The 67010-nt window shown below is 48.0% G+C and overlaps 2 protein-coding genes, 1 long non-coding RNA gene and 1 pseudogene across 5 annotated transcripts; 2 read left to right on the top strand and 2 right to left on the bottom strand.

Annotated features, from left to right (window-relative positions):
• The first annotated feature begins 36393 nt into the window (after nucleotides 1–36393).
• LOC109740895 (lysine-specific demethylase JMJ31) lies at nucleotides 36394–41466 on the top strand. Of its 3 annotated transcripts, none has more exons than XM_020299951.4 (15): nucleotides 36394–36593; nucleotides 36693–36770; nucleotides 36893–36979; nucleotides 37092–37259; nucleotides 37351–37419; nucleotides 37529–37655; nucleotides 37940–38012; nucleotides 38122–38238; nucleotides 38669–38788; nucleotides 39280–39298; nucleotides 39823–39909; nucleotides 40029–40166; nucleotides 40453–40568; nucleotides 40644–40737; nucleotides 41079–41466. In XM_020299951.4, the coding sequence occupies exons 1-15, from the start codon at nucleotides 36465–36467 to the stop codon at nucleotides 41133–41135; spliced, it is 1479 nt and encodes a 492-aa protein (XP_020155540.1). In that variant the 5' UTR covers nucleotides 36394–36464; the 3' UTR covers nucleotides 41136–41466. The 3 variants fall into 3 exon arrangements, with proteins under 3 accessions (XP_020155540.1, XP_020155539.1, XP_020155538.1); XM_020299950.4 differs by adding an exon at nucleotides 39543–39621 and having other exon boundaries at nucleotides 39823–40166; XM_020299949.4 differs by adding an exon at nucleotides 39543–39621 and having other exon boundaries at nucleotides 39820–40166.
• A 1065-nt stretch (nucleotides 41467–42531) lies between these two features.
• On the bottom strand, nucleotides 42532–43209 carry LOC141042446 (uncharacterized). Its single transcript, XR_012205238.1, has 2 exons — nucleotides 42946–43209; nucleotides 42532–42862 (listed from the first exon to the last, which is right to left on the bottom strand). It is a non-coding gene; the product is annotated as an uncharacterized lncRNA (long non-coding RNA).
• A 503-nt stretch (nucleotides 43210–43712) lies between these two features.
• On the bottom strand, nucleotides 43713–51864 carry LOC109740889 (uncharacterized). Its single transcript, XM_020299943.3, has 18 exons — nucleotides 51523–51864; nucleotides 49523–49762; nucleotides 49362–49425; nucleotides 49137–49266; nucleotides 48904–49045; nucleotides 47837–48094; nucleotides 47665–47749; nucleotides 47079–47181; nucleotides 46145–46270; nucleotides 45966–46079; nucleotides 45676–45794; nucleotides 45493–45580; nucleotides 45314–45406; nucleotides 45155–45244; nucleotides 44925–45044; nucleotides 44667–44758; nucleotides 44307–44361; nucleotides 43713–44047 (listed from the first exon to the last, which is right to left on the bottom strand). The coding sequence occupies exons 1-18, from the start codon at nucleotides 51716–51718 to the stop codon at nucleotides 44018–44020; spliced, it is 2145 nt and encodes a 714-aa protein (XP_020155532.1). The 5' UTR covers nucleotides 51719–51864; the 3' UTR covers nucleotides 43713–44017.
• A 1442-nt stretch (nucleotides 51865–53306) lies between these two features.
• On the top strand, nucleotides 53307–54804 carry LOC109740901 (uncharacterized; annotated as a pseudogene).
• Nucleotides 54805–67010: the final 12206 nt, after the last annotated feature.

Below are 67010 nucleotides of genomic sequence, written 5' to 3'. Positions count from 1 at the left end.
ATGGGCTTCCTCAAATGCCCTAGGTCTTCGTGAGCAAGAAAGTTGGATGCACACCCACTTAGTTTCTTTTGTTGAGCTTTCATACATTTATTGCTCTGGTGCATCCGTTGCATGGCAATCCCTACTCCTTGCATTGACATCAATCGATGGGCATCTCCTAGCTCGTTGATTAGCCGTCTCAATGTGAGACTTTCTCCTTTTTTGTCTTCTTATCGATGTACAAAAGTAGGGGCACTCCTTTGTACCCCTTTACTTATGCACGGGCAGTCGGGGCCACGCACCACGGCCACACTTAGCAGGGCAGGGAAGGGAAGCCAGAGAGAAGCCGAAGCACAAGACAACTGAGACAACGCCAGGGTCAGGGACACAGGAAGCAAAGGGGCGAGGTGGACTCCCCCGGCAAGATCTTTGCCGGGGCAGCCCCCCCGCGGCCCCGGCAAGAGCCTTGCTGGGGCAACCTGCCCAACACCTGCAGAGTGAGCCACCCTTGAGCCCAAAGGTTTCGAACACCATCAACAACTATGTTGGGACCAAGGGCTCGGGAGGCACCTCCGCGGTGGCATGCAGATCTTTGTCAAGACCATAGATATATGAGATCGGATGAGGACCAGAAGACGGCGACCCTCGGCGGGATCCTTGCCGAGGAGATCCACAAGACCCCCGGCAAGCGCCTTGCCGGGGACGACTGCAACGCCACGGCAAGACCCTTGCCGGGCCCCCAGCAAGGCCCTTGCCGAGGGCGTTAGTGGGGCCACAGCCAGGCCCACGTTGACCAAGACCCCACCGCCGTTCGCATGCAGCTGCCAGCCCAACCAGCTAGGCAGGCACCTACGTGGCGACGGGCGGCTTCCAAGCCAACTTAGCAAGCACCTGCGTGGTGGCATGCAGATCTTCGTGAAGACCCTACCACCGCGCCACCTCAGCTGCCTGCCTGCCTACATGGCGCCGCATGCACCACTGGACGGGGCGCGTGTCGAAGCTAGGCGAGGCGGCGACGGACGGGACGGGCCCTGTTCCCGTCCCCAATAAAGCTAAGGGACACCTAAGCTACGCATTAAATGCATCTTGTCCTGTAACACGGGCGATAAGCTCGCAGCGCTGTAGACCTTTCCACCTCCTGTGTGCTACTGTGGCAGCCCCTTTCGACTATAAAAGGAGGCCCATGGCATACTGGAGAGGGATTCGGCTTTTTGGAACTACGCAGCCACCGTAGCTAGTTCAGAAGCTCAAGAACACTCAATACATCCACCAAAGCAGGACTAGGGTTTTACGCATCCTCGCGGCCCGAACCTGGGTAAACGATCCTTGTGCTGGCTCCTGGACCTGCTCTCCTCACAACCCCGCGCCCGCCGACCGTAGTAGGGATTCTTGTGATCCCATAGGTGTCGTTCTCACCGACATCTTTGGCGCGCCAGGTAGGGAGCGCAATTGTGAGAATCTGGTCTAGTAGTTAGCCTAGCAGTTCTTCATCGCCATGGCTCCCAAGAAGAAGACGATCACGGCAATCGGCTCGTCGGGAGCTGAACGGCCCGTGCCAGTGCAGGCGAGCAGCAGGCTGGTCGCGGACAGGACCCGGGCCACAGTCCGCGAGCACCAGCATCGCTCTGGCAGTCAGAGCCTGGCGAGTGGCATCGTTCGTGCGCCAGGCGACGGGCCGCACACCGCCAAATCCAAAGACGGAGCTGGGCCCCCCACAGGCAGCGCGGGGCCCTCCAGGAGTGTCGTTGTGCCACCCACGGGCGGCGCAGCCACCTCCAAGACGCCCATGCCGGCGCCCACCACGCGCTCTTCCCAAGGTGCGTGCGACGAGCAGCGCCACCACGCTGGAGATCCCGGACGTCGTCGTGGGAAGAGTCCTGTGCATCATCTGCGGGACGAAGGAGTCCATCATGCCCGCCGAAGTGCTGGCGAAAATGGCACGTAGCCGCTGGGCCGTGATAGAGCTCCTTCTAACATGGTTAGGAGTTGAAGCGCACCACAGTCCACGCAACTGTCGCCACCACCCACGCCAGCAGAAGCTTTGGCGCGCGCGCAGCTGCTCCTCGACTTCCCTCCTGCTACGGTGGAGAGCCACCATCCGGAGCCTCGTCGCCGTCGCCAATAAAGATGATCCGCGACCGGCGGGGCCCTCGGGCCGGCGCTCCGTCGAACCACCGCATGCTAGCGGTGGAAGGGTCGGGGGTGCTGCGGCCATAGTGCACTCTCCTCCTCCACGCCAGCCACCGCGGGTGTCGGTTTGTCGCGATGACGCTTGTTATAATATTTCCATAGCGTCGTCCGACCCACAGACCCACCGCGACCAACGCCAAGTTCTTCGAGAATGAGCCCATGAAGATGCTCGAACCACTATCAAGCGCCGGCGCGATACACGCCACCAGTCGGACAAACGGGCGGGGCCCACTATGGACCACCCAACGCCGGGGGGCTCCGGCGGCCTACCTTACAAGGTGGGCTGCCCGGCCTTTACCCGTGAGCTGCGGCAGTTCCAGTGGCCGTCCCACCGCACGTTCAAGCCCGACGTCGGCGATAAGTACAACGGCAAGACCCAGCCGTCGGAGTTTCTCAGCATCTACACCATCGCGATGCAAGCTGCCGGAGCTTGCAATGACAAGGTGCTTGCCAATTACTTCATGTTGGCACTGAAGCCCAACGTCATGTCTTGGTTGATGCACTTGCCGGCGGATTCCATTTCTTCCTGGTCGGATCTGTGCCATGAGTTCGTTGGTGCCTTCACCGGGGGCCACCAAGCTCATGGCCAGGCCAGTGATTTGCATATCATTCCCCAGAAGAAAGGGGAAACCCTGCGCAAGTACATCCAGAGATTCAGCCGGGTGCAGTACAACATCCCCGATGTTCATCCCGCCGCCGTGATCAGCGCGTTCCATCAGAATGTGCAACCGCAAGATGCGCGAAGAGCTGGCGATGAACAAGGTTAAGGATGTGGCCGAACTTTATGTTCTGGCCGATAGGTGTGCCCGGGCTGAAGAGGGAAGGAAGTACCCCGACGAGGACGCCGGCGCGGAAACCGACTCTACTGATGAAGACACCGCCGCCCCGACGAAGAAGGACCGGCGTCGCAACAGGAAACGCAAGGGCAAGACCGTGCTTGCCGTCGAGGGATCTGACAGCACCGGCACCGCCAAGAAGGCCAAGGCAGACGACCCCGACAAGGAGATTGTCGGGTGCGCCGCCTGCCGGGCCTTGGCGGCTGCCGACAAGCCAGGAGGCTCCGACAAGCAGTACTGCAAGATCCACCGCACCAAGGGCCACGATCTCCAGAACTGCCGGCAAGTCGAGCTGCTTGCTGAGAAGCAAAAAGCTGAGTACGAGAGGTGGGACAAGGAGAAGGGCCAGGATGGTGCCGAGGGATCCGGCAAGAAGCGTGGCGGCCAAGGAGGTCGCTACGGCAAGGATAACCAACAAGAGAGGCCCGCCCGGGGCCGTGACAAGAAGCAAGAAGATGATGATCATGACGAGGACGACGAGTCCGGCGAGCAAGAGTTCCAGAAGGCTACGGAGGCCATGTGCGTCGACGGTGGCGCCTCGCTGCATACTTCTCACCGCCAGCTCAAACAGTGGGCGCGTGAGATTACAGCAGCGGAGCCCTCGTTCGACGCTCAGAAGCCGCTGAAGTGGTCCAGCATGCCCCTCATCTTTGACGCCGAGGACCACCCTGACCGCACAACTGCGGTCGGGTGTTTGCCATTGTTGGTCTCACCAACGATACGCAACCTCAAGGTGAACAAGATGCTGGTTGACGGCGGGGCCGGTCTGAACTTGATCTCGCCCATTGTGATCAAAAGGCTGCAAATTCCTGATGGAGACCTCGAGGAAACGGGCACGTTTCAAGGGGTCAACCCAGGAAGGAGCCAGCCGAAGGGGAAGGTCATGTTGCCTATGACGTTTGGAGGCGAGCTGAACTACAGGACGGAGAGGATTGTCTTCAACGTAGCCAAGATCCCCTTGCCCTACAACAGGATCCTCGGCCGCCCGGCACTAGCCAAGTTCATGGCGGCGGCGCACTACGCCTACAACACGCTGAAGATGCCTGGGCCGATGAACATCATCACCGTCCCCTCCGACAAGAAGGACGCACTGATCTGCGCCGACCTACTCTACCGGGAAGCAGTTGCAGCAGCTGCCGCCAAGGCACTTGCTCCTGCCGCTGAAGCCCCGGGAGGGAAGAAGAAGACCGGCAAGACCTCTCACACCCACTCCGGCAAGCGCACCTCTTCGGAGTGTTGTGCTACCGTCGAGGACGTGCCAGAGAGCTCCACCGGCAAGAGCAAGAAATCTAGAGCTGCGCCACCAGAGACCAACAAGGTGTCCGTCAGGGAGGATGGCACGAGAGGGGCTTTTACCATAAGCTCCACCCTCGACAGCAAATAGGAAAGCGCGCTCGTCACTTTCCTGCGGGCGAATGTCGATGTGTTTGCGTGGCAAGCATCTGACATCCCCGGTGTTCCCAGGGAAGTGATTGAGCACCATCTTGCTGTTTGTCCCCATGCGCAACCTGTCAAGCAGAAGGTCAGGAAGCAAGCTTTGGAACAGCAGGAGTTTATCACAGAGAAGATCAGGAAGTTGGAAGCATCAGGCTTGGTGAGGGGAGTGCTCCATCCGACGTGGTTGGCCAATCCGGTGGTGGTGCACAAGGCAAACGGGAAGTGGAGGCTGTGTATTGATTACACAGATATCAATAAGGCTTGTCCTAAAGATCCCTTCCCGTTACCGCGCATTGACCAGATTGTTGACTCCACGGCCGGGTGTGATCTATTATCATTCCTCGACGCCTACTCGGGCTACCACCAGATCTTCATGACAAGAGAAGACGAAGAGAAGACAGCATTCATCACCCCATGTGGTACGTACTGCTTTTTATGGATGCCTTTCGGGTTGAAGAATGCTGGCTCAACATTTGCTAGGGCAGTCCAAATTGGTTTTGAACCCTAGCTACATAGAAATATGGAAGCCTATATGGATGACATAGTGGTCAAAACCAAGGACAGGGCAACTCTTGTACAAGACCTAGAAGAGACGTTTGCCAACCTGCGCAAGATCAACCTCAAGCTGAACCCTGAGAAGTGTGTCTTTGGCGTTCCGTCTGGCAAACTTCTCGGGTTCTTTGTGTCGCAGAGTGGGATCGAGGCAAACCCATACAAGATCAAAGCTATCGAGCAGATTGAGGTGCCCAAGCGGATCAAGGATGTGCGTCGGCTCACTGGCTGTGTTGTCGCCATGAGCCGATTCATCTCCAAGTCTGCCGAGCGCGCCCTTCCCTTTTTCAAGATCCTGAAGAAGGCGGGCCCAATGGAGTGGACCCCAGAGTCCGAAGCGGCGTTGCAAGACCTGAAGAGATACCTTTCCTCTACGCCGATACTGGTTGCGCCTAAACCACAAGAGCCATTGCTGCTGTACTTGGCGGCGACGAATCAAGTGGTCAGTGCCGCGCTAGTGGCGCAGAGGGGGTTGACGAAGAGGCAGTGGCGATGGCAGGACCGGCAGACGGCAAGTCAGAGACTCCCCGGGCAGGGCCTGGTGCCGGCAAGGCAAGGTTCCCGGCAGAGCCTGACGCCATCAGGGCGGAGCCTGCGCAGTCAAATGAGGTGGTGCAGAAGAAGAAGATGACGCAGCACCCGGTTTACTTTGTCAGCTCCCTCTTGCAGGGGGCTAGGTCAAGGTACTCCGGTGTGCAGAAATTGCTCTTCGGCCTCCTTATGGCCTCGAGGAAGCTGCGTCATTACTTCCAAGCCCACGAGATCATTGTCGTCACCCGCCTCCCATTGCAACGGATAACTGCACAACCCAGACGCAACCGGAAGGATTGTGGAGTGGGCCTTGGAATTGTCAAGCTTTGGGTTGAAGTTTGAAAATACTTCAACAATCCAGAGCAGAGCCCTGGCAGAGTTCATTGCAGAATGGACCTCAACGCCTGATGAAGAGATCCAGGAGACCACTCTCCCCGGCAAGGAAATAGCTCGCGACTGGATTATGTACTTTGGCGGAGCTTTCTCGCTCCAAGGCGCCGGTGCTGGTGTGCTGCTCGTCGCACCCACCGGAGAGCACCTCAAGTATGTAATCCAGATGCACTTTCCCAGGGAGATGTCCACCAACAACACTGCCGAATACGAGGAGTTGCTTGCCGATCTCAGGATTGCGGCTGACCTCGGAGTTAAAAAGCTCATCATCTGGGGTGATTCACAGCTTGTCGTCGGACAAGTCAACAAGGATTATCAGAGCCCGTTGATGGAGGCCTACGTAGATGAGGTGAGGAAGCTGGAGGAGCGCTTTGACGGTATACAACTGGAGCACGTTCCCCGAGCGGAGAACGACATCGCTGACTACCTGTCAAAGCGCGCTGCATCAAGCTACCTGTGGCACCAGGTACCTTTTTGCTTCAGTTGACTCAACCATCCATCAAACCATCAACGGAGCAGAACAAGCGGAGGAAATCAGGCCCTGGCAAGTACTTGCCCGCCGAGCCCCCAGGGGCCGCCGGCAAAGGTGTTGCCGTGGACCCTGAGCCTGCCGAGGAGCGACCGACTCCGGCGGGCCATCAAGCCCTGGCCGTAGAGACGGTCGCTCCCATGGTAGAAGAGATGCCTTTGGTCCTTTCCGTTGAGCCCCAGTTTCCGGCATGGGCACAGCATACCGTCTGATTCCTCCAAACAGGGGAGCTTCCTGAGGAGTAGGAAGAAGCGGAGAAAGTAGCCCGTCGGTCTGCTATGTATCAGTTCGTCGATGACGTCCTGTACAGGAAGAGATGGAACGGTGTGAAATTGAAGTGCATTCCCCGGGAGGAAGGACTGGAGCTATTGGCGGAGATACACGGAGGCATATGTGGCTCCCACATAGGGTCGAGGGCCCTTGCCAACAAGGCGTTCCGGCAGGGTTTCTTCTGGCCCACTGCCCTCGAGGATGCAACGGCACTAGTAACCAAGTGTGAAGCATGTCAGTTCCATTCAAAGAAGCTTCATCAACCAGCTCAAGCCCTTCAAACAATCCCTCTCTCCTGGCCATTTTCGGTCTGGGGGCTCGACATACTGGACCCCTTCCCCCGTGCTGTCGGGGGCTTTGAGTACTTGTACGTAGCAATCGACAAGTTCACAAAGTGGCCAGAGGTTGAAGCAGTGAGGGAGGTGACCGCACAGTCAGTTGTCAAGTTCTTCAGGGGACTAGTCTGCCATTTTGGTGTGCCAAACAAAGTCATCACCGACAACGGCACGCAGTTCACAAGCCACGCCTTCATGCAATACATCCAAGACCTCGGCAGCAAGGTCTATTTTGCCTCCATGGCACACCCACGGAGCAACGGCCAAGCGGAGAGGGCAAATGCTGAAGTGTTGCGAGGCCTGAGGACAAAGACTTTTGACAAGCTGCACAAGAGCGGAAGGCGCTGGATTGATGAGTTGCCGGCGGTTCTTTGGTCGATCAGGACGACGCCAAATCGAGCCACCGGCCAGACACCCTTTGCCCTGGTATACGGGGCAGAAGCAGTTCTCCCCACGGAACTCACATACGGGTCACCTCGAGTGCTCGCTTACGACGAGCTTGAGCAAGAGCAATTGCGGCAAGATGACGCAACGCACCTTGAGGAAGATCGTCTTCGGGCGGCTGTGAGAGCAGCATGCTACCAGCAAGCCTTGCGCCGCTACCATAGCCGCAAGGTTCATGCCCGAAGCCTTGAGGAAGGCGGCCTTGTTCTTCGGCGTGTTCAGTCGGCCAAGATTCCAACAAGTTGACGCCAAAGTGGGAAGGCCCTTATCGGGTAATACGAGTCACCAGGCCTGGCGCGGTCCGCCTGGAGACCGAAGATGCTATTCCAGTGAGTAACTCCTGGAACATCGAACATCTTCACAAGTTTTACCCATGAGGCGCAGCTTGCCGGGCCCCCCGGCAAGCCACCTTTTGTACAAGCTTTGCCGGCAAGTCATGTAACCCTCTGTACAAAGCCAGGCGCAGACCCTGAGCATAAATAAATGAAGCGCTGGCGCCCTAAGTTATAGCATGCATGCTAGGTTGAGTCTCTCCCTCGGTTAGGGTTGATAGTGCTTAGCGGCGAGTAACCCCTAGCCTAGAGGTCGATTGTGCGTCTTTATGTCCTCTTTGGTTCGCAGGGCACGTGGACACTTCTCCTGAGCCGCTTGGGAGAAAGAGGACGGACCGGCGTTCCGGCCCCGGCAAGCCAGGATTGCCGGGGGCTGAAGGCACAAGGATCCAACCACGGCAGGCCAAGGTTGCCGGGGGCTGCGGATTCAGATAAGTCTTTCATCCCCCTGTTATGCATTTTCGTATGGAACTGGGACATCTGAAACCTCGTTATATTCTTAAAACCACCGTGCTCCCCTTTTCCCGTACCCAGAAGCTATCCCATGGGTCGGAACTTGGTCGTAGTCATGGTGACAATAGAAATGAACGAGGGGCCTAACTCTACATCGCCCCTGCCTCCGCCGAGAGCGTGAGAATGGTTGGCTGAAGTGGGGGAACGGCAAGGCCTGTTGCCGGGTGACAATGTTTATCTTAGAAATAACAAGGATTCGTCCTTGGTATGGGCCTCGCTCACGCACAAAGAACCCGACAAACACCCTTTTTCATTAAAAACGTCCCATACAGGTACAGAGCAAGGGGATTACAAGCTTTAAATCTAACAAGTGCCCGCAGGCTTACAAACTAAAAAAAGATAAGGTGCCCGTAATGCCTTTCTTGTCCCTCTCCACAGAAGGTGAAACAAGACAGCAGGAGGGCGAAAGGAGCGCTTAGGCGAGGTGCGAGAAGCAGAAGGCACCAAGAGAGCATCCCGGTGCCGGCGAAGGAGCTGGAAGATGAGGCAATGGCCCGACAATACGCGACGAAGGCGTCGGTGCCCGCGTACTCCAAGTTGACGGCCGCCACAGGCCTTCTTCGCCTTCTCCGGCCCTCCTACGCCAGCCGCCCAGGGAGACGACGGGGAGCGCCCCGATGGAGAGCTTGGCGACGAAGGCCCCCGGCAGGGCGCGTGGTTGAGGAAGGGGCGGCGAGGTCAGTCGGAGTCGGCATCCTGCCGCTTGACTCCCTCGTCGTCGTTGTCGCTGTCCTCCTCGTCACTCCCGCTTGAGGAGGAATCTTCATCGTCGGAGGAGCTCTCCACGCAGCACTTCAGGTGAGTTCCAAGGTCTCCGAAGACCTTGACGGAGAGCAGGCCGCCCTCCATTAACTTGAAGTAGAGGACGAGCCCCACCGTCAGGCTATGGATGCGAGCAAACGTCTTCCATCCACGACGGAGATACATAACATGAGGAGCGGGGAAGTCAACGTCGACCCGCGTGCCGCCGGTCCCGCAGCCCCTCATGTGCAATCTGAGGGTCTGGGGCGGATCGAGCTCCATCTCCTGAGTGAAGGGGGTGGGGAGACGGAGACGACGACGCGGTGGCCGGCGCAACCTGATGAAGAACTCGCGGGGCCGGTCCCCGACGTGACCCTCCATCGCGGGAGGCACCGCTGGCGGAGGCACGGCCGCCGCGCCGCCTCGTCCCCCTCTCCCCCGACCATCGCGGCGACCTCGGCCACGCCCCCTCCCCCTTCCTCTCGTGGCTGGCTCCGCCGCCGCGGGCTCGTGGGAAGGAGGGACGCGCTGACGAGCAGCGACCCTCGCCACCACCATCGAAGGCCCAGCACCTCCTCTCGCCATGGCAGATGAAGAAAGAAGCAAAGGTGAAGGAGGATGGATGTTGAAGGAATGTGGGATGACTCCCTCCCTCCCCCTCCTTATAAAGGGGCGGGGTCGAGGCTCGGCCGCCCGACTCAGCCAATCCAGCCGTCGGAGGCGCAGGGAATCAAGACCGACCCGCTGCCCCAATCAGCGACGGCCCGGTTTCCCGCCTCCACCGCCTGCCACTTGCATGAAGGATGCGTGGCGAGCGAGCAGGGTCGAAAGGATGGGTGAGGTGACCGTTTCCCGCCCCGTCATCAGGGGGCGTGGGCGCCTTGAAGACTGCAACCCAAGTCCATCCAGTAAATGAGCCGCGCCTCCACGCCTCCCTCTTTTTATGGGGAAGGCGTGAGCCGCCTCTTTACCACGATGTGACGCATGCATGCGGGAACCGCATCGCGCATGACCCCCACGTCACGCACGCCCCTCCACGTCACGCGTTCAACGCGGGTCGTGGGGAAGCGCAGCGGACGGAATAGTTACTGCGGTAAAATCCGCCCCACCTGCTCGCGCACCGTTCTGGGCCTGGCCCAACAACATGTCGCGCTTATGTGTGGCCCAGGCCCGGGGGCTCCTGTCGGTGTACAAAAGTAGGGGCACTCCTTTGTACCCCTTTACTTGTGCACGGGCAGTCGGGACCATGTGCCACAGCCACACTTAGCAGGGCAGGGGAGGGAAGCCGGAGAGAAGCCGAAGCACAAGACAACTAAGACAACGCCAGGGTCAGGGACACAGGGAGCAAAGGGGCGAGGTGGACTCCCCCGGCATGATCTTTGCCCCCCCCCCCCGCGGCCCCGGCAAGAGCCCTGCCGGGGCAACCTGCCCAACACCCGCAGAGTGAGCCACCCTTGAGCCCAAAGGTTCCGAACGCCGTCAACAACTATGTTGGGACCAGGGGCTCAGGAGGCACCTCCGCGCTGGCATGCAAATCTTTGTCAAGACCATAGATATATGAGATCAGATGAGGACCAGAAGACGGCGACCCTCGGCGGGATCCTTGTCGAGGAGATCCACAAGACCCCCGGCAAGCGCCTTGCCGGGGACGACTGCAACGCCACGGCAAGACCCTTGTCGGGCCCCCGGCAAGGCCCTTGCCGACCACAACCAGGCCCACGTCGACCAAGACTCCACTGCCGTTCGCATGCAGCTGCCAGCCCAACCAGCTGGGCAGGCACCTACGTGACGACGGGCGGCTTCCAAGCCAACTCAGCAAGCACCTGCGTGGTGGCATGCAGATCTTCGTGAAGACCCTACCACCGCGCCACCTCAGCTGCCTGCCTGCCTACATGGCGCCGCATGCATCGCTGGCCAGGGCGCGTGTCGAAGCTAGGCGAGGCGGCGACGGACGGGACAGGCCCCGTTCCCGTCCCCGATAAAGCTAAGGGACACCTAAGCTACGCATTAAATGCGTCTTGTCCTGTAACACGGGCGATAAGCTCGCAGCGCTGTAGACCTTTCCACCTCCTGTGTGCCACTGTGGCATCCCCTTTCGACTATAAAAGGAGGCCCATGGCATACTGGAGAGGGATTCGGCTTTTTGGAACTACGCAGCCACCATAGCTAGTTCAGAAGCTCAAGAACACTCAATACATCCACCAAAGCAGGACTAGGGTTTTACGCATCCTCGCGGCCCGAACCTGGGTAAACGATCCTTGTGCTGGCTCCTGGACCTGCTCTCCTCACAACCCCGCGCCCGCCGACCGTAGTAGGGATTCTTGTGATCCCATAGGTGTCGTTCTCACCGACACTTCTCCACATAACCCCCATCATCATATTCTATTCCACCCATAGTGCTATATCCATGGCTCACGCTCATATATTGCGTGAAAGTTGAAAAAAGTTTGAGATTACTAAAGTATGAAACAATTGCTTGGCTTGTCATCGGGGTTGTGCATGATGAGAGCATTCTTGTGTGACGAAAATGGAGTATGACCAAACTATATGATTTCGTAGGGATGAACTTTCTTTGGCCATTTATTTTGAGAAGACATAATTGCTTAGTTAGTATGCTTGAAGTATTATTACTTTTATGTCAATATTAAACTTTTATCTTGAATCTTTCGGATCTGAATATTCATACCACAAATAAGAGAATTACATTGAAAATTATGCTAAGTAGCATTCCACATCAAAAATTCCGTTTTTATCATTTACCTACTCGAGGACGAGCAGGAATTAAGCTTGGGGATGCTTGATACGTCTCCAACGTATCTATAATTTTTTATTGTTCCATGCTATATTATATTCTGTTTTGGATGTTTAGTGGGCTTTATTATACACTTTTATATTATTTTTGGGACTAACCAATTAACCGGAGGCCCATCCCAAATTGCTGTTTTTTTGCCTATTTCAGTGTTTCGAAGGACAGGAATATCAAACGGAGTCCAAACGGAATGAAACCTTCGGGAACATGATTTTCGGAACAAACGTGATCCAGAGGACTTGGAGTGGACGTCAAGCAACCGACGAGGAAGCCACGAGGCAGGGGGCGCGCCTACCCCCTGGGCATGCCCTCCACCCTCGTAGCTCCACCGACCTACTTCTTCCTCCTATATATACCTACGTACCCCCAAACCATCAGACACGGAGCCAAAACCCTATTTCCACCGCCGCAACCTTCTGTACCCGTGAGATCCCATCTTGGGGCCTTTTCCGGCGCTCCGCCGGAGGGGGCATCGATCACGGAGGGCTTCTACATCAACACCATAGCCTCTCCGATGATGTGTGAGTAGTTTACCTCAGACCTTCGGGTCCATAGTTATTAGCTAGATGGCTTATTCTCTCTCTTTGGATCTCAATACAAAGTTCTCCTCGATTCTCTTGGAGATCTATTTGATGTAACTCTTCTTTTGTGGTGTGTTTGTCGAGATCCGATGAATTGTGGGTTTATGATCAAGATTATCTATGAAAAATATTTGAATCTCCTCTGAATTCTTTTATGTATGATTGGTTATCTTTGCAAGTCTCTTCGAATTATCAGTTTGGTTTGGCCTACTAGATTGATCTTTCTTGCAATGGGAGAAGTGCTTAGCTTTGGGTTCGATCTTGCGGTGCTCGATCCCAGTGACAGTAGGGGAAACGACACGTATTGTATTGTTGCCATCGAGGATAAAAAGATGGGGTTTATATCATATTGCATGAGTTTATCCCTCTACATCATGTCATCTTGCTTAAAGCGTTACTCCGTTCTTATGAACTTAATACTCTAGATGCATGCTGGATAGCGGTCGATGTGTGGAGTAATAGTAGTAGATGCAGGCAGGAGTTGGTCTACTTGTCACGGACGTGATGCCTATATACATGATCATACCTAGATATTCTCATAACTATGCTTAGTTCTATCAATTGCTCGACAGTAATTCGTTTACCCACCGTAATACTTATGCTATCTTGAGAGAAGCCACTAGTGAAACCTATGGCCCCCGGGTCTATCTTCCATCATATTAATCTCCCAACAACAAGCTAATTCTGGCGCCGTTTATTTTGCTTTCTTTACTTTTAGTCTTTATCATAAAAATACCAAAAATATTATCTTATCATCTCTATCAGATCTCACTCTCGTAAGTGACCATGAAGGGATTGACAACCCCTTTATCGCGTTGGTTGCGAGGTTCTTATTTGTTTGTGTAGGTGCGTGGGACTTGAGCGTGGCCTCCTACTGGATTGATACCTTGGTTCTCAAAAACTGAGGGAAATACTTACGCTACTTTACTGCATCACCCTTTCCTCTTCAAGGGAAAACCAATGCAGTGCTCAAGAGGTAGCACTGGTGCTTTAACCATATGAATAAAGTGGTCAATCTTATCCTCAGGCACTTTCTCCCTTGGCGGCGGTGGCGGTTTCGGTCCAAAATGGGCGTCCACTTGGGCCTTCACTATGGTTGCGTTTTGCTCCTCGGTCATGTCGTAAGGCCTCAGTGGAAGAGGTGCGAGGCTTGGACCATATTGAAATCGCTTGCCTCCGCCTATACCTCCTATACTACCTCGAGTTGTAGCGCTACGCACCATAGCTGCGGCGGCTCTCTTCCGACGTTGCTGAGTTGGCGGTGGAGACTGCTGATGTGGCTGACTTGGAGGAGAAGTGGGTGATGCGGTGCCGGACTTGGAGTAGGAGGAGTCGGCTGACGTGGTGCCGGACTCGGAGCAGGAGTGGCCTGACGTGGTGCCGGACTTGGAGGAGGAGGAGTGGCCTGGCGCGTTGGCGGACTTGAAGGAGCAGGACTGTGCTGAGGCGGCGGCTGATGATCACTTGGAGGAGCGGGAGATTGCTGACGCAGTGGCGGACTTCGAGGAGGAGTCGGCTGACGCGGTGTCGGTGGCCTTGGAAAGATGATGCAATCCTTTCTCCATAGGATGATACGATGTTTCGTCTCTCCCAGTGTGTGCTCCTCGTCACCTCCAGGAATGTCTAGCTCTAGCCCTGAATATTGGTCCACCACTTCATCAACCTGGACACGAGCATAGCCAGCTGGAATCGGGTTGCAATGGAAGGTTGCTTCGGGGGGATTTGTATAAGCAAATGCGTCCGCCACCTTCATGGATATGTTCTTCATTTTGAAGTGTAGCTCACAATTAGTGCTCTCCATGATGTCATCCACAGGCTATCTACCCAGCAACTGTGCCTCGCCCGGGGCGTAACCCATGCTACTTCTCGGCATTGATGGGACGGTGCTATCCAATGCTGGATTATCCGCTAGCTGCTGCCACTGCTGAGACCCCCTTTCTTGGCTAAGTGAGTCGAATTGCTGCTGCTGCCGCTGGAATTGGAGTGCCAACTCCACGTGCTTTGATTCTAGGCCTTTAAGGCGTCCTGCTTCCTGCTTCCTCTGCTCCTGCTCCAGCTTCCTCTTGTTCTCCTCCTCCATCTTCCTTCTCGCACGGCTTCTGTAGTTGGCGTTCCAGTCCGCAAACCCCTCATACCACGGAACAAGCCTTTGCCTCGTGTTCTTCCCGGGTGTTTAGGATTTCCCAGGGCGTGCGTAAGCTCGTCGGTCTCTCTGTTGGGCGTGAACACCCCCGTTCGAGCCTCTTCTATTGCAACAAGTATCTTATCTTCGACTCCTTTAAGACTTGCCCTCTTTAAAACCTTGCCTGTCTTCGGGTCCAACGCCCCCCATGCGCATAGAACCAAGTCCTGGCCCTGGGGGGCAGCTCTTAGTAACTAGAGTGACCTCTGCATCCAGCATCTCTAGCTTAGACCTATCCCACTTAGGCATTGCCACCGCGTAGCCACCTGGCCCCAGCTTATGGAACTGCTCCTTTTTTGCGGCATTGGCCTTGTTTACTCTCGACCGTTCCTTAGATAATTCCGATTCCTTGAATTTCACGAAATCGGGCCAGTGCTCTCTTTGCTTCTCCAGTGTTCCCGTGAATTCTGTGTTGGAAATAGCCCTAGAGGCAATAATAAATGGTTATTATTATATTTCTTTGTTCATGGTAATTGTCTATTGTTCATGCTATAATTGTGTTCTCCGGAAATCGTAATGCATGTGTGAATACATAGACCACAACGTGTCCCTAGTAAGCCTCTAGTTGACTAGCTCGTTGATCAACAGATAGTCATGGTTTCCTGACTATGGACATTGGATGTCATTGATAACGGGATCACATCATTAGGAGAATGATGTGATGGACAAGACCCAATCCTAAGCATAGCTCAAAGATCGTGTAGTTCGTTTGCTAGAGCTTTTCCAATGTCAAGTATCTTCTCCTTAGACCATGAGATCGTGCAACTCCCGGATACCGTAGGAGTACTTTGGGTGTGCCAAACATCACAACGTAACTGGGTGACTATAAAGGTATACTACGGGTATCTCCGAAAGTGTCTGTTGGGTTGGCACGGATCGAGACTGGGATTTGTCACTCCGTATGACGGAGAGGTATCTCTGGGCCCACTCGGTAATGCATCATCATAATGAGCTCAATGTGACTAAGGAGTTAGTCACGGGATCATGCATTACGGTACGAGTAAAGAGACTTGCCGGTAACGAGGTTGAACAAGGTATTGGGATACCGACGATCGAATCTCGGGCAAGTAACATACCGATTGACAAAGGGAATTGTATACGGGATTGATTGAATCCTCGACATCGTGGTTCATCCGATGAGATCATCGTGGAACATGTGGGAGCCAACATGGGTATCTAGATCCCGCTGTTGGTTATTGACCGGAGAGGCGTCTCGGTCATGTCTGCATGTCTCCCGAACCCGTAGGGTCTACACACTTAAGGTTCGGTGACGCTAGGGTTGTAGAGATATAAGTATGCGGAAACCCGAAAGTTGTTCGGAGTCCCGGATGAGATCCAGGACGTCACGAGGAGTTCCGGAATGGTCCGGAGGTGAAGAATTATATATAGGAAGTCAAGTTTCGGCCACCGGGAAAGTTTCGGGGGTCACCGGTATTGTACCGGGACCACCGGAAGGGTCCCGGGGGTCCACCGGGTGGGGCCACCTATCCCGGAGGGCCCCATGGGCTGAAGTGGGAAGGGAACCAGCCCTTAGTGGGCTGGGGCGCCCCCCATGGGCCTCCCCCCTGCGCCTAGGGTTGGAAACCTAGGGTGGGGGGGCGCCCCACTTGCCTTGGGGGCAAGTCACCCCCCTGGCCGCCGCCCCCCCATGTAGATGGGTCTTGGCCGCCGCCCCCCCCCCCCCTCCCAGGGGGCCTATATAAAGGGGGGAGGGAGGGCAGCAGTACAACGGCCTTGGGCGCCTCCCTCCTCCCCTGCAACACCTCTCCCTCTCGCAGAAGCTCGACGAAGCCCTGCCGAGATCCCGCTACATCCACCACCATGTCGTCATGCTGCTGGATCTCCATCAACCTCTCCTTCCCCCTTGCTAGATCAAGAAGGAGGAGACGTCGCTGCTCCGTACGTGTGTTGAACGCGGAGGTGCCGTCCGTTCGGCACTCGATCATCGGTGATTTGGATCACGGCGAGTACGACTCCATCAACCTCGTTCATTGGAACGCTTCCGCTCGCGATCTACAAGGGTATGTAGATGCACTCCTTTCCCCTCGTTGCTAGTATACTCCATAGATGGATCTTGGTGAGCGTAGGAAAATTTTAAAATTCTGCTACGATCCCCAACAGTGGCATCATGAGCCAGGCCTATGCGTAGTTACTATGCACGAGTAGAACACAAAGCAGTTGTGGGCGTTGATGTTGCCAATTCTTCTTGCCGCTACTATTCTTATCTTGTTTCGGCGGTATTGTGGGATGAAGCGGCCCGGACCGACCTTACACGTATGCTTACGTGAGACAGGTTCCACCGACTGACATGCACTAGTTGCATAAGGTGGCTAGCGGGTGTCTGTCTCTCCCACTTTAGTCGGAATGGATTCGATGAAAAGGGTCCTTATGAAGGGTAAACAGAAATTGGCACATCACGTTGTGGTTTTACGTAGGTAAGAAACGTTCTTGCTAGAAACCTATTCAAGCCACGTAAAAACTTGCAACAACAATTAGAGGACGTCTAACTAGTTTTTGCAGCATGTGCTATGTGATGTGATATGGCCAGAAGATGTGATGAATGATATATGTGATGTATGAGATTGATCATATTCTTGTAATAGGATTCACGACTTGCATGTCGATGAGTATGACAACCGGCAGGAGCCATAGGAGTTGTCTTTATTATTTTGTATGACCTGCGTGTCATTGAATAACGCCATGTAAATTACTTTACTTTATTGCTAAACGTGTTAGCCGTAGAAGTAGAAGTAATCGTTGGCGTGACAACTTCATGAAGACACAATGATGGAGATCATGATGATGGAGATCATGGTGTCATGCCGGTGACGAAGATGATCATGGTGCCCCGAAGATGGAGATCAAAGGAGCAAAATGATATTGGCCATATCATGTCACTATTTGATTGCATGTGATGTTTATCATGTTTTGCATCTTATTTTCTTAGAACGACGGTAGTAAGTAAGATGATCCCTTATAATAATTTCAAGAAAGTGTTCACCCTAACTGTGCACCGTTGCGAAGGTTCGTTGTTTCGAAGCACCACGTGATGATCGGGTGTGATAGATTCTAACGTTCGCATACAACGGGTGTTGACGAGCCTAGCATGTATAGACATGGCCTCGGAACACACGCAATACACTTAGGTTGACTTGACGAGCCTAGCATGTACAGACATGGCCTCGGAACACGGAGGACCGAAAGGTCGAGCATGAGTCGTATAGAAGATACGATCAACATGGAGATGTTCACCGATCTTGACTAGTCCGTCTCACGTGATGATCGGACACGGCCTAGTTAACTCGGATCATGTTTCACTTAGATGACTAGAGGGATGTCTATCTGAGTGGGAGTTCATTGAATAATTTGATTATATGAACTTAATTATCATGAACTTAGTCTAAAATCTTTACAATATGTCTTGTAGATCAAATGGCCCACGTTGTCCTCAACTTCAACGCGTTCCTAGAGAAAACCAAGCTGAAAGATGATGGCAGCAACTATACAGACTGGGTCCGGAACCTGAGGATCATCCTCATAGTAGCCAAGAAAGATTATGTCCTAGAAGCACCGCTAGGTGAAGCACCAATCCCAGAGAACCAAGACGTTATGAACTCTTGGCAATCACGTGCTGATGATTACTCCCTCGTTCAGTGCGGCATGCTTTACAGCTTAGAACCGGGGCTCCAAAAGCGTTTTGAGAAGCATGGAGCATATGAGATGTTCGAAGAGCTGAAAATGGTTTTCCAAGCTCATGCCCGGGTCGAGAGATATGAAGTCTCCGACAAGTTCTTCAGCTGTAAAATGGAGGAGAATAGTTCTGTTAGTGAGCACATACTCAGAATGTCTGGGTTGCACAACCGCTTGTCTCAGCTGGGAGTTAATCTCCCGGATGACGCGGTCATTGATAGAATCCTTCAGTCGCTTCCACCAAGCTACAAGAGCTTTGTGATGAACTTCAATATGCAGGTGATGGAAAAGACCATTCCCGAGGTATATTCAATGCTGAAATCAGCGGAGGTGGAGATCAGAAAAGAACATCAAGTGTTGATGGTGAATAAAACCACTAAGTTCAAGAAGGGCAAGGGTAAGAAGAACTTCAAGAAGGACGGCAAGGGAGTTGCCGCGCTCGGTAAGCCAGTTGCCGGGAAGAAGTCAAAGAATGGACCCAAGCCTGAGACTGAGTGCTTTTATTGCAAGGGAAGTGGTCACTGGAAGCGAAACTGCCCCAAATACTTAGCGGACAAGAAGGCCGGCAACACAAAAGGTATATGTGATATACATGTAATTGATGTGTACCTTACCAGTACTCGTAGTAGCTCCTGGGTATTTGATGTCGGTGCGGTTGCTCATATTTGTAACTCAAAATAGGAACTGCGGAATAAGCGGAGACTGGCAAAGGACGAGGTGACGATGCGCGTCGGGAATGGTTCCAAGGTCGATGTGATCGCCGTCGGCACGCTACCTCTGCATTTACCTACGGGGTTAGTTTTAAACCTCAATAATTGTTATTTAGTGCCAGCTTTGAGCATGAACATTGTATCTGGATCTCGTTTAATTCGAGATGGCTACTCATTTAAATCTGAGAATAATGGTTGTTCTATTTATATGAGAGATATGTTTTATGGTCATGCCCCGCTGGTCAATGGTTTATTCTTGATGAATCTCGAACGTGATGTTACACATATTCATGGTGTGAATACCAAAAGATGTAAAGTTGATAACGATAGTCCCACATACTTGTGGCACTGCCGCCCTGGTCACATTGGTGTCAAGCGCATGAAGAAACTCCATGCAGATGGACTTTTGGAGTCTCTTGATTACGAATCATTTGACACGTGCGAACCATGCCTCATGGGTAAGATGACCAAGACTCCGTTCTCCGGAGTAATGGAGCGAGCAACCAACTTATTGGAAATCATACATACCGATGTGTGCGGTCCAATGAGTGTTGAGGCTCGCGGATGATATCGTTATGTTCTCACTCTCACTGATGACTTGAGTAGATATGGGTATGTCTACCTAATGAAACACAAGTCTGAAACCTTTGAAAAGTTCAAGGAATTTCAGAGTGAGGTTGAGAATCAACGTGACAGAAAAATAAAATTCTTACGATCAGATCATGGTGGAGAATATTTAAGTCACGAGTTTGGTGCACACTTGAGGAAATGTGGAATCGTTTCACAACTCACGCCGCCTGGAACACCTCAGCGAAACGGTGTGTCCGAACGTCGTAATCGCACTCTATTGGATATGGTGCGATCTATGATGTCTCTTACCGATTTACCGCTCTCATTTTGGGGCTATGCTTTAGAGACTGCCGCATTCACTTTAAATAGGGCTCCGTCGAAATCCGTTGAGACGACACCGTATGAATTATGGTTTGGGAAGAAACCTAAGCTGTCGTTTCTAAAAGTTTGGGGATGCGATGCTTATGTCAAGAAACTTCAACCTGAAAAGCTCGAACCCAAGTCGGAGAAATGCGTCTTCATAGGATACCCTAAGGAAACTATTGGGTATACCTTCTACCTAAGATCCGAAGGCAAGATCTTCGTTGCCAAGAACGGGTCCTTTCTGGAGAAAGAGTTTCTCTTGAAAGAATTAAGTGGGAGGAAAGTGGAACTTGATGAGGTGATAGTCACCCCTTCCGTACCGGAAAGTAGCGCAGCGCGGGAAGATGTTCCTGTGGTGCCTACACCGACTGGGGAGGAAGTTAATGATGATGATCATGAAGCTTCGGATCAAGTTACTACTGAACTTCGTAGGTCCACAAGGACACGTTCCGCACCAGAGTGGTACGGCAACCCTGTCCGTGAAATCATGTTGTTAGACAACGATGAACCTTCGAACCATGAAGAAGCGATGGCGGGCCCGGATTCCAACAAATGGCTAGAAGCCATGAAATCCGAGATAGGATCCATGTATGAAAACGAAGTATGGACTTTGACTGACTTGCCCGATGATCGGCGAGCCATAGAAAACAAATGGATCTTTAAGAAGAAGACAGACGCGGATGGTAATGTGACCATCTATAAGGCTCGACTTGTCGCTAAGGGTTATCGACAAGTTCAAGGGGTTGACTACGATGAGACTTTCTCACCCGTAGTGAAGCTGAAGTCCGTCCGAATCATGTTAGCAATTGCCGCATACTATGATTATGAGATATGGCAGATGGACGTCAAAACGGCATTCCTTAATGGCTTCCTTAAGGAAGAATTGTATATGATGTAGCCGGAAGGTTTTGTCGATCCTAAGAATGCTAACAAAGTATGCAAGCTCCAGCGCTCAATCTATGGGCTGGTGCAAGCATCTCGGAGTTGGAACATTCGCTTTGATGAGATGATCAAAGCGTTTGGGTTTACACAGACTTATGGAGAAGCCTGTGTTTACAAGAAAGTGAGTGGGAGCTCTGTAGCATTTCTCTTATTATATGTGGATGACATATTATTGATGGGAAATGATATAGAATTCTTGGAAAGTATAAAGGCCTATTTGAATAAGTGTTTTTCAATGAAGGACCTTGGAGAAGCTGCTTATATATTAGGCATCAAGATCTATAGAGATAGATCAAGACGCCTCATTGGTCTTTCACAGAGTACTTACCTTGACAAGATATTGAAGAAGTTCAATATGGATCAGTCCAAGAAGGGGTTCTTGCCTGTATTGCAAGGTGTGCAATTGAGCACGGTTCAATGCCCGACCACGGCAGAAGATAGAGAAAAGATGAGTGTCATCCCCTATGCCTCGGCCATAGGGTTTATTATGTATGCCATGCTGTGTACCAGACCTGATGTAAACCTTGCCGTAAGTTTGGTAGGAAGGTACCAAAGTAACCCCGGCATGGAACACTGGACAGCGGTTAAGAATATCCTGAAGTACCTGAAGAGGACTAAGGATATGTTTCTCGTTTATGGAGGTGACGAAGAGCTCGTCGTAAAGGGTTACGTCGATGCTAGCTTCGACACAGATCTGGATGACTCAAAGTCACAAACCGGATACGTGTATATTTTGAATGGAGGAGCAGTAAGCTGGTGCAGTTGCAAGCAAAGCGTCGTGGCGGGATCTACATGTGAAGCGGAGTACATGGCAGCCTCGGAGGCAGCACAGGAAGCAGTCTGGATGAAGGAGTTCATTACCGACCTAGGGGTGATTCCCAATGCGTCGGGCCCGATGACTCTCTTCTGTGACAACACTGGAGCTATTGCCCTTGCCAAGGAGCCTAGGTTTCATAGGAAGACCAGGCATATCAAGCGTCGCTTCAACTCCATTCGTGAAAGTGTTCAAAATGGAGACATAGATATTTGTAAAGTACATATGGACCTGAATGTAGCAGATCTGTTGACTAAACCTCTCCCTAGAGCAAAACATGATCAACACCAGGACGCAATGGGTGTTCGATTCATCACAATGTAACTAGATTATTGACTCTAGTGCAAGTGGGAGACTGTTGGAAATATGCCCTAGAGGCAATAATAAATGGTTATTATTATATTTCTTTGTTCATGGTAATTGTCTATTGTTCATGCTATAATTGTGTTATCCAGAAATCGTAATGCATGTGTGAATACATAGACCACAACGTGTCTCTAGTAAGCCTCTAGTTGACTAGCTCGTTGATCAACAGATAGTCATGGTTTCCTGACTATGGACATTGGATGTCATTGATAACGGGATCACATCATTAGGAGAATGATGTGATGGACAAGACCCAATCCTAAGCATAGCTCAAAGATCGTGTAGTTCGTTTGCTAGAGCTTTTCCAATGTCAAGTATCTTCTCCTTAGACCATGAGATCGTGCAACTCCCGGATACCTGTGACGCCCCCGATTTGACCGTACACTAATCATGCACGCAAATGTGTACGATCAAGGTCAGGGACTCACGGGAAGATATCACAACACAACTCTACAACATAAATAAGTCATACAAGCGTCATAATACAAGCCAGGGGCCTCGAGGGCTCGAATACAAGTGCTCGATCACAGATGAGTCAGCGGAAGCAACAATATCTGAGTACAGACATAAGTTAAACAAGTTTGCCTTAAGAAGGCTAGCACAAACTGGGATACAGATCGAACGAGGCGCAGGCCTCCTGCCTGGGATCCTCCTAACTACTCCTGGTCGTCGTCAGCGGGCTGCATGTAGTAGTAGGCACCTCCAGTGTCGTAGGTGTCGCCGTCGACGGTGGCGTCTGGCTCCTGGACTCCAGCATCTGGTTGTGACAACCAGATAGAAAAGAAAAGGGGGAAAAGAGGGAGAGAAGCAACCGTGAGTACTCATCCAAAGTACTCGCAAGCAAGGAGCTACACTACATATGCATGGGTATATGTGTAAAGGGGCATATCAGTGGACTGAACTGCAGAATGCCAGAATAAAAGGGGGATAGCTAGTCCTGTCGAAGACTACGCTTCTGGCCATCTCCATCTTGCAGCATGTAGAAGAGAGTAGATTGAAGTCCTCCAAGTAGTATCGCATAGCATAATCCTACCCGGCGATCCCCTCCTCGTCGCCCTGTTAGAGAGCGATCACCGGGTTGTATCTGGCACTTGGAAGGGTGTATTTTATTCAGTATCCAGTTCTAGTTGTCATAAGGTCAAGGTACAACTCCGGGTCGTCCTTTTACCGAGGGACACGGCTATTCGAATAGATAAACTTCCCTGCAGGGGTGCACCACATAACCCAACACGCTCGATCCCATTTGGCCGGACACACTTTCCTGGGTCATGCCCGGCCTCGTAAGATCAACGCGTCGCAGCCCCACCTAAGCACAACAGAGAGGTCAGCACGCCGGTCTAACCCTATGCGCGCAGGGGTCTGGGCCCATTGCCCTATGCACACCTGCACGTTGCGTACGCGGCCGGAAGCAGACCTAGCCTAGTGGCGTTCCAGTCCAATCCGGCGCGCGCCACTCAGTCGCTGACGTCAAGAAGGCTTCGGCTGATACCACGACGCCGTGATACCCATAACTACTCCCGCGTAGATGGTTAGTGCGTATAGACCAAATGGCCAGACTCAGATCAAATACCAAGATCTCGTTAAGCGTGTTAAGTAACCGCGAACGCCGACCAGGGCCAGGCCCACCTCTCACCTGGATGGTCTCAACCTGCCCTGTCGCTCCGCCACAAAGATCCACTTGCGGGTACTCCTACGAGCCGACCCGACTTTAGTCATCACATGTGTCATGTATATAGTATATAAGTATATACCCGTGATCACCGCCCAGGTGATCACGGCCCGATAGTATAGCACAGCAGACGGACAAGAATGTAGGGCCACTGATGGAAATCTAGCATCCTATACTAAGCATGTAGGATTGCAGGTAAAGGTAACAACAGTAGTAGCAAGGATAGGCTATGCATCAGGATAGGATATCGGAAAGCAGTAACATGCTACACTACTCTAATGCAGGCAGTATAGAGAAGAATAGGCGATATCTGGTGATCAAGGGGGGGGGGCTTGCCTGGTTGCTCTGGCAAGTAGGAGGGGTCGTCAACTCCGTAGTCGAACTGGGCAGCAGCAGCGTCGGTCTCGTAGTCTACCGGAGAGAAGAGGGGGAGAAACAGTAAATACAATGCAAACATAAGCATGACGATGCGTGACATGACAATGAGCGGTGTTAGGTGTGTCCTAACGCGACAGTAGGTGGTACCGGCGAAGGGGGGGAACATCCGGGAAGTATTCCCGATGTTTCGCGTTTTCGGACAGACGGACCGGAGGGGGAAAGTTGCTAGTTCGATAGGTTAGGGAGGTGTGGTGGACGAACGGACTGCGTATTCGGATTCGTCTCGTCGTTCTGAGCGACTTTCATATAGAAAGCATTTTCATCCGAGTTACGGTTTAAAAGATATGAATTTTCAAAGTTTATTTGAATTTCTGGAATTATTTGAATTAAGCAAAAATGAATTATGACGTCAGCATGAGGCAATGCTGACGTCAGCAGGTCAACAGAGCGACTGACCAGGTCAAACTGACCAGTGGGCCCCATCTGTCATAGACAGTGGGCTAACAGAAGATTAAACTAATTAATTTTTAGTTAATTAACTACTGGGCCCACCTGTCAGTGAGTGATTAGATTAATTAATTAGTTTTAATTATAAAAACATTTTCTTTTCTTTTTTTTAATTTTGCGGCGGGGCCCGCATGTCAGTGACTGGGCCTGCCCAGTCAGCAGTTGACTGGGTCAACCCAGTCAACTGGGACCCACGGGGCCCACTGGCAGTGGCCCTGGGGTGGCCCCAGGCCAGCCACGTCGGCGGCCGGCGCCGGAGCGACTCCGACGAGCCAAACGCGGCGGCGCGGCTCGGGAGGGGCGCGGGTTTCGCGCACAGGGGGTCTGCGGGGTTGTGGCTGGGCGCGTTCGACGCGGCTGGGCGCGTTCGACGCGGCTCGGCGCCGCGCGTCCAACGGTGGTGGCCGGAGTGGCTGGAACGGGCGGGGGCGAGCGCTTCGAGCTCGCCGGCGGCGAGGTGCTTCGGGCTGGGGCGGGTGCGGCGTTAGAGCGCGCGAGCGGCCGAACTAACTAGCTAGGCGGGTGCAGCACGATGCGGTCGAGCTAACAGGCCTACGCCCATGACCAATTGGTCACCGGAGACCCGCCGGCGACGAGCTCCGCGGCGCTGCGTTCGGGCGCGCATGGGGAAGCAGCTAGGGGGGCGCGCGAGAGCGAAAGGACAGGGGAGGAGGGGGGAGAAGCTCACGGCGAGGCTGTAGGGGGGACGGCAGTGTGCTCGGGGAGGCTCGTCGGAGGCGAAACGGGGCGGCGATCGACGGCGGCCGTGCGGGGAAGAAGAGCTCGGGGAGGTCGTTGCAGGGGCTCCGGTCTCCAACGGGCTGCACCAGACGAAGCAGCGGGCGACGGCGGTCCTTGGAGACACCTTGGGGCGGCGAGGTGGGTACGGTGGCCGTGTGAACGACGGTGAACGGCGGCGACCGCGTCGGGCATGGGGAAGGAAGGAGCGGCGCGGGTCTAGGGGGGAGAAGAGAGAGGCGCAGAGGCCGAGAGGAGAGCGGGGGCGAGTGGGAGAGAGGCCCGAGGAGGCGGGGGTGCTGGCGCCCTTATCTTCCCCGTCGCCGGCGAGGTGGTGCGGCGGGGACTGCCCCTGTTCCGACCCCGGTCGGGGGAACAGGGAAGGGGGGCGAGTGGGAGAGGTGGGCTGGGCCGGGGGTCGGCCCAGTTGGGCCAGGGGTGCTGTGGGGGGGGGCCTTCTCCTTTTTCTTTTTCTTTGTTTGTGTTCTTTTGCATTTTCTTTTTATTTGTTTATTTTCTTTTCTGTTTTATTTCATTTAAAAGTATTTAGGTATTTTATAAAAATGTGTTTTCTCCACCATAATTACCAGTGTATTATTTGGCACCCACCGAACATTTTTGTTTAAATTTTTGAAAACTTTTATTTTCCACTTTAATTTTAATTGAAGTTTGAATGAGGAGTTTGAACAGAAATGTGATTCCAATATGATCAAGCCCTGTTTAGCAACATGATTAGCTTAATCACAGAGAGTTACTGTAGCATGATTCTCGGGGTGTTACAATACCGTAGGAGTACTTTGGGTGTGCCAAACGTCACAACGTAACTGGGTGACTATAAAGGTATACTACGGGTATCTCCGAAAGTGTCTGTTGGGTTGGCACGGATCGAGACTGGGATTTGTCACTCCGTATGACGGAGAGGTATCTCTGGGCCCACTCGGTAATGCATCATCATAATGAGCTCAATGTGACTAAGGAGTTAGTCACGGGATCATGCATTACGGTACGAGTAAAGAGACTTGCCGGTAACGAGGTTGAACAAGGTATTGGGATACCGACGATCGAATCCCGGGCAAGTAACATACCGATTGACAAAGGGAATTGTATACGGGATTGATTGAATCCTCGACATCGTGGTTCATCCGATGAGATCATCGTGGAACATGTGGGAGCCAACATGGGTATCCAGATCCCGCTGTTGGTTATTGACCGGAGAGGCGTCTCGGTCATGTCTGCATGTCTCCCGAACCCGTAGGGTCTACACACTTAAGGTTCGGTGACGCTAGGGTTGTAGAGATATAAGTATGCGGAAACCCGAAAGTTGTTCGGAGTCCCGTATGAGATCCCAGACGTCACGAGGAGTTCCGGAATGGTCCGGAGGTGAAGAATTATATATAGGAAGTCAAGTTTCGGCCACCGGGAAAGTTTCGGGGGTCACCGGTATTGTACCGGGACCACCGGAAGGGTCCCGGGGGTCCACCAGGTGGGGCCACCTATCCCGGAGGGCCCCATGGGCTGAAGTGGGAAGGGAACCAGCCCTTAGTGGGCTGGGGCGCCCCCCATGGGCCTCCCCCCTGCGCCTAGGGTTGGAAACCCTAGGATGGGGGGCGCCCCACTTGCCTTGGGGGGCAAGTCTCCCCCCTGCCCCCCCCCATGTAGATGGGTCTTGGCCGACGCCCCCCCCCCCCTCCCAGGGGGCCTATATAAAGGGGGGAGGGAGGGCAGCAGTACAACAGCCTTGGGCGCCTCCCTCCTCCCCTGCAACACCTCTCCCTCTCGCAGAAGCTCGACGAAGCCCTGCCGAGATCCCGCTACATCCACCACCACGCCGTCGTGCTGCTGGATCTCCATCAACCTCTCCTTCCCCCTTGCTGGATCAAGAAGGAGGAGACGTCGCTGCTCCGTACGTGTGTTGAACGCGGAGGTGCCGTCCGTTCGGCACTCGGTCATCGGTGATTTGGATCACAGCGAGTACGACTCCATCAACCTCGTTCATTGGAACGCTTCCGCTCGCGATCTACAAGGGTATGTAGATGCACTCCTTTCCCCTCATTGCTAGTATACTCCATAGATGGATCTTGGTGAGCGTAGGAAAATTTTAAAATTCTGCTACGATCCCCAACATTTTGGAGTCTCCTTTCCTCCTTCGACGTACTTGGCCCATATAGATTTCTTGTGGTTGTTGAATGCAACTGCCATCTTCCTAAGAGCAGCGGCCTTCACTTTCTGCACATCTGCATCTGTGAAATGATCTGGTAGGGTGAAATGTTCCATGAGAGATTCCCAAAGCAGATCTTTTGCTCTGTCGTCGACCCAAGTAAGATCTGGACGTTCCTTTGTTGCCTTTTTCCATTCTTGCGCGGAGATTGGGAGTTGGTCCGTCACAAGAACTCCGCACTGACGAACGAACTTGTTCGCATTCTTCTTAGGCAAGATTGGTTCGCCATCAGTTTTGATGGCATCGATGTTGTACTTTACACCCTGCTTCAACTTTTTGTTCGGGCCTCGCACTGTCCTGCTGTCAGATTTGCTCGATCCGGAGGGCTGAAAGAAGAAAGATCAATTGGTTAATATATCTCAAATCATTTAAAACATGTGATGATCACCAGATGTCTGCTTATATAAATATACCTGGCCGGTCTCTGTTCTAATTTCAAGATCAACATTTTCTTCGTCATCATAATCATAGTTCTGGACTTCATCAATTCAGTCGTCACGATCGAATATCATATCACCCTCCCTGGTATTGTTCAGATATTGGGAGCTGTCATCTTCTTCATTCTGATCATCTGACCGGCCAGGGGAGCGTATGATCTCGAACAGGGCCTCTTCTCCTTCTCTGCCGGTATTGTCCGCCATAGCTTTTATTTAACTAATCCAGAAGAAATATAAAACAGTTTAGTATTCAAAGTATGCATGCAATCAATACGGAAAAACTGAATCAAAGTACATAATATGCATCATCGAATATAATCTTGAATACATCGTCTCGAATATTACCGAATAATATATATATAATCTCGAATACATCGTCTCGAATAATATATATAATCTCGGATACATCGTCTTGAATATTATATATCGAATACATCAGTAGATAGCCAGCTAGCTAGCTAATAAAGATCGAATACTACAGAATGATCTAGTTCACTCGCGGTTCCTGAGGCGCGGGCGGTGGACACCCAAAGAGAAGGAACCATCACTGGATCATAGCTGGGTTGAGATCCCCGAATAACCTGCCATGTATTGGATAACCTGACGTCCATAGCAGCCATGTAGCGACGGACGTGCTCGTCCTCCTGCCTAACACGGCGACGTACAACCTCCGGCGGGGCCGGCTCCCTCCGCACCGAAAGTGGCCCACGCGAACGCCACCAAAAGATCTCAGGGTCGACGACGGGACCCGGGGCCGGGTTCCTCACCAAGCGGCACGCCCCTGAAGGTAGCACCTCCCAGTGCCAGCCCGGCGGAGCCCAGTCCCGGACATGGGTCCTCTGAAGCAGGACGTCGTCGCGAACGGGTCACGGCGAGGATGCGGGCCGGGCATCGTCGAGAACAAATACTATATGCAAATGTAACATTTTTTAAATGATTGGGTTGTGATTTCTTATATACAAATTTAAAAAATGATATCGTTGCATATGTCAAAATTCTATATGCATCTATAACATCGAGCGTCGTCTAACAATTTGACATTAATCTAATTCATCTAGCTAAAACTAACATTTCTAAAATTTCTAACATTTCTATATAACTAACATTTCTAACATTTCTATAACTAAAAAATAGAAAAATTTCTAACATTTCTATAACTAAAAAACATAAAAATTACTAACATTTGTATAACTAACAATGTGTGTGTGTGTGTGTGGCCATGGCGGGGTAGGAGCTCACCGGCGAGGAGAGGCGACGGGGGCGGCGATGGGGACGGCGACGGGCGGCGATGACGGGGATGGAGACGGGCGACGACATGGATGGAGACAGGCGGCGACAGGGACGACGACGACGGGGATGGCGACGGGGACGGCGCGGCTACGGGCGACGACGGGGATGTGGGCGGCGACGGGGGCGTCGACGGGGGCAGCGACGGGGGGCGGCGACGACGGGGCAGAGGAGAAGAAGCAGAGGAAGAGATGAAAACTGACGAAATTCGTAAGTGTTGTATATATAGGGATGACCTTTAGTACCGGTTGGAGCCACCAACCGGTACTAAAGGTCAAATTTTGCCAGGCCAAGCGGCGGGAACGGCACCCCTTTAGTACCGGGTGGTGGCTCCAACCGGTACGAAAGACCCCCCCCCCTTTAGTATCGGTTGGAGCCACGGCCCGGTACTAAAGGGGGTGCACTGCCACCCCACGGTGCACAAAGTTTAGTCTCACCTCGTCGAGCCAAGGGCAGCCGCACTGGTTTATAAACCCAGCCGCGGCTGCTCCTTCGAGCTCCTCTCTAAAGCAGGCTTCTGGGCCTAAACTGTGTCTCTGCCCTGTGGGCCTACTGGGCCTTTCGGGTCTGCATCCTAGCCCAACTACAGGTTGGGTTTCTAATTGTATGCAGGCCGTTGTTGCCCAGTAGGCGGGCTTTTTTTTCCTTTTTTTCTTTATTTATTTTCTTTTATTTATTTGTGAGTTGTTTTTTGCTGTATTTAGAGTTTCTTTGTGAATATTTTTGCTTTAGGTACAAAAAATTACAAACTTTCTATTAGTGCCAGTAGTTTTCAAATTTGAATAGTTTAAATTTGAATTATTTGAAATTTGTGTGAATCACTAGTTTGTGAATAACTTTACTTTAAAAATAGATTTTTCAGTGATTCTTTTTTCTTATTTTTTAATATTAGTGTGTTTTATCATTATATTCAATTTGGTAATACTTAGGTTATTTAAAAAATGAAGTGCCTTTGTAACAGATGAGTTTTTTTTCGAAATCCTGATACTTTGAAAGAGATTGTCCATTTTGTACATGAAGTGCATCTAGTTTTTGCCGTAACCCTCTCAACTTTTTAGCACATGCTATGTGGGTGAAATGATGATACCATGCCAACTTTCAACCTTTTCAGAGTTCATTTATAGTGCTTTTCAATTTCAGGGTCATATAGCTCAAAAAATCAGTAAATGCATGAAAAATAACAAATGAAGTCAGAAAGGGTTGAAAATTGATGACGTGGCTTTGAATGATGCATATTGAACGCACACAAAGTCTGGAGTTGTAATAAGCTAAAAAAATGAAATGCCTTTGTAACAGATGAGTTTTCCTCCGAAACCCTGATACTTCGAAAGAGATTGTCCATTTTGTACACGAAGTGCATCCAGTTTTTGCCGTAACCCTCTCTACTTTTTTGCACATGATATGTGGGTGAAATGATGATACCATGCCAACTTTCAACCTTTTCAGAGTTCATTTGTAGTGCTTTTCCATTTCAGGGTCATTTAGCTCAAAAAAAATCAGTAATTGCATGAAAAGTAGCAAATGATGTCAGAAAGGGTTGAAAGTTGATGACGTGACTTTGAATGGTGCATATTGAATGCACAAAAAGTACACGTTTCAAATGCCAAAACACATAAGTACCCTAACTATTACAAAGATTCCCTACGGTTTGTCCAAAGTTGGACTTTCCAGATATATAAGTCCAGAAACTCACTAGAGAAGAAAGTGATGACAGTGAAGCCGATCACATCCCAGAGTGGGATCTTTGGGCCGTGTGAAACTTTTTCTTCGCGTGTGTCCCTTTGCACCGTAACCATGGACAATCTTCACCATTTAACTGGATGCTCGGGTCAATATTCACTCTGCATGGAGCAATTTCATCAAACTTTTCATAATCTTCTGATATGTCTGTCTTGTCATCCACTCCCACGATGTTTCTTTTCCCTGAAAGAACTATGTGGCGCTTTGGCTCATCGTATGATGTATTCGCTTCCTTCTCTTTTCTTTTTCTCGGCTTGGTAGACATGTCCTTCATATAGAAAACCTGCGCCACGTCATTGGCTAGGACGAATGGTTCGTCTGCGTACGCAAGATTGTTGAGATCCACTGTTGTCATTCTGTACTGCGGTCTTCCGTTACCCCGCCTCGTGTCATATTGACCCATTTGCACCGAAACAAAGGGACGTTCAAACCACGTCCATAGTCAAGTTCCCATATGTCCTCTATGTAACCATAATATGTGTCCTTTCCCATCTTGGTTTCTGCATCAAAGTGGACACCACTGTTTTGGTTGGTGCTCTTCTTATCTTGGGCCATCGTGTAAAATGTATTCCCATTTATCTCGTACCCTTTGAAAGTCATTATATTTGAAGATGGTAACTTGGACAGCAAGTACATGTCATCTTCAATAGCGGCGTCATGCATGTCACGTGTCTGCAACCAACCAGCGAAAGTCCCCGTTTGTTCACGTGTAATCCAGTCGTCAGACTACTCCAGGTGTTTGGAGCGTAGAAAATTCTTGTGTTCCTCCATATACGGAGCCACCAAGGCGGAATTCTGTAGAACTGTGTAGTGTGCTTGATTGAGAGAATGCCCGTCCATACATATTATTTGATTCCCTCCTAGCGTGCCTTTTCCACCCAGTATGCCCTTATGCCGCGATTCAGGAACACCAATCGGATTAAGGTCAGGAATAAAGTCAATACAAAACTCAATGACCTCCTCATTTTCATGGCCCTTGGAGATGCTTCCTTCTGGCCTAGCACGGTTATGGACATATTTCTTTAAGACTCCCATGAACCTCTCAAAGGGGAACATATTGTGTAGAAATACAGGACCAAGAACGTTAAATCTCTTCGCATAGGTGAACTAGGACGTGCGTCATGATGTTGAAGAAGGATGGTGGGAACACCAACTCGAAACTGACAAGACATTGCACCAAATCATTCTCTAACCTTGGTATGATTTCTGGATCGATTACCTTCTGAGAGATTGCATTGAGGAATGCACATAGCTTCACAATGGCTAATCGAACGTTTTCCGGTATAAGCCCCCTCAATGCAACCGAAAGCAGTTGCGTCATAATCACGTCGCAGTCATGAGACTTTAGGTTCTGGAACTTTTTCTCTACCATATTTATTATTCCCTTTATATTCGACAAGAAGCCAGATGGTACCTTCATACTGAGCAGGCATTCAAAGAAGATTTCCTTCTCTTCTTTGGTAAGAGCGTAGCTGGCATGACCCTGATGTATGCCGTCTTTTCCGTGCATACATTGCTGGTCCTCCCGTGCCTCCGGTGTATCTTTTGTCTTCCCATACACACCCAAGAAGCTAAGCAGGGTCACGCAAAGATTCTTTGTCACGTGCATCACATCGATTGCAGAGTGGACCTCTAGGTCTTTCCAATAGGGCATGTCCCAAAATATAGATTTCTTCTTCCACATGGGTGCGCGTCCGTCAGCGTCATTCGGAACAGGTTGTCTGCCAGGACCCTTTCCAAAGATTACCTTCAAGTCCTTGACCATATCATGTACATCAGCACCAGTATGGTGGCGAGGCTTCGTCCGGTGATCCTCCTGACCTTTGAAATGCTTGTCTTTCTTTCTTACGGGATGCCTTCTCGGAAGAAATCGACGATATCCCAGGTACACATTCTTCTTACATTTATTCAAATATATACTGTCGGTATCATCCAAATAGTGCATGCATGCGCGGTATCCCTTGTTTGTCTGTCCTGAAAGGTTACTGAGAGCAGGCCAATCATTGATGGTCACGAATAGGAACGCCTTTAGGTCAAATTCTTCCTGTCTGTGCTCATCCCACGCACATACACCTGTTCCATTCCACAGCTGTAAGAGTTCTTCAACTAATGGCCTTGGGTACACATCAATGTCGTTGCCGGGTTGCTTAGGGCCTTGTATGAGCACTGGCATCATAATGAACTTCCGCTTCATGCACAACCAAGGAGGAAGGTTATACATACATAGAGTCACAGGCCACGTGCTATGGTTGCTGCTCTGCTCCCCAAAAGGATTAATGCCATCTGCGCTTAGACCAAACCATACGTTCCTTGCGCCACCTGCAAACTCCTTCCTATACTTTCTCTCGATTTTTCTCCACTGCGACCCGTCAGCGGGTACTCTCAACTTCCCGTCTTTCTTACAGTCTTCTCTGTGCCATCGCATCGCCTTGGCATGCTCTTTGTTTAGGAACAAACGTCTCAACCGTGGTATTATAGGAGCATACCACATCACCTTGGCAGGAATCTGCTTCTTCCTGGGGCACTCGCCCTCGACATCACCAGGGTCATCGCGGCTGATCTTATAGTGCAATGCACCGCATACCGGGCACGCGTTCAAATCCGCATACTCACCACGGTAGAGGATGCAGTCATTAGGGCATGCATGTATCTTCTGCACCTCTAACCCTAGAGGGCAGACAGCCTTCTTTGCTTCGTACGTGCTCTCGGGCAATTCGTTGTCCTTTGGAAGCATCTTGTTTAACTTTACCAGCAACTTTCCAAATGGCTTGTCAGATACACCATTCTCTGCCTTCCATTGCAGTAATTCCAGTGTGGTGCCCAGCTTTTTCTTGTCAGCTTCCCAATTCGGGTACAACAATTTCTTGTGATCCTCTAACATGCGCTGCAACTTCTTCTTCTCCTTTTCACTTGCGCAGTTTCTCTCTGCATCGGCAATGGCCCGACCTAGATCATCAGTTGGCTCATCTGATGCCTCTTCTTCAGCTTCTTCCCGCATTGCCGGCTCAGCTTCTTCCCACATTGCCGGCTCAGCTTCTTCCCCCATTGTTGTATCATCGTATTTAGGGAACCCGCCATGGCCAGGATAGCTATTGTCGTCCTCTTCTTCTTCATTTTCTTCCATCATAACCCCTCTTTCTCCGTGCTTGGTCCAAACATTATAGTGAGGCATGAAACCGGACTCAAACAGGTGGATGTGAATGGTTCTTGAGTTAGAGTAATTGTGATCATTCTTACAGCCAGCACATGGACAAGGCATAAAAACATCCGCCTGCTTGTTTGCCTGAGCCGCAATCAGAAAAGTATGCACGCCTTCAACGAACTCGGGAGAGCATCGGTCATCGTACATCTATTGCCGGCTCATCTTCATTACACAGCACCGAATAGACCAGATTAATACAAGTTCATACATAAAGTTCATACAACACTTATTCTCATAAAGCAAACATATAAATAACTCTCTAGCTAAAGCATTTAAATGCAACAACAAATGCGATCAAGATCGCAACTAAGGTAACAATTGATCCAACAGCATAATGATACCAAGACTCACTATCAATGGCATATTTTCTAATCTTTCTAATCTTCAAGCGCATTTTCTCCATCTTGATCTTGTGATCATCGACGACATCGGCAACATGCAACTCCAATTCCATCTTCTCCCCCTCAATTTTTCTTTCAAATACTCGTTTTCTCTTTCAACTAAATTTAACCTCTCGACAATAGGGTCGGTTGGAATTTCTGGTTCACATACCTCCTAGATAAAAATATCTATGTCAACTTGATGAGCATAATTTTTCATAAACACAAAATGCAACAAAATAGTTATAAAAGAAAATATACCACATCCGAATCATAACCCGGACAAGGGCCAACGGGGACGGATATCAAAACCATGGCACTATGAATAACAAACAACGTACGGGTAAGATAATTATACAAATAACTATATATCTAAATCACACAAACATGATTTTTTATATAAAAAAGATAAGAACAAGAGGCTCACCCCACAAGGTGGTGCCGGCGACAGGACGGTGCGGACGATCGACGATGGTTAGGACGGAGACGGGAAGGCACTAAGTAAACCACACCTACATATGCAAACTAAGAGTTATTTTGAGCTCAGATTGCATATAAATCAAATAAACTAGCTACCACATATAATCCTCCCAAATTACTAAAACCCGAAAATTAATGACTATATAAAGCATTGCAAGAGCTAATCTAGCAATGAGAGATGAAAGGACAAAGTTGCTTACTTTTGTGATTACTTGAATGGATGGGGGCCTTCAAATCTTAACAAAATTTGGGCAAAATGTGTGATGAGCTCGAGGTAGAAGGGAAGAACAGAGAGGAGAAGGGAAAGGGGAAAAACAGAGCGAGCTCGGGTGGACGAAGGGTTTATATAGGACGACCTTTAGTACCGATTCGGTACTAATGAGAACAGCCCGCCTAGCCGTTGGAACCGGCACTAATGGTCACATTAGTGCCGGCTCAAATACAAACCAGGACTAATGAGCTGAACATTTGACCCTTTTTCTACTAGTGGAACCATATTTTCTTCACGTGTGTGGCCCCTCAATTCCTGTGGAGTTGCCTCAGATATGCCGTGGGTGGACGGTGGTGTAACACCAACTTCTTCGACCTTCTCACAGAACTCGAGGCCACTCCGCACCGCGCTCGCTACATTAGGTGGTTGTGCATCGGGGTCCTTGCATGGACGCTCTGGACCGTTCGCAATTATCTTGTCATTCAACGTGTTCCCCTACGCCGTGGCACTGACGCGATTTTCAAAATGTGTGGCTACTTGCAGGTTTAGCGGACGCTTAGCCCCCCCCCCCTCCGGACCAGGACGCCATCAACACCATCATTGCAGATCTCCGCATGATGGCTCTCCGCTTGGCGCCTCCGCCTATCGCTCGTTTTTTCTCCTTTAGGGCTTGTTGACCTGTGTCCTCAGCAGAACCCTCTTGTACTCTGCGTGCGTCGTCTGGACGTGCTTTCGTGTTGTGTGTGTGAGTGCGGTTTGAACTTGTGTTGAACCTTGTGGCTGTGGTGGTTTGCTTTATCTATAAAGCGGGGCGAAAGCCTTTTTTGATAATTTTAACCTGTAATCGCATTAATTAAAAATAAAATGATAGGTAAATCACGATGATTGCGTATAAAAAATTTGTGCCCTTGCAAGACATGGACAATTATCTAGTAATAAGTGTAAAATAATATAGTTTTGTTAGTCCATGGGCCATGGCCTGGACCAAGGCTTTACAGGAGGCTAGGCCCATGGACGCGTTACCTCCCAGCTACGCAGCCTGCTGCATCCGAGGTGCTTCGTGCTCCCGACAGGCGTTACTCAAAAAAAAAAACTCCCGGACGGCCAAGGGATGCAAGCCGAGGAAGACGCCGAGTTCGTGGGTGCGCGGGTGGAGGCCGGCCTCCGCGCCGCCCGCTTCTCCTCGCCGCCGTCGTCGGAGGAGTTCGCGGCCTCCATCGAGCCCAAGAACGTCCCCGCCGTAACTGCTCTGCACCCCATCTCCTCCCAGCTCTCCTTTCCCGTGCCCCCTTCTGATGTCCCCGTGCTTGCTCCCGTGGGGGAAAACCCCAATATTTAGGTATTCCGCGGCGTGCTTAATGGGTCAGCCGCCTCCTCTCGGTGGGATCCTCTCCATGGTGGCCTCGACTACTTGCTGGTTGGCATCACTCCCTCCCTCCCTCCCCCTGTACAGTTCATACTAGGAGACAGCAAAAAAATAGTACTCCACTTTGCAACCGTCGATGCAACATTTACCCTGTTCATTCACTCGTTCTTCAGGAGAAGGTGGGACCTGATGTTGCTGTGGAAGCCATGATGTCGAGCACTGGGCACGTGTTCTACGGGGATCTCAGAAGTCATGAGAGGGTTGTTTTTTTTTACTCCAAACATGCTGATTGAAACTTGGAAGTCCTAAATTATGTGTATGCACAATTTACATTGAAACGCTGACAACTAGGTATATTGTTCCTTGATGTAGGTTTCTATCCCATTCTCCACATTCATGCATTCCTGCAAATCTTACTTGGGGGGTCTGAATGCTGCTGATGATTCATCCAAAGATAAGGGGATTGGGGAGGAGCCAACTTGTTCAGAGGAAATGTGCTCAGCTAGCTTGGAGAATTCCGAGCAACTCTATTTAGCGCAGGCATGTTTGCCTTTTGCACCCTTCTGATAAGTAGTGACTGTAGTATTATACAGTTATTTATGTACATAAAAATAAATCTTACCGACAACAGGTGTCAATCCTCAACACTGAGAACAAAGAGAGATGCTCGTTAGAAGTTTTAAAAGAGGACATTCAGGAGGTCTGCTTAACTGTGTTTGTTTTTCATCCGAATTGGCTCTGTTCACGACTAACAAGCTTCATATTTGAGTTAATTTTTCTGTTAATTTGTTTCTCTTTTATTTCTGCAGCCTATTTTTCTAAAAGGAAGACCTTTTTCATCAATAAACTTTTGGATGAGTAGGGCTCACATGAGATCAAGTACCCATTATGATCCTCACCATAACCTTCTCTGTGTGGTGGCTGGATGCAAGAAAGGTATCTTTCATATTTTAGGCAGTATGCTATGCACCTATGATTTGATGTTCTTTTGGATGTTAATTTACAAGTTCTTTGAGTTTCATGTGTTGGTAGTTTTGTCTTTGGCAACAACATAGGAATATCACCATTTTACTACAACTCTTCAACTTTTGTTTCATGATCTTTTCACTTGATAAAAGATCCTTATCTTGAAACCCTTTGAGATATTGGTTTTGTAGCGCCTGATAATTTTTTAGAGAAACCTATTGACACTTTATTTTTCCTGAAAACATTCCATACAGTAACTTTGTGGTCTCCCTCCGCATCCCCATTTTTGTATCCAATGCCTGTATACGGGGAGGCCTCCAACCATAGGTAAACTCCTTTTCTCCAAGGAACTATTTACATTTATTTAATTGACTTGAGCAATTGGAATTTAGCAGATCGAAAATGCTTTCTCTGATCCCCCTATCATTTTTGGCAGCTGTGTCAGTATTGAGGAACCAGACTATTCAAGCTACACAAGAGCAAAGTACATGAAGGAGTATTCTGAAAGGGTTGTCCTAAATTGTGGCGATGCTCTTTTCATACCAGAAGGATGGTACATCTTTCTGAACTATTTTACACTGTACTTAATCCTATTCTCCGCTTCTCAATTTTAGATACCAGAAGATTGGTGCCATCTGCCATCCATGTTCCATAGCCGATTTTCATTTTTATTCTCATCATACCATTCTGAACCCTTTTTCTCCTTTAAATTAGAAAGTGGTTATTGAATTTAATACATTTGATATATGTGAGAAGCTCATATGTTGCTAGCATAGTGTGACATCCTGATTTTTCCATGGTTTGTTTTTTGTTTATTTAAAGTCGGCACCCATTTTTAAGTAAAAAACTGAACCCTGGGAAAATCTGCATGTTGCACATGGGAAAAAAAATTATTTCTTAGATTTTTGCTCTGCTAAGTATCCTCTAACAAAACTAATGTAGGATAGCTAATACATCTTACACTTTGAGAGTTCATTTAACAGGTACCACCAAGTAGACAGTGATGATTTGACCATAGCAATTAATTTTTGGTGGAAGTCAAGAATAATGACTGAAATGTTAGAGCATATGGATGCCTACTATCTACGCCGAATTTTAAGGAGGTATTTTTATTATATTTGGGCCATCCACATTTCTTTTAATATGTGTTGCAGCTTCCCCAGATTGACTGTCTGTAGCGTATTTAAGTGTAAGAGTGTGCTTTTTTTTCCTAGTTTCCTTCAGTTCATGTATTTCCTGGTTTATTTCAGTTCACCCCTCCAAGTGGATTGTGTATATTTGATGCTCCTAGGTAACAACATCCATAGGATGAATGAATAAAAAGTACCCAACCCCATAAGATGAAGTGCATGTTCAATGGTTACTCTCCCTTGTAAACATGAGGTTTTCCATATCAATCAGGTGCTGGATCTTCCTCTACATTTGTAAGGATGTTGATGTGGGTACATGATACAAAAATAACAAACAGCTGTTACACTTTATGTTTTTGCTTATTTTGCAGTACCTATTTTTCATCAATATACCTGACTGGTTCCCCTCCTTGTTTTGGCACTATCTTGCTGGTGTCTACCTCTAAAACTGATTTGTAGTGAAGATTGGTGGATACAGAGATGGTATGTCCTATTACCCCTCGTTTGGTTATTTTGGTAGTACAAAACTTTCATTTCATCGTTTGAAAATACTCAAGTGTGCTGTTGGTTTCTGAAATCACCTGGCTCCTTGGCTCCTTGCCCTGATCTGGGGATTTTAACTAGATGATCCGTCGCCTCTGCGTGCAGTAGTTAGCAGTGCCTTTTCTCCCCGTGTTCACCAGATGAATAACTAGTGTAATAACTTTGTGCATCTCTCATGCGACAGGACAAAATAGCGCAGAAAAATTCCTTCAGTCATGCGCAAGAAAACAACGGTTTTCAGCCTACAGACAAAGCATTGAGACGTCAGTATTTTATGCCTTTTGAGATGCACCTTAAGCTTTCTGTCCTATTTTTTATTTTTGTTAAATTTAGTGATAGAATGACAGTTAAGTGCTCTCCAAACTTCTATTGACTATTTGCGATAGATGAATGTTATATGTGTTATTTGAACTTCAAAGATTGTCACAGTCATGATTCAAGACCTTCTGTTAATCATTTAGCAGGCTCTGAGCAATTCAATTTGCACAACGAGGTTAAAAGTCATGATACATCTGACAAGAAAGGGGCAACTGATACATCTGACAAGAAAGGTGCACCATTGCAATCTTTGGAACCCAGCACCCTACAAGCGCTTTATGAACTCATGTCACTGGTTCATGACAGTGTTGAAGCGGTTGACCAAAATAACATAGCAGAATCTGCATCTCAGGATACATCTTCCAGCCAAAGCATTGAAAGAAAGAAGATTGCTGCAGATGATTCATCTCTCTTGGAGAAAGACCCTGTTGCAAAAATCATTTTGCCAGTTGAACCACTCGAGTTGCGGAGTATGCTACTAGCAATGGTGGTATGTACCATGTATTTAAATGTTAATCAGCTGATACCATAGCACTTCCCCCCTTCTAAATGGAACCTTTTTTGCACTTTCGAGTCGTCATATTTGAAAATTAGCAAATAACTTGGTCTTGCTTATATTCCCTATGTAGCTAAAAATAACATGCACAAAACCTTTATCGGCGTTGGAGTATCATACATACTACATTATGCTTTATAATATTTTCAGCATTTATTCAACGCTGGATCATATTTTGTTCTTTGTTATCTAAATTCTCTTAAATTTCCACGCTTTTCAGCATACTTTCCCGAGGACATTAGAAGGTTTAGTCCTCAACATACTTGGACCTACAGGAGCAGAGATACTGACTAGGAAGTTTGATGAGATGGATCAACAAACCACAACAGAAGAACAGTGAGTAGCCTCCCGTGTCATTTTCTTAATTCAGATTACAGTGACGATTCTAAGCTGTTGACTATCATGATACAGGACTGAGTTCTACAAGACATTCTACACCGCGTTTGATGACCAATATGCTGCAATGGACGCACTTCTCAATAGGAAGGAACTGTTTTCTTTCCAGGTACTTTTTTTCATGAGTTTAAGCTAATATTCAATGTGTTATTTAGACTTATGACAGAAGAAAATCTAATATAGTTAAGAATGTACCAGCTTATATGTTATTGTTGTCAACCCAAATATCCAACGTGTCAATGTCTCATGGAGCTAAGCAACTACCCCCTCTGTAAACAAATATAAGAGCATTTAGATCACACACTCTCTTTACGGAGGGAGTAATATAGTGATATTATTGCTATCTCTGAATCAAAATTGTTATGTAATGAACTTACAACTTTAATGTTTTTGCCGATGTCATGGAGCTAACCAACTAATCTCGTTTACAAATGTTTTTATCTGATGCAGGTGTTCCAGAGTGTCCTTGACCAATATCTGAGGGTGCATGTTGATCGGCCTAGCTAATGTGTTACGGACGAATGCATGGACTGGAGGATAGATCATGGATCTGGTGTGCAGCCCTGGTGCCTAGAGTTGCGTTGTCGAATCGAAGCTTGCTGTGGGTTCAGACTTTACTTTATGAAAGGGATGTGAGGATTCGTTCGAGCTGCTAATCAGACTAGTGCAACATGAGATTCATCAGTAGTGTCATCAGTAGTGTCAAACTGTCAACACTGTCAAGTGGAGCTGCCTTTGGTTGGAGCCTCCCGAGGATCATGTATGATAGCCGATTGAATTATTTTGAGGTTTTATCGTTCTGAACTTCAACGATTTAGAGGTACAGTACTTCCAGTAACTTGAGTCTACGAAGCATTCAGAAAAATGCCACTCTGAAGCTTGCTGGTCACTAGTGACACATCCTGTTTCCGGCAGTTTGGTACGCCATAGCCGCCATCACATTCAGAGATAAAAGTGTAAACTGAGAGGCACACAAGCCTGCAAGACATTCTCCTCTGTTGTATAGCAGGTACAATAGCGGGAGGGTATGTCTCATGTTCTCTTTTGTGCAGGTGAAGTGGTTCATGTTTCTCACAAATTAAGTCATTAATTTATCGTGTTCGCGTGTGGCATACAAGTTTTGTTGCTCGTGTTACTTCATTTTACTTGTCATGTGTATGATCAATGTAGTGAACAAAACATTCTAACTGTACAAAATGTGACTGATAGCAACGGAACAATACAATACGCACAGCCGCTTGCCATTCAGAGCAAGAACAATTCTTCAGAGAAATGCAGAGCTCAATTTGCACGAGGACGGCCAACAAGTGACGCATTAGACAAAGATAATGGATGAAATAGAAGGCAAAGCTCTTCCACACCAAATTCAAAAAGAAAGTGAATTCCTCCTTTTTGACGCATGTATGATGCTGTAGTGAAAGAGATGGAACTTAGTGATGTTCATGAATGCAGCGAACAAAAACTCTGTACCAAATTTGATTGATAGTAACAATAGAAAACACTTCCCACAACAACAACAAACTCGATCGAACAGTAGGTGCACACAGTTGTTTCTCATTCAAGCAAAAATGATTCTTCAAATAGAACAAATTGTGGAATAGAAGGCAAAGCTCTTGTGCACCAAATTCCAACGAACGGTAAATTCATCATTTTGGCGCATCCCTGTTGCTTGAAGTGAAAAAGATGGAACTTCAGCCTTGCTCACGACCAGGTATTGGTACCTGAAAAAAAAAAGATTTGTCCACACGAAGCACAGAAAAAAAAAACTGCGATCATTTCTCTCCGTGCTCATTTTTGCTTCAGGTGCTACCTGAAACAACGATCAGTGACAATTTTAAAACAAGGCCTCCTCTAGGCCAACACCTGCAACTCTGCATAAACTGTCAACCAAGGTAGGCAATAATAACCTGGAATTAGAACTGGTCCATTACTTAGCAGTTGGGGACAGCATGAGAACGACGGCATTAGACTCTCGACTCTCTCGGGCGAAGCTTGCGACCATCACTACAACTCACAGACCGGGAGACTGGATCCGGAACGCGCTACGGCAAAAGTAGAGGGCAAATGTCTGCCAGAGGCGCGGAAGCGCTGTGCAGCAGCAGCAGCGCCACGCCGACCGAGGAAGGGGATTAGGGCCCGGCGGCGGCGGCGGGCACCGAGGTGATGTGGCCCCAGCGCGCCCGGAGGTAGGCGGCGTACTCCTCCTCCCACTTCCAGAAGCTGCAGCCCCCCTTCTGCAGAGCAGCCGGGACACGGAAGATTAGGTTAGAGAGGGGACGGACGGAGAAGAATCGAGCGCGGACGCGAGGAAACTTACTCCCTGGTACTCGCATCTGTAGAACGGGCGCCCGGGATTCTTGGCCGTCCTGGAGACGAACCGCTTGACGAGGCCTACATCGCAGACCGGGCAGCGGATCAGCGGGAGTGGCTCCTTGGACTCGGAGAAGGGCCACATGGCTTGGCAGGTCGACAAGCGGACAGATGCTCTAGGGTTTAGGGTTTGCAGATCTATGGAATGGTGGAGAATGTTTTCCTTTTTTTCGTTTGTTTGAACGGAGTGGGGGGAAGGTGAGGAGGTGAGAAGAAGAGTGGGGGGAATATTGGTCAGTGTCAAAAACACTCTTATATTATGGGACGAAAGAGTACTTGGTAAGGTTTGGCACAACGGCTAACAGATGGGACCGTGGGCCGCAGGGTAGAGATCTTCTCTACGCGGGAGCCGCTGCCTGAATTTCAGCCAACTTTCAAGTAGCGATTTTGTTGTTGTCGGCCAAATGCAAACCAAACTATCGTTTACTGAATGTAGCAAACGGAGGAAAAAAAACTTACATATGTGACACACTGGGATAAGTGTCTTGGCAGATACATACTGTTCTCAATATAACTAGGAATCATTTATACAACCTGTGTGAACTTGCATGCAAGTGCATGTGGATAACAACAGAGACCTTTTAGCTTTGCCATGTCATATGTAGTCATCATTTATAGTCATAGTACTTTTTCCAACTCTACGCATATAGCTAGACTCTTGCATAAGAGCTTATTCCCCTCAATTTTGCATGTCTCTCTGTCACATATGCAAAATTACCACGGAAGCAGGCTATAAGCTTGCTATTGTACTTGCTCTAATAATACAACGATATAACTTATAAACGAATTGTGTATGGTGCCCTATGCACTACCTACTTTCAAGAACCAGATACAATCCCCTGCAATTCCTCACACCCCCCACCTCTGGTATTACATTATGGGACAACAGAAATATTAACACAAAATGAATGAAAATACACTTTGATTATCATATGCCGCCTATATACAACAGTCTCTTTGTCAGGATGCAAGTCCAACATTTTTGTGTGTTGTCAGAACCCAAAGGCTCCAGATCATCCCTAAACCTTTTGTTCGCTGGATGGTGAATCCTGGAGTGGTCCATTTTGGCAGGCAGAAAAAATGTTATTACAAAAACACTAAACAAAATAGTACTAGAACTGAAGCAGTGGCTGTATTGAGAATTCCCAAGGATAAATTCTTCATGGAAACATAAAAGGGGATTTTCACATCCTTGGAATCATGTAATTTCTAATATTTATTATTTTCATGTTCAGGGCACGGCTGAAATTGAAAACTTAACCCAAGCATAAAACCTGATTGATTTTCAAGCAAAAGAGAGCAACTTACATCAACATGAATCTCCACGGGGAACAAATTTATGGCACCAGGATTGAAAGAGAATCTGGCAAATGGAGGACATAATAGCAAGTTATACAAAATTGTCTAGGTAAAACACGACTGCCACATGGTATTAGAAAATGTCTCTAGTTGGCATCAGATATGTAGAAAATTCTAGTTTACTTCCGAGTCAATGTGGGCCAATTTCATTCCACTATCCTGATAAAATGTGCCATAAGTCAAAATAACAGTTTCAAGGCATTTCTGTAGCATCAGTAACTGCATGCTTAGACATTATTATCACTTGCATATTCATAATAATTGCATATTATATGTGAAAATCAGCATACACAAATAAAAAATATTTACCCTCGTGATAGTATAAGCCTCCATGCATATGGAATGAAGAATTCCTCAGGATGACTTTCTTGCTCATATGTAAATCGTAACTGCGTAAACATCTGGAAAATACAGAATTGTATATTGTTATGCCACTCTAAATACCAGAATAACTTTTATATGGATGGGATGAAACTTAACACAAAACAATAAGAAATATGAAATATGGCATGAACCCCTACTCTATGATTAGAGTAAACTGCAGCAATGTCACAATACAAGTCTCACCTTCATTCCTTCTCCACGCCATGAACGGCAATTTTTATTAATGAGTTCAAGAACCTTGTCAACAGACCATTCCCCATCTAACTGTTGCATGTCCATTCTACTGTTGAAGAAATCCAATACCTGACAGACAAATTTATAAGACGGAATATGATCAGAATCAGAATCTGGAGGAAGAAGACAATGATGTGTTGTACTTTGTTGAGTTCACGAAAGACAAAAAAGTAACATACTGTGTATATATTCTCAAGCAATTCATTGAAACGAGGATGGTTCTTGAAGGGCTGAAAAACTTCTTGTCGGTGCAATACAGCATACACAACCTGTTCATGAACATGGTATAAGTAGTTTGGCTCTGCCTATCAGGTATACTGCACTGGTAACTAACATACCTCAGGATTTCTGGGTAATGCATATGTAAGGATTGCATTGATGATTTCCAGAACGATTCTTAAGAAGTCGGTGTATATGTGAAGCTCCGTTGACTGCAAAAGAACACCAATGTTTACAGATATGAAGGGAAGAAAAAAACACAATGGTGCTGTTATGAAGCAAGATAACAGTAGAGTACCGTATCATCTGAAATGATGTCTGCTTCCATTTGATCAGGCGTAACTTTGAGAGCCTTGTCATTTTTTAACTCTGCTAATTTCGCATACCTGAAGAATGGTAGATAAGCAAATGGACAGGTTAACTTGAATTAACTTAATTAAGTGTAAAATGTATGAAACAGAGAGAGATTGAGCTACCATACTTGCGAGAAAGCATGTCGAAGAGGCTAACCAGCCTTTGAGATGCATATGCACTCAGCTTATGCGCATGAGGACCCATGTTTGCTAGAATTGCAAGACAGTTTGTGTGAAGGTAGACATCCTACAAGTATACATAAGCTTGTCATTAGACTGTTATGAACCAGAGACAGTTTGACATGCAAAAGGAAACTTCAAATAAGGTATGATCGGAAGTCTTCCTTGCAAAAAGGAAACTTAAGGCGAGGACATGCATCAATTTCCCTGAACAACAAAAACAAAATCTTGTACATACTCGCAGCTTGGAGAGATTGTACTTAATGGTTCGGATTAGTACTACGACCATCAATGATCCCAGAGAAGTTTGATGCATGAGGCGCTCCTGGTACCAAGGAACGCTAGGAAGCACCTGAAAGTGAATACTAAATCATGAAAGAATTCATTAAATAAACTAAACCTAGTTAATTTTCTTACCAATTTGTGCACACTAGCATTGAAGGTTGAATCTTGACTGAGTATCAGGAGAATTATCAACAGCATGTAGATCTGATTGGAAGTCTTCCTTGATGCATTGTAGAGCATTTCCAAAATAGGCATAAGCTGTTGACAAAATCCAAACTATAATAACTCAAGGTATTGGGGGAAAACAACTCAGGCAGTCGACAAATGATATTTGTTAATATATGTAATCAAAGCCTAACCTTACATGTAAAGTATGTGTTGGGTTATTACTTTAGCTATTACTCCCTCCGTCCGGGTTTATTGGGCCTCTTAGCAAACCAGCCAGACTGTTTTTCTAAGGCCCCGCTGGATGTGCGTGCTCGCTGCCCTCGATCCCCTCCGCTGAACGCGCGCCCATTGGCTGCAGCTTTGGGTGAATCGCTGCATGCAAGCGTGGAACCAGGTGTGCGCAATAACTAACCTAGGATGGACTTGCACTGATTGGTTGCATGCAAAAGCAAAACTGGCAACCGGCGGCCGTGACGCTTCGAAATAACTGCAAATTAATCTAATTGGCTGTACTTAAGCTCAGAAATCACGGATGCTCACCAATAATATTCTTCCTTGGTACTCAAGCTTTGGCAAGTAGGCCCAATAAACCCGGACGGAGGGAGTACTCCTTGGTTTTATTATGTATATCCCTATTTGGAATTTGCTTTCTAATGTTTCATGCTGACTGCCACAGAGTCACAGATTTACCAATTCATGGAAGGATGGGAATGAAAAGTAGTCATGGTGCAGCTCTTACTAATGAAAAACATATTAACCACTGATATATTCTCTCACTAAACGGGAAAAATAGTTTAAATGCAACTGTTTTATTACTTCAAAGCATATTCTGTCCGAATATTAAATGCCTACATGCTCCAACAAGAAGGGTTACAAACATAATTGCAAGAAAACATACCAAAGTATCCAAGTCCGTTCGAACCAGAACATACTCCTGAAAATCGCAGTTCCCATGGACCAGAGAATAGAGCAACAGAACTGAGCTCTCATCTTTTAAGCATCTGTATGGATAGTGGAAACAAATAAATTACACACCACTAAGGTCATTTGGTACATAATAATTTACGTCCTGAAACAAGATGAACATATATGATCCTTGATCTTTGAATAAATAATGATAGGTCATCGATAATGGGCCCACAGAAGATGTCAAGATAGCTACTTCTAAACCATTAGTTTTGAAATTACTCACAGCAGTCTCATTACTACCATCAAACCCTGATACATGACTCCATTTTGGAATGCGGCGTTAATTGTTCAGTGTTATTCATAATCTACACATGACCAAAAATATTGCTAAGTGCAGTGTTGTTTTTATCCATCAAATCTGATATTAGACCAGAATCATTGCTACATTTTCATTTGTGAAGAAAAAGGAAATAATCTCATTGTTTTCTGCACCAGAAATATTTGGTTAAATTCCACAAATCTAATAAATAAAGTGCGAGCATATCACTGAATTAGCATGATAATGCATTACTTACGTGCCAAGAGCATCAAACAGCGATGCAAAAGACAGACTGACAACGGGTCCATTTTGAGCATTTCCCTCAACATCGGCATGATCAACTGCAGCATAATGCATTTCTGCAACTGTTAGTGATACATATGACTATATGAGTGCCACAATTTCTCTATATTGCAGGTGCATCTTACATTGAATGTCCTTAGCATTGTTTAGCGCCTTGCAGTAAGGGTTCTCATGAAAAGCTGGTGCATCCTTGACATTGGTATTTGAATCACTCATGTAGACACCGTCGGTTGGAATGGACTCATTCATTGAGATGCATTTTCGGTAGTAGATCAGAATAAGCAGAACAAGCAAACTGTTATCTGCCAACTGACTTGTCGTACCTTCAGCACTTGCACTTACAAAATAGTTGAAAGTATAATATGGCAGTAGTACGAAATTTGCTGCAAAACCAGATAGATGAGTAAATTCAAAGATTTTCGATAACTGAAACATTCTCGTAGTAGGGAATATAAGGATGATTGAAGTGTACATAATAACTTCATGAGTAAGATAGTAGGGCCTGTTTGGTTAGTATACTAAGGTCACCAGCATTTGCCACACTTTTTTTATGCCAAACATGACTAAGGTTAGGCGATCAAGATGGGTGCCAGTGTGCCACACTCTGCTAGACTTAGGACGATCAAAATAGGTGCCACACTCTGCTAGACTTAGGACGATCAAAATTGGTGCCACACATTGCCAGGCTAAGGGAAACTTGCCAGACCCATGTTGCAGGAAAGGAATATTGTCGCAAGTGTGACTCTGAACCAAACATGTGATTAAGGGGCTGTTCTGTTCACAGCATAAGCCTGCAACGCCTAATTGTAGGCATGCAACAATTACTTATGTGGGTATTTTGATTGGTGACATAGCTGTGTCTTACCATCTCACATTCGGTCAAAACTCAACAACTTGTGGTGTGGCAAAGTGTGGCATGGTTAGTAAATCAAAGTATCAAACAGCCAGGCCCTGAATTTTGGCAAATAATGCAGTATAGTCACAATAAAGGTGTAAAATGGCATAGCATCATCTATTGTAACATAACAGATATGAGAACTACAAAAAAAAATACATTCTAAACAAAAAATTAACTATAAGATGAAAATGTTCAGAGTATTGGCATCATGCGCATGAGTTGCATTGACATGCCGTCAATCGTGATGATACAAAAACTATAAGCACTCTCTGTGGAGAAGATAACCCGCATTACCAGCTGCTGAGCCAACTCGTTGCAGAACACCAGGCCCACCATCATCAGAGAAAACAGGGTGTGAACCATTTGAAGGAATTTGTGGTCGTCTTACAAAATTAAGTAGTAATTTTTGAACAACCGAAGCTACTATGGAACTGTCCTGCAGAAGACAGATGTGGCAAAGGAACGCATCCCAAATTTAGCTAAATAATATCTATAAATAAATCATCATATGCAGATTCCGTTTTTACCTGAAGCATAGCCGCATCAATGAAAGGATGCACATCTTTTGGTTCTGGAGATGGTCCAGAACATAACTGAGTCGACATAAGGACTAGCATCAAGTTCAGAAGCTCGTGATGTAGGTAGCATGACTCCGGACTGCATATAGAGATATTAAAACAGTGAAGTTCAAATGGCAAACAAGCATTTTAGAAAGGAAAAACTAGATAGGCATACACCATCCATCAAGATACCTTACATCTACACTACCAATGTAGTTCAGCACCCCCTTCATCAGAAAATACTCCACACTTTGGTCTAGAGGAGCAGGGAAATATAAAATATCGTTAGAGTTTACTATATCAGCCATACAAAAAACATTCATAGTGCATTTGAAATTTTAATGATCATTTACCAGAAGGAAAAATTTCCAGCCCCTTTTCATCCTTGTCGATGTCAAGGCATAGCTCTTGCCAATTATCTGCCTTGGCATTCTCAATAATGAACTTGAGAAATATGGATGATATATAGGCAGCATTGATAGCCTTTCTATAGACGCTAGAAGTTACAGAAGAAGCAGATGTGCACTCTTGCAAACACCAAACCAAATGGATCAAGATCTTTGCAAGATGCTTTGTATGATAGTTGTTCTGCGCTGCACATACACATAACCCAGATTGTCAGACCAATGAGCCAAAGACAATTGTGATTTAATTACAGGAACTAATCATACAAGTTCTGTCAAAGCATTGGAACCATAAGGTTAACACTTAACAACTGGTATAATCAAGTAACATATTTAGGGATGAACTACAGAACGATGGCACTTGCCACGATGCGCACAATACCACATGATATGCCCACATCACTTTGGGTCATTCAATCACAGCAGCGCACTCAGACGTGTGGGGCCTGATCGTACGTGCCCAGAACGCCACACTGTGCAATGGGGGCAGCGAATGTTCACGCCCTAAAAATCTCAGAATATTTATATCATGCAAGTGGCTCCAGTAACATGAAACATTATTTGCAGGAATGTAAACTGCACTGAAAAGATGATTCACAGTAAGTATTTACTACTTAAAAAGATTGGGTTAGTGATCGTGGTATGACACGCCTTACCCTTTCACCTCCCTAGAAAATATCTAACATGTTGCACTTCTACCATATCAATGTACATAAAAGTGTTAAAAGTGGAAGGTAGGCATACCATACTAACAGGTACTTCAACATACAACTCTCAAGCATCCATAGGATATGCCTACCTTCCATTGTAACACTCTGAACACAACAATCAGCAGTGGGGCAAAAAATGTACACATTTAACTACCAAAAATGCTACCCCTATGGGCAGATGTTTAGAAAGCCCACCTATGGGCAGGTGTTTAGAAAGCCCACCTATGTACGTGATTCCTTCATAATCTCATACTAATCCCCCCCCCCCCCCCCGAACTCCAGCTGCTGGGCCCATGACAACCAATAAAATCACACCACGTCGCTTTTTTCTTAGAAGTCCCGTAGGCTCTTCGTAGGTGTAGCATTGCTCTTTAACTACCTATTAATATTCTATCTTGTTTACTACAAACCAGACTAAGTTACAAAAAAAAATCATCGATCCCACCACACAGACCAATCCACCAATGAGGTCCCGCACTGGTGGCAACATAAAGCGTAAATGCAGGTCTCAAGCCCCTAATTTGCACATTGATGCTTCACCTGGGAGTTAAACTCCGGAACCAAAAAATCATTGCAATGTTCAATACACTGTAACAAGCACTTAAATCCTTCACCCTAACCACAATTAGTCAAATCATCCATTTGCATTGTCACCAACCACGAAGAAATTCAGGACAAGAATCCATAATTCGCCTTTCTTACTGAAAAGATAACTGTGGGTTTTCCTCTTGTTCAACAAAGTAGTCAAGCACTCAACTAAGGCAGACCCATGCGCACAGGAACTCTCATGATAAATTAAATTACAAAAGTTCCGTATATTGCGACGCACTAAGCTCAGTCAACCTTGATCACGCAGTAAACTCAGTCAATATTGATCGGACAAATACATGGCATGTTTCCTACCATTTCTACGAAGCTCCCCACCTAAATTGCCATTCGAAGCACCAATGCAGGTTGCAGTCGAAAGAAATCAACGCCCCAAAAGGCACGATAAAAGCGGCAACAGCGTCGGAAATGCCACGTCAACCCTGCCGTCTCGCCTCAAAGCATCACATGAACCGACGACCCACAGCCGCGCACGCATAAATCACATGATCCGCATTGCCCCCGCAGATCAAACCCCGCAAAACAGAAAGTAATGGCCACCCGAAGCAACAGCAAGAGCGGGGGGAAACGGAAGCGATCAGAGCAGCCGCAGGGGGGAGGCGTGGCGTGGATCTCGAGCCATCGGGTCCTTACCGAAGGCGTGGCAGGCCTGCAGCACGCGGTCCCGCGGCCACTGCTGGGTGAGGGGCAGCTCGAGCAGCTGCCTCCAGAACTCGGAGGAGATCGGGTAGGCCCTGTCGCCGACGAGCGCGGCGAACATCTGCTCCGCCGCCCCCGGCGACGCGGCGCCCGCCTCGCCCAGCCTCGGCGTCGACGGCGCCGCCCCCATTGGATCTGAGAGGGCCCCTAGGGTTTGACGCGGGCGGGGATTGGGCGAGGGGGAGATGGCCAGGTGGAGTCGCGACGAAGCGAAGGTTTTAAATGGACGGGAGCGTGGAGACTTCGGGCGGAAGGGAGGGGGAAGAGGGGGGCGGGGCGGGTGCGACTAGCCGGTTGGGTTTGGGAGGTTTTGATGGGATTAACGACGGACCGAACTGCCCATGGGGTCCGGTCAACACCCGGTAGGCGCGTGGCCTGGCCTGCCTGGAGCGGGAGGGGTAATACGGTCTTTTGCCGGGGCTCGTGGGGGTTGCCGTTGTTGCGGGGCTGCCTGCCGTCGGTGGAGGTGGTGGTTTGGTGGTGGAGCATTCGGGAGGGTGGAGGGGGTAGGGAAGGGGACGGACGGGGGCGTGCGTGTGCGACGCGCACCCCGACGGGGACGGCCGCTTCGGCCGTGTCGCACTTCGTCGCTTCGTTCCAAACCGAGTACTCTTCCCAACTTCCAACGTGGTTTGGGCGCCTCTCCACCGGATTTCTGGCCGTGCGTCTCACCGTGCTTGACTTTCTCCGTTCGGTTAGGCTTGCTTTTTGTTTGCTAGCTCGAATTTTCGCTTTTGTAGAGGAAGAACAATCAAAAGATGAACAAGCTGGGAAGCACTATGAAAAATATCTCCCAATTCGGGAGTAGAAGCTTATCTCATTTTCTTCTATCGATTCGGGAGTTCGTTCTAGTATTCTTGTAAAGTACTGTAGTTGTAAGTTCATGTCCGCTTGTGGGTTAATTTGATCATACCCCACCTAAACCTCAATAATCGTGATACAACCCGGGCTTGGGCGATGTGTTACAAAGTCAAGTCTTCCTTCAAATTGCTATATGAATAGTCTTCCGCTCCAACAACTATCATATTTTTTCGCACAAAAACCTTTATTTTATGCTAAGAGCAACTCCAATGGGGCGACCCATTTCGTCCGCTGGCGTTCGTTTGGGTCGGCGCGAACACAAAAGACGTGTGTCCGCTTGGCGTCCGCATGACGACCCATCCCGGCCCATTTTTGAGCCGGATTTGCGTCGGCACGGACACGAGACGGACGCGCGCGCGCCTACTCCTTTCCCCGGGCCTGCCGGTCGGTGGCTGCCACCATCACTTCCCCCAAAACCCTCCCGCCCCACACCCGCCATGGACGACGACCTCGACCTCGACGCCGCCAGCGGCGTCGCCTCCCTCGCCTCGTCCGGCATGACGACCGCCCCCTCCGACAAAGGCAAGCCTCGTGCCCTGCGCAAGACCGCCGCCGCGCCCAAGCCAAAGAAGGCGCTGACGCCCGAATAGCGAGCAAGGGAGTCGGCCAAAAGGAAGGGTCGGAGGCACGCCGCAGACGCGAGGGATGAAGCTGTCTTGGCTACCGCCGCCGCCGCGCAGCAGGAGGTCACCAACGCCCGCGCCGCGGCGGCAACGAGGGAGGCGCTCTATATGCTAGGGTTAAACCCTAGCCAACACGGCCTCGTCAACGCCGCCGTCGCCGCGGCCAGCACCGGCTCATCGGTGTTCCCTCGGATGGTGCTGCCCGACTCGCCCCGCGCGTCGGCTTGCACCCCGATGCCCGGCTTCCACGTGTACCCGCAGGCCTCCCGCCTCTCTGAGGAGTGCTCGCCCGATGTGAGCGTGGTGGCGCCTTCCACGCCCGCGCCCGCGCCCATCGACCTCAATGCCACACCGGTGGCCGGTGGCTCGTCATCCGGAGGCGCGAGGAAACGCGCGCGGCAGATGCCGGCCGGCGTGCTACCGGACGCCCGCAACCTGTTGGACGGCAAGCCGGCCGCCAGCGACGAGGACTACATGCAGAACCTCATCTTCGAGGGCGGTGTGCCGACCGCTGGCTACGATCCCGACGAGACATAAAGCCAGGACGGCCGCGGGGCGTTCATGTCGGCCGCTGGCTATGATCCCGACCAGGCGGCCTTCATGCGTGATCAGGTCGGCATGGACCTGGACGGCTTCCCACTTGACCACGAGTTTCCGGACGACTACGGGCAAGAGGAAGAGGACGAGTGCGACATCGAAGTGGAGCCTTTGTTCGAGGACGAGCTCGCCAACCAAGCCGTCGGTCCAAAGCCGAAGCGCAAGAGCAAGCGCACGAAGGCATACACGGCGGCCGAGGACAAGCTTCTTGCGAGTGTTGGCGAGACATTGGACGAGGCCCCAAGATGGGCGCCGAACAAAAGCATTCAACTTTTTTGGATTCGTGTCCACCGGTGTCTCACGAGCGCAAGAAGTTTCCGCCTTGCCAAATTGTGAGCACGCGCGGGTAGGTGTCCATTTCAAAGCAATGGAGGGTGATCCAACAAGAGTGCAACAAGTTTTGTGCCACTCTTGAGAGCGTCAAGGCCCGCCCCGTGAGCGGCATCGGCATGCAAGACATGGTATGCTAGCAATCCGCCCTCTTTTGTGTCATCAAGTTTATGCTTGCGTGTTCATTTGCATACCATTTGCCAATATGCTTGCATGAAAACATTTGTAGGCATTTCAAGCTTTGGAGGCATTCAAGGTCCAACACAATGGCAAGTGCTTCAACCTCTCCCATTGCTTTAGGGTCATCAAAGATGAGAAGAAGTTCAAGGCGCAATATGCCGCCCTCAAGTCGCGTGGGGGGAAGCAAGCCGTGGAGGAGGTTGGGGATGGCGAGCCGGCACGGCCGCGGGGGAAGACCAACTCCAAGAAGGAGGACAAGCGGGATGCAGCATCGAACGCCTTGATCGCAAGCGTGGAGGGCATGATGAACAAGAAGGACTCAAGGGAGAAGGAGTGCCGGCATTTCAAAGAAGAGCAAATGAACGCCTTCAGGGAGATCCAAAGGAGGAGGCTTGAGATGGACGCGGAAAAGCAAGCCAAGATGCTTGAGCTGGAGGCGGAGAAGCAAGCCAAGATGCTAGAGATCGAGGCCGCCAACGCCAAGACCAAGGCAAAAGAAGTGGCTCTCGCGAGCATGATGAGAGGGGTGGAGATCATGAAGGTGGATCTCAACACCGTGTCACCAAGGAAGAGGTCGTGGTTCGAGAAGATGCAGGCCGACATGCTCAAGTTCACCGACGAGTGATCTCGTGGCCGCGAGCGCCTTCCTTTTTTGTATGTCGGCTTGTGTGCTTGCATGACCACGGGGCCGTAATGGCGTGGTCGAACTCAAGTCCCACCCCTTTTTGTGTGTTGGCATGTGTGTCGGCTGCTGGCGAGTGCGCCAGCGCGAACTGTGTGGTAATATTTTTTGAAGCCGGCAATGTATGTCGGCGCTGGCATGGTGTCGGCATGAGACATGGCCGCTGGCATGATCTATGACCGCGGGCTTTTTTAAAAAATTGAGTGTGGACATGAAAATGGGTCGGCGCGTTGGGCGGGCGGCCGACCCAAATGCAAAACACGGCGGGCGGCCGACCCAGACGGACAAAAAGCGGACAAATGCGCCGTCCGTTTGGGTCGGCCCGTTGGAGTTGCTCTAAGACTTTCCAAGACGCCTCCTCCCCAAGAAAAGCTTAGGGTTCCTCTGCCTCCCGTTGGCGCCACCGCCGATCCGTCTCGTCTCCGGTGGCCTTAGGGCCAGGGCGGTGCGATGGATCCCGGCCATTGCCGGCGAGAGAGCTTTGTTTTTTGATATTTCTTCAAGTTTTGTTAGGGTTTGTGTTCTGCTCAGGAAGACGAGACGACGGCGGCTCCTAGAAGATGGAATAAGGTTCTCTCCTCCTAGCCAAGTTTCGGTGGTGTGTCTAGCATTGTCGGTGGGCGTGTGGAGGTGTGTCTCCGACGGATCTGTCCTTGGTGGATTTGCTCGGATAGTTCGTCTACGTTTGTGTTTCTTCAGATTGGATCATGCTGATCTGCGCTACTCTTTATCGGCGGCGGTTGCTGTTCTGCTGCGCTGGTCCTATGGGGCCTTAGCACGACGATTTCCTGACTGTCTACAACAACAACAAGGTTTGCCCGACTACGGCGAGAGAGGGGCGATGACGGCGGCGCGCCTTCGGCTCGCTTCAGTGCTTATAGTCGTCGCTAGGTGGTTTACGAACCTGAATGTAATTTTTACTATTTTCTGGTGTTCGTTTATTGCCATGATTGAAAATGAATATATTGGAAGTTTTCTCGCAAAAATTTATTTCTTTCATGTACATCAGGTGATGCCTATTGATAACCCACAAGTATAGGGGATCGTAAAAGTTTTCGAGGGTAGAGTATTCAACCCAAATTTATAGATTCGACACAAGGGGAGCCAAATAATATTTGTAAGTATTAGCAGCTGAGTTGTCAATTCAACCACACCTGGAGATTAATTATCTGCAGCAAAGTGACCAGTAGCAAAGTAATATGATAGTTTTAATAATAGTGACAGCAGCAATGGTAACGGTAACAGTGATAGCAGTATTTTTGTAGCAAGTGCAACAGTAACGATAGCAGTAGTAACTTAACAAGAACAATATAAGATAAATTCGTAGGCATTGGATCGGTAATTTGTTGGATGATATTCATCATGTGACAGTCATAACCTAGGGCGATACGACGCTAGCTCCAGTTCATAAATATAATATAGGCATGTATTCCGTAAATAGTCATACGTGCTTATGGAAAGAACTTCCATGACATCTTTTGTCCTACCCTCCCGTGGCAGCGGGGTTCATATTGGAAAGTAAGGGATATTAAGGCCTCCTTTTAATAGAGAACTGGAACAAAGCATTAACACACGGTGAATACATGAACTCCTCAAACTACGGTCATGACCGGGAGTGGTCCCGACTGTAAGTGCATCTAGTGCCCCTTAGTGATTTTGGTGTATTGAAGACTTATAGGTTAAGAGACTAATGTGTTTATGAGTGTACACATGTCTATAAGTCTATGAGGAGTTTGATATTTACAGAGAAAGTCGACCCCTAAAAATGAAGTTCTTCGACTGAAGACTTTGGATTTCTGAAGACTTTGAAAGTGAAGAAATTGGTGTGACCTTGAAACCTGGTATTCATTTGAGGAACATGAAGCGTGAAGACTTTTGTTTTCGTAGTTTCATTTTCTCTTTATTGAGTCATAGGAAACACCGTACTGTTAAAGGGGGTCGAGGAAATACTAAGGAAAAATTTCCATGTGATGCTCAACTCAAAATCCTACACCCACCAATCCCTTTGAGTGAAGCCATTGGAAATCTCATACAGTTCAGTCATATCCTTCAGTGACAGAGATGAAGTTCTTCTGGTCTCTGAGGAATTTGTTCTGACTGAGGAGTTAGGAATTCGCCAGTGCGGATTGCCTACACAGTGAGGAACATGATAGCCCTGAGGAATTTGATACTCAAATTTCCGACCGTTGCTGTGCTATGCGCCAGCTGTCCCAAAATATCTACCCACCTAACGGTCATATCATTGAAGGGCATTTATGTCTTATCATGGCGGGCTGCTCCCTAGGCTATAAATAGCCGCCCCCTACAACCACTAGCTGGTTGGCTGCTCCGAGAGAAACTGACACTTGTCAATTAAGAGCATCCCATCCTCCGAGGACTTTGAGCGAACACCATCAAGTGAGGAAAACCCAAACCCAAACACCTACAAACCCCAAGTGATTGAGCATCACTGAAGAGATTCATCCTGCGTGGATCCGACGCTTGTTACCTTTGAAGACTGTGCTTCTTCTAGACAGTTAGGCGTCATGGTCTAGAGCATCCAAGAGGAATTGTGGATCGCCGAGTGACCGAGTTTGTGAAGGTTCGGAAGTCACCTGAAGACTTACCACGAGTGATTGGACGAGGTTTGTGTGACCTTAGCTCAAGGGGAATACAGTGAGGACTAAGTGTCCTAGACTGCGTGTTCACGACTGGGTGTCCGGGACTGTGTGTCCTCAGGTTTAAATACCTAGCCGCCCTAACCAGGCGTACAACTGAGACAGCAGTTGGAACTGGTCTACCAAATCATTGTCTTCACCAAGCTTACTGGTTCTATTTCCTCAACTCTTTCATTTCCTCATATCTGTGTTTGAAGACTTTGACTGAAGACTTCCTCAATTTCCTCAGTTCAATTTCTTCAGTCTGTTTGTCTTCATCCTGTGTTATCCTGTGTTTACGCTTTCTATACTTTGTGCTTGTCTTCATTTCATCATGATGACCATGCTTGTGTTCTGCTATGCATACTTTTGAGTACTTATTCCGCTGCAAGTAGTTCTTCGCTAAGGAATTTCCTCACTAGCAAATTCCTCAGTGAAGAATTCATAAAAATCGCCTATTCACCCCCCCTCTAGTCGATATAACGCACTTTCACCGACTATTGTCACTCCGGGGTTGCCGGATCATAACACGTTGTAGGTGACTATAACCTGCAAGATCGGATCTAGAACATAGACATAATGATGATAACATAAACGGTTCAGATCTGAAATCATGGCACCCGGGCCCAAAGTGACAAGCATTAAGCATGGCAAAGTCATAGCAACATCAATCTCAGAACATAGTGGATACTAGGGATCAAGCCCTAACAAAACTAACTCGACTACATGATGAATCTCATCCAACTCCTCACCGACCAGCGAGCCTACGAAGGAATTACTCACTCCCGGTGGGGAGCATCATGGAATTGGCGATGGAGAAGGGTTGGTGATGACGAAGAACGAAGATCCCCCTCTTCGAAGCCCCAAACGGACTCCAGATCTGGCCTCCCGATGAAGAACAGGAGGTGATGGCGGATCCATCTCGAGGATCGTGATAATTCTTTCTCCCTGATTTTTGTGTGGAAAAATAGGATTTTATAGCATCGGTTTCAGGGTCTGCGGGCCCACCAGGTGGGGACAACCCACCAGGGCGCACCTGGGAGGGTAGGCGCGCCCTGGTGGGTTGTGCCCACCCAGGTGCCCCCCTCCGGTGGCTCTTGGCTCCAGAAATTCTCTTTTATTGTATAAAAAATCCTCGCAAAGTTTCGTTCCATTCCAAGAACTTTTATTTCTGCACAAAAACAACACCATGGTAGTTCTGTTGAAAACAGCGTCAATCCGGGGTTAGTTTCATTCAAATCATGCAAATTAGAGTCCAAAACAAGAGGAAAAGCGTTAGGAAAAGCAGATGCGTTGGAGACGTATCACCTATTGACATACCGTAGTTCGTAGATGATCGGAGATATCTAGGGAGGAAAAACAAAAAAAGGTTTCCTGAGGGGAAAAGGCTCTAGTTTTGCTATTCTAAACTCTTCAAAAAAAATCTCTAGTGAGTCTTCCAAAGCTGGGAACGATGCCCATATACGTGCAAGAGAGGTTCATTGCAACTTTTCATATGTTTTGTAGTCTTTTATCAACAAGTCTCTCATCTCCGCATGTTATATACTATGCCACTTGTCTTATTGTAGGCGATTCACTCATAAAAGGAAATGCAAAGTATGCTTGATAATCCACAAGTGTACTGAATCGTAATAGTCTTCGATGGGAAGTATTATACCTACAATTATTGTTTCGATATAATGAGAGTCAAAGAATATTCATAAGTTTTTTAACAATTGAGTTGTCAAATCAACAACATCTGGAAAACTAATATTTGCCCGATATAATTTTTTTGTAGCAAATATGATGGGGCAGTTGTAGTTTAATTGCAGTAAGTAACAAAAAGCATCAATACCCGATAGTTGTCAACTACAAAGTATTTTAAAGAGAGCAACAGTGACCAAAAGCACATGCACGACAATGGATCGGTTGTGGGATTCGGGTTGGGGCCGCCATGGATATCACATATGTTGTTTGCAGACAGTTGTATGCCTTTTATGAAGGCCGATGGTCAAAGTGCTTTTAGGCTCAGTGAGATATTTGAAATGTATTGCATTGGTTCAGGCCAAAGTGCAAACAAATTAAAGAGTTTTGTTTTCTTCGGCCTGAACAGTATGGCATCCATCTAGAGAGGAGTTGGGAACATTTTTCAGATCCAACAAGAAACGCTTTCTGAGAAATATCTTGGTCTCTCTACGATAACGATGAAGACCATTGAAAAATGTTCAAACTGTTGGGGATCGTAGTATTTCAAAAAAAAATCCTACGATCACGCAAAATCTATCTAGGAGAAGCATAGCAACGAGCGGGGAGAGTGTGTCCACGTACCCTCGTAGACCGAAAGCGGAAGCATTAAGTAACGCGGTTGGTGTAGTCGAACGTCTTCACGATCCAACCGATCAAGTACCGAACGCACGGCACCTCCGCGATCTGCACACGTTCAGCTCGGTGACGTCCCTCGAAATCTAGATCCAACTGAGGCTGAAGGAGAGTTTCGCCAGCACGACGGCGTGGTGATGGTGATGATAAAGTTACCGGCGCAGGGCTTCGCCTAAGCACTACGATGATATGACCGAGGTGGAAATCTGTGGAGGGGGCACCGCACACGGCTAAGAAATCAACTTGTGTGTCTATGGGGTGCCCCCTCCCCTGTATATAAAGGAGTGGAGGAGGGGGCCGGCCGACCTCATGGGGCGCGCCCCAAGGAGGGGAATCCTACTCCTACTAGGAGTAGGTTCCCCCTTTCCTAGTCCAACTAGGAGGGGAAGGAAGGGGAAGAGGGAGAGAAGGAAAGGGGGGCCGGCCCCCTCCCCAATTCGGATTGGGCTTGGGGGCGCGCACCTCCACCTGGCCGCCTCCTTCTCTCTTCCACTAAGGCCCATGAAGGCCCATTAACCCCTCGGGGGGTTCCGGTAAACCCCCGGTACTCCGGAAAATGCCCGAACCTATCTGAAACCTTTCCGGTGTCCAAATATAACCTTCCAATATATCAATCTTCATGTCTCGACCATTTAGAGACTCCTCGTCATGTCTGTGATCACATCCGGGACTCTGAACTACCTTCAGTACATCAAAACACATAAACTCATAATACCGATCGTCATCGAACGTTAAGCGTGCGGACCCTACGGGTTCGAGAACTATGTAGACATGACCGAGACACCTCTCCGGTCAATAACCAATAGCAGAACCTGGATGCTCATATTGGCTCCTACATATTCTACGAAGATCTTTATCGGTCAAACCGCATAACAACATACGTTGTTCCCTTTGTCATCGGTATGTTACTTGCCCGAGATTCGATCGTTGGTATCACTATACCTAGTTCAATCTCGTTACCGGCAAGTCTCTTTGCTTGTTCCGTAATGCAACATCCTGCAACTAACTCATTAGTCACAATGCTTGCAAGGCTTATAGTGATGTGCATTACCGAGAGGGCCCAGAGATACCCCTCTGATACACGGATTGACAAATCCTAATCTCGATCTGTGCCAACTCAACAAACACCATCGGAGACACTTGTAGAGCATCTTTATAATCACCCAGTTACGTTGTGACGTTTGATAGCACACTAAGTGTTCCTCCGGTATTCGGGAGTTGCATAATCTCATAGTCATAGGAACATGTATAAGTCATGAAGAAAGCAATAGCAATAAACTAAACGATCACAGTGCTAAGCTAACGGATGGGTCATGTCAATCACATCATTCTCTAATGATGTGATCTTGTTCATCAAATGACAACTCATGTCTATGGCTAGGAAACTTAACCATCTTTGATTAACGAGCTAGTCAAGTAGAGGCATACTAGTGACACTCTGTTTCTCTATGTATTCACACATGTACTATGTTTTCGGTTAATACAATTCTAGCATGAATAATAAACATTTATCATGATATAAGGAAATATAAATAACAACTTTATTATTGCCTCTAGGGCATATTTCCTTCAGTCTCCCACTTGCACTAGAGTCAATAATCTAGATTACACAGTAATGATTCTAGCACCCAAGGAGTCTTGGTGTTGATCATGTTTTGCTTGTGAGAGAGGCTTAGTCAACGGGTCTGCAACATTCAGATCCGTATGTATTTTGCAAATCTCTATGTCTCCCTCCTTGACTTGATCGCGGATGGAATTGAAGTGTCTCTTGATGTGCTTGGTTCTCTTGTGAAATCTGGATTCCTTTGCCAAGGCAATTGCACCAGTATTGTCACAAAACATTTTCATTGGACCCGATGCACTAGGTATGACACCTAGATCGGATATGAACTCCTTCATCCAGACTCCTTCATTTGCTGCTTCCGAAGCAGTTATGTACTCCGCTTCACACGTAGATCCCGCCATGACGCTTTGCTTAGAACTGCACCAACTGACAGCTCCACCGTTCAATATAAATATGTATCCGATTTGTGACTTAGAGTCATCTGGACCAGTGTTCAAGCTTGCATCGATGTAACCATTTACGACGAGCTCTTTGTCACCTCCATAAACGAGAAACATATCCTTAGTTCTCTTCACGTATTTCAGGATATTCTTGACCGCTATCCAGTGATCCACTCCTGGATTACTTTGGTACCTCCCTGCTAAACTAATAGCAAGGCACACATCAGGTCTGGTACACAGCATTGCATACATGATAGAACCTATGGCTGAAGCATAGGGAATGACTTTCATTTTCTCTCTATCTTCTGCAGTGGTCGGGCATTGAGTCTGACTCGACTTCACACCTTGTAACACAGGCAAGAACCCTTTCTTTGCTTGATCCATTTTGAACTTCTTCAAAACTTTATCAAGGTATGTGCTTTGTGAAAGTCCAATTAAGCATCTTGATCTATCTCTATAGATCTTGATGCCCAATATATAAGCAGCTTCACCGAGGTCTTTCATTGAAAAACTCTTATTCAAGTATCCTTTTATGCTATCCAGAAATTCTATATCATTTCCAATCAACAATATGTCATCCACATATAATATTAGAAATGCTACAGAGCTCCCACTCACTTTCTTGTAAATACAGGCTTCTCCAAAAGTCTGTATAAAACCATATGCTTTGATCACACTATCAAAACATTTATTCCAACTCCGAGATGCTTGCACCAGTCCATAAATGGATCACTGGAGCTTGCACACTTTGTTAGCATCCTTTGGATCGATAAAACCTTCGGGTTGCATCATATACAACTCTTCTTCCAGAAATCCATTCAGGAATGCAGTTTTGACATCCATTTGCCAAATTTCATAATCATAAAATGCGGCACTTGCTAACATGATTCGGACGGACTTAAGCATCGCTACGGGTGAGAAAGTCTCATTGTAGTCAACTCCTTGAACTTGTCGAAAACCTTTTGCAAGAAGTCGAGCTTTGTAGACAGTAACATTACCGTCAACGTCAATCTTCTTCTTGAAGATCCATTTATTCTCTATGGCTTGCCGATCATCGGGCAAGTCAACCAAAGTCCACACTTTGTTCTCATACATAGATCCCATCTCAGATTTCATGGCCTCAAGCCATTTTGCGGAATCTGGGCTCATCATCGCTTCCTCATAGTTCGTAGGTTCGTCATGGTCAAGTAACATGACCTCCAGAATAGGATTACCGTACCACTCTGGTGCGGATCTTACTCTGGTTGACCTACGAGGTTCGGTAGTAACTTGATCAGAAGTTTCATGATCATCATCATTAGCTTCCTCACTAATTGATGTAGGAATCACAGGAACTGATTTCTGTGATGAACTACTTTCCAATAAGGGAGTAGGTACAGTTACCTCATCAAGTTCTACTTTCCTCCCACTCACTTCTTTCGAGAGAAACTCCTTCTCTAGAAAGGATCCATTCTTAGGAACGAATATCTTGCCTTCGGATCTGTGATAGAAGGTGTACCCAACATTCTCCTTTGGGTATCCTATGAAGACACGTTTCTCCGATTTGGGTTCGAGCTTATCAGGTTGAAGCTTTTTCACATAAGCATCGCAGCCCCAAACTTTAAGAAAGGACAACTTGGGTTTCTTGCCAAACCACGGTTCATATGGTGTCGTCTCAACGGATTTAGATGGTGCCCTATTTAACGTGAATGCAGCCGTCTCTAAAGCATAACCCCAAAATGATAGCAGTAAATCAGTAAGAGACATCATAGATTGCACCATATCTAATAAAGTGCGGTTACGACGTTCGGACACACCATTACACTGTGGTGTTCTGGGTGGCGTGAGCTGCGAAATATTCCACATTGTTTTAAATGAAGACCGAACTCATAACTGAAATATTCTCCTCCACGATCAGATCGTAGAAACTTTATTTTCTTGTTACGATGATTTTCCACTTCACTCTGAAATTCTTTGAACTTTTCAAATGCTTCAGACTTATGTTTCATCAAGTAGATATACCCATATCTGCTCAAATCATCTGTGAAGGTAAGAAAATAACGATACCCGCTGTGAGCCTCAACACTCATCGGACCGCATACATCAGTATGTATTATTTCCAACAAGTCTGTTGCTCGCTCCATTGTTCCGGAGAACGGAGTCTTAGTCATCTTGCCCATGAGGCATGGTTCGCAATCATCAAGTGATTCATAATCAAGTGTTTCCAAAAGCCCATCATCATGGAGTTTCTTCATGCGCTTTACACCAATATGACCCAAACGGCAGTGCCACAAATAAGTTGCACTATCATTATTAAACTTATATCTTTTGGCTTCAATACTATGAATATGTGTGTCACTACTATCGAGATTCAACAAAAATAGACCACTCATCAAGGGTGCATGACCATAAAAGATATTACTCATATAAATAGAACAACCATTATTCTCTGATTTAAATGAATAACCGTCTCGCATCAAACAAGATCCAGATATAATGTTCATGCTCAACGCTGGCACCAAATAACAATTATTCAGGTCTAAAACTAATCCCGAAGGTAGATGTAGAGGTAGCGTGCCGACGGCGATCACATCAACTTTGGAACCATTTCCCACGCGCATCGTCACCTCGTCCTTAGCCAATCTTCGCTTAATCCGTAGTCCCTGTTTCGAGTTGCAAATATGAGCAACAGAACCAATATCAAATACCCAGGCACTACTGCGAGCATTAGTAAGGTACACATCAATAACATGTATATCAAATATACCTTTCACTTTGCCATCCTTCTTATCCGCCAAATACTTGGGGCAGTTCCGCTTCCAGTGACCAGTCCCTTTGTAGTAGAAGCACTCAGTCTCAGGCTTAGGTCCAGACTTGGGTTTCTTCACTTGAGCAGCAACTTGCTTGTCGTTCTTCTTGAAGTTCCCCTTCTTCCCTTTACCCTTTTTCTTGAAACTAGTGGTCTTATTGACCATCAACACTTGATGCTCCTTCTTGATTTCTACCTCCGCGGCCTTTAGCATCGCGAAGAGCTCAGGAATTGTCTTATCCATCCCTTGCATATTATAGTTCACCACGAAGCTTTTGTAGCTTGGTGGTAGTGATTGAAGAACTCTGTCAATGACACTATCAACCGGCAGATTAACTCCCAGTTGAGTCAAGTGATTATGATACCCAGACATTTTGAGTATATGTTCACTGACAGAACTATTCTCCTCCATTTTGCAGCTATAGAACTTATTGGAGACTTCATATCTCTCATCCGGGCATTTGCTTGAAATATTAACTTCAACTCCTGGAACATCTCATATGCTCCATGACGTTCAAAACATCATTGAAGTCCCGGTTCTAAGCCGTAAAGCATGGCACACTGAACTATCGAGTAGTCATCAGCTTTGCTCTGCCAGGCGTTCACAACGTCCGGCGTTGCTCCTGCAGCGGGTCTTGCACCTAGCGGTGCTTCCAGGACGTAATTCTTCTGTGCAGCAATGAGGATAATCCTCAAGTTACGGACCCAGTCCGTGTAGTTGCTACCATCATCTTTCAACTTAGCTTTCTCTAGGAACGCATTAAAATTCAAAGGAACAGTAGCACGGGCCATTGATCTACAACAACATAGACATGCAAAATACTATCAGGTACTAAGTTCATGATAAACTAAAGTGCAATTAATCATATTACTTAAGAACTCCCACTTAGATAGACATCCCTCTAATCATCTAAGTGATCACGTGATCCAAATCAAGCAAACCATGTCCGATCATCACGTGAGATGGAGTAGTTTTCAATGGTGAACATCACTATGTTGATCATATCTACTATATGATTCATGCTCGACCTTTCGGTCTCAGTGTTCCGAGGCCATATCTGCATATGCTAGGCTCGTCAAGTTTAACCCGAGTATTCTGCGTGTGCAAAACTGGCTTGCACCCATTGTATGTGAACGTAGAGCTTATCACACCCAATCATCACGTGGTGTCTCGGCACGACGAACTGGCGCAACGGTGCATACTCAGGGAGAACACTTATACCTTGAAGTTTAGTGAGAGATCATCTTATAATGCTACCGCCGAACTAAGCAAAATAAGATGCACAAAGGATAAACATCACATGCAATCAATATAAGTGATATGATATGGCCATCATCATCTTGTGCCTTTGATCTCCATCTCCAAAGCACCATCATGATCACCATCGCCACTGGCTTGACACCTTGATCTCCATCGAAGCATCATTGTCATCTCGCCAACTATTGCTTCTACGACTATCGCTACCGCTTAGTGATAAAGTAAAGCAATTACATGGTGACTGCATTTCATACAATAAAGCGACAACCATATGGCTCCTGCCAGTTGTCGATAACTGTTACGAAACATGATCATCTCATACAACAAATTATATCATCAAGTCTTGACCATATCACATGACAACATGCCCTGCAAAAACAAGTTAGACGTCCTCTAGTTGTTGTTGCAAATTTTACGTGGCTGCTACAGGCTTAGCAAGAACTGTTCTTACCTACGCATCAAAAACCACAATGATTTTTTGTCAAGTGTGCTGTTTTAACCTTCAACAAGGACCGGGCATAGTCACACTCGATTCAACTAAAGTTGGAGAAACATACACCCACTAGCCACCTGTGTGCGAAGCACGGCGGTAGAACCAGTCTCATGAACACGGTCATGTAATGTCGGTCTGGGCCGCTTCATCCAACAATACCGCCGAATCAAAGTATGACATGCTGGTAAGCAGTATGACTATTATCGCCCACAACTCTTTGTGTTCTACTCCTGCATATAAGATCTACACATAGACCTGGCTCGGATGCCACTGTTGGGGATCGCAGTATTTCAAATAAATTCCTACGATCACACAAGATCTATCTAGGAGAAGCATAGCAACGAGCGGGGAGAGTGTGTCCACGTACCCTCATAGACCAAAAGCGGAAGCGTTAAGTAACGTGGTTGATGTAGTCGAACGTCTTCGCGATCCAACCGATCAAGTACCGAACGCACGACACCTCCGCGATCTGCACACGTTCAGCTCGGTGACGTCCCTCGAACTCTAGATCCAGCTGAGGCCGAAGGAGAGTTTCGTTAGCACGACGCCGTGGTGACGGTGATGATGAAGTTACCGGCACAGGGCTTCGCCTAAGCACTACGACGATATGAC

This window comes from Aegilops tauschii, chromosome 3 (genome assembly GCF_002575655.3).
Source record: "Aegilops tauschii subsp. strangulata cultivar AL8/78 chromosome 3, Aet v6.0, whole genome shotgun sequence".
Taxonomy (NCBI): domain Eukaryota; kingdom Viridiplantae; phylum Streptophyta; class Magnoliopsida; order Poales; family Poaceae; genus Aegilops; species Aegilops tauschii.
This window is presented reverse-complemented; position numbering and strand designations above follow the sequence as displayed.

Excerpts from the sequence above, each read along its gene's own strand:
- LOC109740895 (XM_020299949.4), top strand. The coding sequence starts at position 36,465 with ATGCAAGCCGAGGAAGACGCCGAGTTCGTGGGTGCGCGGGTGGAGGCC. Across the intron at positions 37,420-37,528 it reads TAAAAGAGGACATTCAGGAG|CCTATTTTTCTAAAAGGAAG; the intron begins GTCTGCTTAACT and ends TTATTTCTGCAG. Across the intron at positions 40,569-40,643 it reads CAAACCACAACAGAAGAACA|GACTGAGTTCTACAAGACAT; the intron begins GTGAGTAGCCTC and ends ATCATGATACAG.
- LOC109740889 (XM_020299943.3), bottom strand. The coding sequence starts at position 51,718 with ATGGGGGCGGCGCCGTCGACGCCGAGGCTGGGCGAGGCGGGCGCCGCG. Across the intron at positions 48,095-48,903 it reads ACGAGTTGGCTCAGCAGCTG|CAAATTTCGTACTACTGCCA; the intron begins GTAATGCGGGTT and ends CTGGTTTTGCAG. Across the intron at positions 45,407-45,492 it reads ACATCATTTCAGATGATACG|TCAACGGAGCTTCACATATA; the intron begins GTACTCTACTGT and ends GTTCTTTTGCAG.